Genomic DNA, 72089 nt, shown 5'->3' with positions numbered 1-72089 from the left:
CAAACAAAACTCTGGAAACTATACAAACACATGGAAATTAAACAGCATTCTACTTAATGACATATGGGTCCAAGAAGAAATCAAGCAGGAAATCAAAAAGTTTATTGAAACTAATGAGAACAATGATACATCATACCAAAACCTGTGGGATACTGCAAAAGCAGTATTGAGGGGAAAATTTATTGCATTAAATGCTCACTTCAGAAGAATGGAAAGATGGCAAGTGAACAACCTAACACTTCACCTTAAAGAACTAGAAGAACAAGAACAATCCAATCCTAAAGTTAGCAGACGGAAAGAAATCATTAAGATCAGAGCAGAACTGAATGAAATTGAAAACCAAAAAACAATTCAAAAGATCAACGAATCAAAAAGTTGGTTTTTTGAAAAGATAAATAAAATTGACAAACCATTAGCATGGCTAACAAAAAAAAGAAGAGAGAAGACTCAAATAATCAAAATTAGAAATGAAAAAGGCGATATTACAACTGATTCATCTGAAATACAAGGAATCATTCGAGACTACTATAAACAACTATACGCCAACAAATTTGAAAATCTGGAGGAAATGGATAAATTTCTGGACACACACAAGCTCCCAAAACTGAACCGTGAAGACGTAGAAAATTTGAACAGACCAATAACAATAAAGGAGATTGAAGCTGTTATCAGAAGGCTCCCAACAAAGAAAAGCCCAGGACCAGATGGATTCACAGCAGAATTTTACCAAACATTCAAAGAGGAATTGACACCGATTCTTTACAAACTATTCCAAAAGATTGAAACGGACGCAAATCTCCCAAACTCATTCTATGAAGCAAACATCATCCTGATACCAAAACCAGGTAAAGATATAACCAAAAAAGAAAACTACAGGCCGATATCCTTGATGAATATAGATGCAAAAATCCTCACTAAAATACTAGCAAACAGAATACAGCAACACATACGAAAAATTATTCATCACGATCAAGTGGGATTCATCCCAGGGATGCAAGGTTGGTTCAACATACGCAAATCAATAAATGTGATACACCATATTAATAAACTCAAACACAAGGACCATATGATCATCTCTATAGATGCTGAAAAAGCATTTGATAAAGTTCAGCACTCATTCATGACAAAGACCCTCTATAAGTTAGGTACAGAGGGAAAGTATCTCAACATAATTAAAGCCATATATGACAAACCCACTGCCAATATCATCCTGAATGGGGAAAAGCTGAAAGCTTTCCCTTTAAGAACAGGCACCAGACAAGGATGCCCACTCTCACCACTCCTATTCAACATAGTGTTGGAAGTACTAGCCAGAGCAATCAGAGAAGAGAAGGAAATAAAGGGCATCCAGATTGGAAAAGATGAAGTCAAACTGTCCCTGTTTGCAGATGACATGATCCTATATATCGAACAGCCTAAAACCTCTACAAAAAAACTCTTGGAATTGATAAATGATTTCAGCACAGTAGCAGGATACAAAATCAACACACAAAAATCAGTAGCATTTCTTTTCTCCAATAGTGAACATGCAGAAGGAGAAATCAAGAAAACCTGCCCATTTACAATAGCCACCAAAAAAATAAAATACTTAGGAATTGAGTTAACCAAGGAGGTGAAAAATCTCTATAATGAGAACTACAAACCACTGCTGAGAGAAATTAGAGAGGATACAAGAAGATGGAAAGATATTCCATGCTCTTGGATTGGAAGAATCAACATAGTGAAAATGTCCATACTACCCAAAGTGATATACAAATTCAATGCAATCCCCATCAAAATTCCAAAGACATTTTTCTCAGAAATGGAAAAAACTATTCAGACATTTATATGGAACAATAAAAGACCACGAATAGCCAAAGCAATGCTGAGCAAAAAAAATAAAGCTGGAGGCATAACACTACCTGACTTTAAGCTATACTACAAAGCTATAATAACCAAAACAGTATGGTACTGGCATAAAAACAGACACACTGACCAATGGAATAGAATAGAGAATCCAGAAATCAACCCACACACTTACTGCCATCTGATCTTTGACAAAGGCACCAAGCCTATTCACTGGGGAAGGGACTGCCTCTTCAGCAAGTGGTGCTGGGATAACTGGATATCGATATGCAGGAGAATGAAACTAGATCCATACCTCTCACCGTATACTAAAATCAACTCAAAATGGATTAAGGATTTAAATATACACCCTGAGACAATAAAACTTCTTAAAGAAAACATAGGGGAAACACTTCAGGAAATAGGACTGGGCACAGACTTCATGAATACGACCCCAAAAGCATGGGCAACCAAAGGAAAAATAAACAAATGGGATTATATCAAACTAAAAAGCTTCTGCACAGCAAAAGAAACAATTAAAAGAGTTAAAAGACAACCAACAGAGTGGGAGAAAATATTTGCAAAATATACATCTGACAAAGGATTAATATCCAGAATATATAAGGAACTCAAACAACTTTACAAGAAGAAAACAAGCAACCCAATTAAAAAATGGGCAAAAGAGCTAAGTAGGCATTTCTCTAAGGAAGATATCCAAATGGCCAACAGACATATGAAAAAATGCTCAACATCACTCAGCATCCGGGAAATGCAAATCAAAACCACATTGAGATACCATCTAACCCCAGTTAGGATGGCTAAAATCCAAAAGACTATGAACGATAAATGCTGGCGAGGCTGCGGAGAAAAAGGAACTCTCATACATTGTTGGTGGGACTGCAAAATGGTGCAGCCTCTATGGAAAATGGTATGGAGGTTCCTTAAACAATTGCAAATAGATCTACCATACGACCCAGCCATCCCAGTGTTGGGAATATACCCAGAGGAATGGAAATCATCAAGTCGAAGGTATACCTGTTCCCCAATGTTCATCGCAGCACTCTTTACAATAGCCAAGAGTTGGAACCAGCCCAAATGCCCATCATCAGATGAGTGGATACGGAAAATGTGGTACATCTACACAATGGAATACTACTCAGCTATAAAAACGAATGAAATACTGCCATTTGCAACAACATGGATGGACCTCGAGAGAATTATATTAAGTGAAACAAGTCAGGCACAGAAAGAGAAATACCACATGTTCTCACTTATTGGTGGGAGCTAAAAATTAATATATAAATTCACACACACATACACACATACACACACAAACCGGGGGGGGGGGAAGAAGATATAACAACCACAATTATTTGAAGTTGATACAACAAACAAACAGAAAGGACATGGTTGGGGGGGAGGGCGGGAGGGAGAAGGGAGGGAGGTTTTGGTGATGGGGAGCATTAATCAGCTACAATGTATATCGACAAAATAAAATTTAAAAAAAAAAAAAAAAAAAAAAAAAGAAGAAGAGTGATTATTATTCCTATTTTTCACTTGACTGCCCCCTGCCCCACCCTCAAGCCATTTCCAAAGAGGGTTATTCATCCATATCCTCTGCCAGATTACTTTGCAGTGCTCCCTTGCACTGTGGGTGTAGTGGAGTATATCTTCTTATCCTAGTAATGTTGGGATTGATCATGTGACTTGCTTTGGCCAAAGGAATGCATTAAAAGGCATTATGTGTTTCTACTAGCCCCTTCGTGCCTCTATCATTACTATGAGAAGACCATTCTCCAGTTAGTCAACTGGTCCTGGGAAAAGGGTGAGAGAGAGGTGAAGCAGAGCTGCCCAGCCTAACGCAGTCACCAGACCCTGAAAGAGAGCCATCCCAACTGAACTGCAAATCTGTGAGAATAAACGATTATTATTTTAAGCAGCTGAATCTTGGGTAGTTTGTTACACAGCATTATTTGTCGCAATACCTAACTGATACAGCCATGAAAACCATTGCTGATAAGTAATATTGAATAACTTTTTGCAATGCACATTTTCTTTTGGTAAAAGCTTTAAGTGACCCTCATGAATTATAGAAAAGAGTACTTTTTAGGAGCCAAGAGACCTAGACTCTGATCTTTTCTTGGCTAACAAGGAAAGTGACCTTTAACAAGTCCCTTGATTTCTGTGTTCTTCAGATGCTTCATTTATAAAAATGAGGATAATATTTTGATAACCTTAAGGCCGGGTTCCAGACTTGATATCTAGATCCAAATTTTATGACTAAAATGTACAATTTTATGAAATAAAGCAAAATCACTTATTTAAGGACAAACTCCAACTTTATCAATTTGGATAGTTACATAGCAAGTTACAGTCTATTAGAACTACAGGAGTCTTGAAGCAGGAATTGGGAGACTTGGGGGGAGAAATACCTACAGGATGGAGTTAAGCACAAGCAATGGACCAAGATTTAGGGAACCAAGATGAAAAAAAAACACTTTGATGTCTGTAATAAGATCTGAAATTAGAATTGGCAGGAGGAGATAGTTTTCTGAAACTTGGGTCTGACCCTTTCTAAAATCGATATGCTTTCTTAACTCCTCTCTACCCTCAGAAGAGAATGGGTGCCTTTTGCCTTATATGTACATTGTAGCAGCAAACGACCTCCGTTAAAGTTACATACCTGGTTCCAGGTTTGTTTTTGCTCTTTTTCATTTTTTTTTGATTGTGATTAATGATAAGAAATGGGCACATACATACATGTTCAGGTTAAACAAACAACTATTTTCCCAGCCCCCCCACCCCCCACCTCCCTTGCTCCAAAGGGCATGCTAGGGAAGCTGTAAGCTGAAAAACAAGATCCACCATCTTCCCGGGCTGGTATAACAAAGAAGTAAGTTTACACCTAACTTTTTAATATGTATTTATTCACCCTCCATTACATTTTATAGAGGATTTGAGGCAAGGAATTGCCACATAGTAAGGGAGACAGGGGAATACCGGCTTTTAGCTGGGTGGCAAACTGCCTGGATAAAAATGGGTAGAAAGGGAGAGTGGGAATTGCGAAGCAATTAACCATCTCTGCTACAATGATAAATCACTGTTTTGCTCCTGAATTTATGGCTCTATAAAATGCTTGCTTTTTATTTACCTGAATTTCCATTAATTCAACATGTTCATTCTTTCAGATTGTAGCAATTCACATAGGTGCACACCATAAGGTGCTGTATACTTATCCAGCGTAGGTATTTCTTGCCAAGTTAGATGTCTGTAAGAGATGCCTAATCGAAATACAGTGATTTAGGTTTAGGGTTTTGAAAATATATTTGTAGCACTCCTCAAGAATTTATGTGGTTTTATTTGAGAGCATCTGCATTTTTCTAGGAACAAAAGGAGATGACCTATGGTCATTTAATGAATAGATATTATGCATGCTAATGGCTACCATATATGTTGATATAATGCAGAATATGAGCCAATGAACTGTTGACTTTCTAACTAAATTGTGGAATAATTTTATAGTTAGACCTGTCAGAGACAATTTTGAAGAACCATCCTTTACTTCTAATTACACAGAGGTTTTTGCAAGAGAACTTTAGGATGCCTCACCTATCACACATTCTCTGGATTAGTCTTGTGAAGTTAGTGGCTTGGGACAAAAAAGTCAAATTACAAGCAATGAAGTTATTGTAGGAATAAGCTCCAGGGGACTCTCAACCTAGGACAGAAGTTAGAAAAATTTTCAGGACACCATGAAGCATAGCCTTAGGAAATAAGACACTGCAGTGAAATGCTAAAAATCAGCTGTAGATTGGATTTTACAGTTGCTATGTGCACATGGAGACGGGCTGAGTCCTGCTGACAGAAATAATCAGTTGTTCTAGTGCAGTGCAGTTGCCCTGAACAGTAGTAATAAATAAAATAATAATATCTTACATTCCTAAGAATCCTTTCACATATATAATTTGTGGTTATGTATTGTTATTTACGGATCACAGATAGGAAACCTAGGCTGCTAGAGGTTAAATGCCTTTGCCAAGATCATATAAACAGCGCCTTGGAGACATCTTGCCAAAAGAGAGCCAGCATGCCTGTGCCCGGAGAGTCTGTTGAAAACACCTTGTCCCAGGGCCTCAGGCTCTCGCAGAACTCAGGTTTATTAGCCTGTTTCTTTTCTGACTCTGGCCCTGATTTTTGGCTATCTCTGTTATTTCTGGTTCTCCACACTGAATTTCCATGATGACTCGGCCCATGACCCCCGTGTGCTGTGGTGCCACACCTTCTCTCATCTTGCTCCCCAGCCCAACCTCCGTGAGCACCACGTTTTGGACCTTTTGAGTCTGTCTCAGCATTGGCTGCAAGACAATAAGTAAAAGAGCTAAGCATCAATCCGAGTCAAAAACACCAAATCTGGTGTTCTTTCTTACTTAACATAATACTTTTCTGAGTCAACAATATGAGTGCCATCACTATTTTAAACAAAAGTGTGATCTTGAGCAGATTTTGATTCACAGATAAAGGCAAACAATTATGCATTCATATGCCATTTAAGTTTAATGTCATGCCTTTGCATTTTCAGTCTTACAGTCTGTCTTTTCTTTTACAAAGTAATATTTTAATTTTTTTTGAAATCAAGTTGTGATCAGAGCCAAAGACTGTATTTAGTTAATCATTTATATAGTTACTAATCACAATAAATTTTTTTGGTTTTAGTCAATTTCCAAAATTTTTATTCTTTTTTGAGTCTGCATTGTATACCATAGTACAGATGTGCATAATTAATTTTATCAGTTTCCTATTTTTGAATATTTAGATTATCTTCTTTTTTAGCTATAAAAAATGCTCTACTCATATATCTGTAGGATAAATTCCTAGAACCAGAATTGCTGGTTCAGAGGGTACACACACTTGTATTTTTTTTTTTTTTTTGAGGAATGCATTTTATTTTTTCTTTGCTTGGATGGAATATAAATGCATAACATTTCTTTTGATATTCACTATGCTTGTCTATTCACTCTGGAGGGAAGGATGTCCGTGAATAAAGGGATTAACACTGTTCTTTTCTTGCTCACAAATTTTAAAAACACAATCCAATCTGGAGTGATTGCTCTCTATAGCAGAAACCATACTGTATCAAAATCTGCCTTTCCTTTTTTCCATAATAAGAGAATTTAAGCTGGACCCATAGTCGCATAGCTAGGAATTGTATTTTATAACCTCTCTTCTTTTAGGTGTGACCATGTGCCTAAGTTATCACTGATGGTATGAGAGTGGAATTGATGTGTGTAAACTTCTACTTTAATTGTTTACTCTAGATTTCTGCTCTCGTTTCTCCACAAACTGAAACATAGCTATGTCTTCAAGATTTGAATACGCAGAAGAGTATAACAATCTGGATGAGTAAGATAGAAGAAACTTGAGTCCCTAAATGACTGTGTGAAACACAGATGTCCCACCGACTTAGATTGCTCAACTTGGAGGCGTTGCATGAGACAGAAATAAATTTCTCCCTTTTTAAAGCCACTGTATTTGGGAGACCAGTTTCTTACAGAGTTATCCTGTACCTTAACCAATACACCTTTGTGCCTGAGTCTCAGAAGACCATTTGAAATTCCTTTGTCTTCTGCTGTGTCTTGTGTAAATTTTTCTTGATCTACTTCATTTCAGTGGAGCAGAAGAGAGTGTATGGGAGATAGAATCATTGTTTTTGTTTGGCCATGTTTGAAAATATCTTGATTTGTGCCTCCTACTGTATGGATAATTTGATTAGACATGAAATTCTAGTTGGGAAATAATTTTCCTTCAGAGCTTTGAAGTTATTGTTCCATTTCTTTGTTTTTTTGTTATTCTAGAAAAACTTTGTTTTAGTTTATGAGTTTTTTCCCTTTCTATTAAGGGTTTTAAGATCTTTTTCCAGGAAGGCTCTGCAATTTCTTAATGTTGCATTTTGGTATGAGTCCATTTTCATCCATTGTGTTTGGCATTCAGTGGGTCCCTTCAATCTGTCCTTTAATATTGGGAAGTTACTGTGAATTATTTGGTGGATGATTTTCTCCTGTTTTCTCAGTACTTTCCTTCTGGACTGCTATTTTTTTGGATGTTAGGCCATCTAGATTGCTCCTGCAAATTTTTTAACTTTTCTCTTCTTTTCATCTTTTTTTTTCTCTATATTCTATGAAACATCCTCAAATTAACCTTCCAGCCCATCTACTGATGTTTCTGCTAGAGTGTTTTTAATTTCTAAGAACTACATTTCTGTTCTTTGAACATTTCTTTCTTATTGTTTCCTAATCTGATCATTAATGCCATGTCTTCTTTTATTGCTAGTAGGATATCAATAATAGCTGTTTCCCCTAAGTTTTCTTTTCCTTGCAGTCTCTGTCCTCCAAGTGGCTTTTTTTCTTTCACTATTTATTTTGATTGCTCTCTTTCCTCAGATGAGATTTTCCTCAGATGTGTGCCGATGTCTTTGTTTTGGTTTGTTTGCTCCTAGAGTGAAGGTTTAAAAAACTGATTGACTGCTCTGAGTATAAGAAAGGGGCTTGGAGGTTTTGAGTTTCACAGTAGGGTGGTCTAGACAGACCATTAACTGCCAAGCTCCAAATGTTGGTATCTTCATGGACTTCCTCATGGGCTAATCAGGTATTTCAGAGAAGGGTCTCCTTGTCCCCAACCTAGAGGGTGGAGATTAGGCTGTCAGAGTCACAGGAAGTGAGTGTGTGGAGAGGGCTAGTGGCCCTAGTGTTCAACATTCACTATTTATATTCCACTAGTGCCCCTGTTTTTAGTAAGTTTTCCAGGTCCACAACTGTGCTTAGCATCCTCAGTCCAGAGATCCTTCATTTTAGACTTTTCCATAGAATAATTTTTCATATTTCTGTTGGGATAGGGGAGATACAGTCACCCCATGGAGTGGAATCTGGGAGTGCATTTAGGGTTTTTAAACGATTCTCAAACAACTTATACTGTATTCTCTTTATTTTATTCCCTTACTCATTCAGTGTCCCCTTCACTCTCATTTCCGAGAAATTCCAGAATTCCCTGGTGCTGCTAGCACCTGAGCCTTTTGAGAACTCTTCAGTGTAAACAAAAAAGCTTTTCCCCTTTGCAGGCTTAAGGGTTTGGCTGTATTAAATATGCTTAATTAAAGGCCATTCACTTATCTGTTTTTTAGTTTAAAAAATTGGTAGGTGTTTTTCTACTATCTTTGAGAGATTATATTTTTGTTGTTGTTGTTTTGTTTGTTTGTTTTTTTAAGCTTCCATTTGGTTCTACTCCAGGAAGGAGTAAATTTAGATGTGTACTTTCAAGCTACCATTTTAATCTGGAACCCTGATAATTGCTTTTATTAGTCTTTTATTTTTCTCTTAGGCTAGCAGTGAATGTTTAAAATGATTTAAATTTCTTACATTTATTCTTTTATGAAGAAGAAAATACAATTTTATTATGGAAGTTCATAGAGAATATTAAGAAATAGTTACATTCTCTGATTCAGGGAATTAAGTTTTGTCCAGAAGAATGATATGAACAGGGATAATAAAATATTAATGAACCTCCTATAAGTCTTGGAATCTATTGCTTAGTATACCATTTATTTAAAATAACAGAGCTTGTGCCAGATATCTACTTGGGATTAAAAACAAACAAACAAAAAACGACTAAAAGGCTGTCAGTAAACTGGCAAAATACAGGAGCTCATCTATAAAAAAATTATGCAAAAAAAGTTAATTGAATGGATCAAGACTCAAAAAATGGGTTTCTTTTCAGGCAATAATTCTTCTACAGGTGACAGAAATGTAACAAGCTCTAAAGATACTGAGAATTCTTCGTCTGTTCATTACCAGCTGGCCTTCTAGAAGGAATCTTCTAGTATGCACCCAAGTGAAGGAGAACCTGAGCTATTTCTTGTATTACTTTTGTTTAAATTTGAGCCTATGTTGGTATTAGCCCAACTGCTTCTCTTAATTAATTCCATGTTGAGTTCACTCAATCAATGTCTGACGGAAATAAACTTTCCATATCCCCTGCAGCTTTCGGATAAGGGGCTTCCACAGGAATTTAGAATTAGCTGACTGTCTGAAACCCATTAAAAGCCTGAGAAGTAGAAAGGCTGTAATTGTTATCACTCAGGTCCAATGTAATCAGCTGTCCAAGTACTCGTCACTTTCAAGAGAGGCTTTACTCCACTGTCTTCTTGTTTCTGAGATGCCTCTCTGGGGATCAATCACATCTGCCAGGGCAAAGAGGAAGACTGAACAAACTAGATTCTAGTTTGCAAGCCAACCATCCCACACAGAACAAGAGCATTTCTAACAGATGAACTGGTGGGACTCCTGACATTTGCAGGGTGTTGGCATATTTGAAGTGAGCTCTGGGAGCACTTCTCTGCATAGAGAAACCTCGTGTTGAATCCATTTGTAGTTTCAGTTCAGAGTTGGGAAGCATCAGTGAAGCTTGGGTCATCATGATGAAACTCTGTTTAAAGCTGTATTAATGATTCACTTGGTCATTCAATAGGACCCACCAGAATCCATATCGTGTTCTATCAGTCCCCTTTTCCTGTGAGTGGTTTCTCAAAGACCTGGCTACTTGGCCACTGAAGGGAAATAAAGGATATATCAGGAAACCCCAATTGGTCTCAGCAGCCCAGTACATTTTGATGGAATATTTAGAGCGCAAAGAGATAGATTGTGCCACTTGGAGACATTTTTAACCCAGATCTACCATAGTACTTTGTGCTTTTAAGGGCTTCACGTTTCCTTGTGAAGTTTATTTCTAATGGTCTTAGAACAGTCTTAGAACAGTTTCGACTAGTCCTAGGCTGTACCATCTGGAATAATAAATGAAAACAACCTATACCTTTCATCACAGTAATCTGCTTTTCTAGCTTATCTGGGATAGTTAAAGAACCTCACTTTGCTTCTTGCTCAGTTTGACTCTTCCTTACGCATCTCTTTAGGTTTTTATGCACACAGGAAGGGCCTTGAGACAGCAGGGCTGTGAGTGAGTGGTTGGTCTACACTGCTTCCATCGCCTTCTGTCTGGGCTCTTTCTTCCTTCATTTGTTTTCCTCAATACCCCCAAATGCCCTCAGCATCTTTCTCCCTCTCCAACCCTCAAATTTCTTAAGGACTGACCTGTTAAATTAATGTTATGTAATTAAACTGATGAAGAGTTTATTTCCTCTCGATATCAGCATTCTTCTTCTTTTTTTTTTTGTCTTTTTCATGACTGGCACTCAGCCAGTGAGTGCACCGGCCAGTCCTATATAGGATCCGAACCCGCGGCGGGAGCGTCGCGCACTCCCAGTGCTGCACTCTCCCGAGTGCGCCACGGGCTCGGCACATATCAGCATTCTGATGAAGAGTCAAGTAACAAAAAAAGCAAAGCCAAAGAAATGCTTCTCTTGTTGTGGGATTTCAGATGTCACCAAAAAGTTGGAGGAGTAATTTGAGGGCAGGGGGATGAGGCTGGAAGAAGGATATTACTTGTCTTCTTGACGTTGTGTGGATGTTTCTACTCTATCCTCCCATAGGAACATACCTGGTTATCAGCTGGGTTTCTTGACATAACACCATGAGAAGGATGGTGACATCATGAAAGTGCCTAAATGTGAACTATTTTTTCCTCCCAGAACTTTTGCTTTGAAGAACAACTCCAGATTTTGCAGAATAAATTAAAGTGATAGTAGAATAAGTGAGCCAGGCAGCCTCAATTCAAATAAAATAAAAATCATTAACTAGTGTATTCTGCTTTCCCCCGACACTCAAACCTCCTTTCCCTTTACATTAATCACTTAATTTTTAGAAACCAGCATTATATGAACGAAATGCTATCCCTAAACCAACTCTTTATAGAGAAAGAGTGCATGTGAACTTATTTTCTGCAAAATGTGAGTGCTATTGGAACTTGAAGATCCTTTATTATAGTAAGGCTGCAGTAAGGGTTTGAAAAATACTTACAAATGCAACTTGAGATATTCACCATTATACAGATAGGGCCATAGAGTCACAGGGATGGGAAGTAATTTACCTAAACTCATAAAATACATAAGCAGCAGAGCTTGGATTAGATTCTCTTTCCTGTCAGTGTTCATCCCATTCTGCTGTGCTGCTACTTTCTTTCTTTCTTTCTTTCTTTTCAGCTGGCTGGTACAGGGATCTGAACCCATGACCTTGGGAGGGTGTGTTGCTAGTCTGTTCTCTTTAAAATAGTCAGTGTCATGAAAAACGAAAGAAGGGAAAGTATCCTAAATTAATTTCAATGTATACTATGTGTTGTTAACAGATACTGTTGTATCAATGTTTAATTTCTTTAATGTGTTTTGGTTATAAAGAAATTGTCTTACACCTAGGATGTATCTAAGAGTGAAGTGTCATGATGTCTGCAGCTTATTTTCAAATAATTATGTAAATATATATATATATATATATATATATAAAGAGAAAGCATATATGGAAAATGTTAAGGATCAGCAAATCTAGGTGAAGATTATGTAGGGTTTTTTTGTACCATTTTTCCAACCTTTCTATTGGTTTTAAATTATTCAAGACAAAAAGTTTGAGGACATAGCAGTTTCCAAAGTTTCAATAACATGAATCTTCATGACCTGCCTAATTAATGATTCTGTTTCCTTTCTCTTGTGTTGTGAAACTTACTACTGATTCACACTGAACTAACTGAAAATGTGTAACAAAGCAGGGCTGACAAGAAACCAGACTGGTACCTTTTCTTTTTAAAAAGCTTTCCATAATTTGGATTTGTTTTGTTGTTTTCTCATGATTAGATTCAGGCTACATACTTTTGGCAAGAATACTGAATAGGGAATACATGTCCTTCACAGTGCATTATATCAGAAGGCACATGATATCAATTTATCTGTTATTGCTAGTGTTAGTTTTGATGACTTGGGTAAGGTGTTATTCACCAGTGTTTTTCTTTATAAGAGTAACTTTTCCTTTTACAGACTATAAATCTATGCAATGATCATTTGAGACTGCATAAATACCTGTTCTTCAACAAAATTCCATTCAGTGGTTTAAGCATTCGTTAATGATGCTTTCCTAAATTAATGATCATATTGGTAGTTGCAAAATGGTGATTTTATAATTTATAACCTCTTCTACATTTATTAGTTTGTATTCTTCTTAAAGAAGAATTTTCCCTTCCAATTTTTTTAGTATTACTAAGAACTGATAAATTATTTTTTATTCAATGCATTATAATCTATTACTATCATCATCGTCATTATTATATTTTTTATATTTAAATTGTCCAGTGGGAGCTTTTGCAAGCCAGTTCCTGCATTCTTCTGAAATCTCCACATCAGTGTTTAGCACTTCCTTAGTTTCTGGTCGAACCAGATATTCCAGGCTTACTTTGAATATTTCCTGTCTCATATCTGATTTTAGCTATTTCTCCAAGGGGTCCTGATGAGGAATTGTATTTAGAAATCAAGAGCAGACCATTGGACGTGTTTATTGCTATTGAAGAGTCATTGCATCTAGCGTCTTTCAGTTGACAGAGATATAGGAATTGCATGTTTTTAAAAATTGGAAGCTCATGCTGTTAAGTGTAATTCCAATCTAATACCAAAGGATTCCCCTTCTTTCCTCCATTCTGCTTTAGGATGTCCCTTTTCCACAGCGAATCCTCTGGTTCCCTAAAAATCAAAGTATTTACAATTATTTTTAATACTACAAATCACACACAAAAATTACCCTACAGCACACACAAAATAGTTCAGAAATACTACGTTAACATGAACACCACCACAAGCATACTGTCTAAGTCTGTTTGGGCTGCTATGCCAAAAAAAAAAAAAAAAAAAAAAAGGTAGTTTATAAACAACACAAATTTATTTCTCACAGTTCTGGAGGCTGGCAAGTCCAAGGTCAAGTCAGATTCAGTGCGTGGTGAGGACCTACTTTTTGGCTAGAGGTGGTATCTTTTCCTGTTCTCACAGGTGGAAGGGAAGAGCTAGCTTTCTGTGTTCTCTTTTATAAGGGCATTAATCCCAATCTTGAGGGCTCCGCCCTCACGACTTAATCACTTTTCAAAGGTCTCACTTCCAAATACCATCCTCCTGGGGATTAGGATGTCAACATACGAATTTTGGGGAAGTCATAAGCATTCAGACCATAGCATCTACTAAGAAAAGTTCAGGATTTCCCTGCAGCTTGTACAATGGCAATATACAATCAGAATATAGTATTATAATTTACTTGAATTAATAGTTTTTATCTATATGGCTATATAATCAATTTGATACATGGTTAAGTTCACATTTTATGTTTAGTTTTAAATTTTTTCCATCATTATAGGTTTAATCTTATATTTGTTTATTTTGTTTATTTATTTATTTAAAATTAATTAATTACTTTTTCTTTATCATTATGCAATGTAATTGATTTTTTAAAAAAATTTTATTTTGTCGATATACATTGTAGCTGATTATTGCTCCCCATCACCAAAACCTCCCTCCCTTCTCCCTCCCCCCCTCCCCCCCAACAATGTCCTTTCTGTTTGCTTGTCGTAACAACTTCAAATAATTGTGGTTGTTATATCTTCTCCCCCCCCTGGTTTGTGTGTGTGTGTGTGAATTTATATATTAATTTTTAGCTCCCACCAATAAGTGAGAACATGTGGTATTTCTCTTTCTGTGCCTGACTTGTTTCACTTAATATAATTCTCTCAAGGTCCATCCATGTTGTTGCAAATGGCAGTATTTCATTCGTTTTTATAGCTGAGTAGTATTCCATTGTGGAGATGTACCACATTTTCCGTATCCACTCATCTGATGATGGGCATTTGGGCTGGTTCCAACTCTTGGCTATTGTAAAGAGTGCTGCGATGAACATTGGGGAACAGGTATACCTTCGACTTGATGATTTCCATTCCTCTGGGTATATTCCCAACAGTGGGATAGCTGGATCGTATGGTAGATCTATCTGCGATTGTTTGAGGAACCTCTATACCATTTTCCATAGAGGCTGCACCATTTTGCAGTCCCACCAACAGTGTATGAGAGTTCCTTTTTCTCCACAACCTCACCAGCATTTATCGTTCAGGGTCTTTTGGATTTTAGCCATCCTAACTGGGGTTAGATGGTATCTCAATGTGGTTTTGATTTGCATTTCCCGGATGCTGAGTGATGTTGAGCATTTTTTCATATGTCTGTTGGCCATTTGTATATCTTCCTTAGAGAAATGCCTACTTAGCTCTTTTGCCCATTTTTTAATTGGGTTGCTTGTTTTCTTCTTGTAAAGTTGTTTGAGTTCCTTATATATTCTGGATATTAATCCTTTGTCAGATGTATATTTTGCAAATATTTTTTTGTGGCCCTATACCAATTCCTCCCCTCCCTCTCCCCCTTTCCCACTCTGGCAACCTCAGTTCTGTTCACTTCTCTTAACAAGTTCAAAGAAGTATTGTGACTGTTGTATCTTTTTTTCCTATTTATTTGTTTTTTTGTTTATTTTTATTAGCTCCCACATGTGAGAACATGTGGTATTTTTCTTTCTATGCCTGGTTATTTCACTTAACATAATTTTCTCTAAGTTCATCCATGTTGCTGTGAATGGCAGAATTTCATTCTTTTTCATAGCAGAGTAGGATCCCATTGGGTATATATATCACATTTTCCTTATCTACTCATCTGATGATGGGCATTTAGGCTGGTTCCAATTTTTGGTTATTGTAAATAGAGCTGCAATAAACATAGGAATACAGGTATCCCTTCAACGTGAAGATTTCCATTCCTTTTGGTACATACCCAGCAGTGGGATAGCTGGGTCAGTTCTATCTGTAGTTGTTTGAGGAAACTCCATACCATTTTCCATAAAGGCTGCATCATTTTGCTGTCCCACCAACAGTGTAGGAGTGTTCCTCTTTCTCGGCATCCTTGTCAGCATTTGTTATCAGATTTTTTGATATTAGCCAGCCTAACTGGAGTGAGATAATACCTCAATGTGGTTTTGATTTGCATTTCCCGGATGCTGAGTGCTGTTGAGCATTTTGTCATGTATCTGTTGGCTGTTCTTGTATCCTCCATTGAGAAACTCCTTTGCCCATTTTTAAAATTGGGTTACTTGTCTTTTTGCTGTTGTTTGAGTTTCTTGTATATTCTGGATATTAATCCTTTGTTGGATGCATATTTTGCAAATATTTTCTTTCACCCTGTTGGTTGTCTTTTTACTCTGTTAATTCTTTCTTTTGCAAAGCAAAAGCTTTTTAGTTTGGTATAATCCCATTTTTTTTTTTTTTTTTTTTTGTTGTTGTTGCCTGTGCTTTTGGTGTCATATTCGTAAAGTCCTTGCTCAGTCCTACTTCCTGAAGTGTTTTTCTCCAATGTTTTCTTTTAGGAGTTTTATAGTTTCAGGATGTGTATTTAATTCTTTAATCCATTTTGAGTTGATTTTGGTGTATGGCGAGAGGTATGGGTCTAGTTTCATTCTTCTGCATGTGAATGTCCAATTTTCCCAGCACCATTTATTGAAGAGGCATCTTTTCCCCAGTGTGTGGTCTTGGTGTCTTTGTCAAAGACCAGATGGCTGTAGGTATGTGGGCTGATTTCTGGGTTCTCTATTCTGTTCTATTGTAGTCAAGTTTTTGAATTTTTGCTAATTTGATAGGTGAGAAATGTCCTTAGTGTGGTTTAAGTGTGAATTTCTCTTATTATGAGTGAATTATTTTTTCATATATTTAAGGTCTGTTTGTTTACATTTATAATGAACTGTTCATGCCTTTTTCCTATCATGTTTTTGTCTTTTCTCTATTTTTAAGAGTTCTGTATGTATTAGAGATGTTAGGCCTTTACATATGATATATTTAAAAATATCTTCTCCCAGTTTGAAATTTGATTTTAGACTTTCCTTATTTTTTCTCATCCAAAATATTGCTGTAAAATGTAACATTAATCAATCTTTTAAGAGATTTTTATGGTTTTCCCATACCCAGGTTATGAGTGAAATCACATGTATTTTCTTCCAAGACTTACATGTTTTCTGTTTTTTATTGTTAGATCTCATCCATTTGAAGTTTATTCTGGTGTTTGGTGTGAAGCATGCATCTAATTTGATCTTTTTCCCAATGGCTATCCAGCGTTCCCGACATCATTTCTTAAAATGTCTGGGTTTTTCACTAGTCTTTCATTCGTGCATGAGTATTACACTGTGTTAATTATAGTTAATTTCTAGTATGCTTTAACCTTGTAAGACTAATTTTAGAGTTTGCCTACATATTCTCACATGTTTACTTTTACATATAAAATTACAATAAATGGGGCCGAGCCCATGGCGCACTCGGGAGAGTGCGGCGCTGGGAGCGCAGTGACGCTCCTGCCGCGGGTTTGGATCCTATATAGGAATGGCCAGTGCACTCACTGGCTGAGTGCTGGTCACAAAAAATACAAAAAAAAAAAAAAAAAATTACAATAAATGTATCTAGCTCCAGGAAAAAAAACCTTGTTATTTTTATTTGGAACATATTAAATTCATATTAAGAACTTGGGGATACTTACCATTTTATGATGCTAAATCTTCCTAACCAAGAACAAGTGATATATTTTTTTGTATCTCTCAGAAGTATTTTCTGGTTTTCCTTATATAAGTATTATGTATTTCTTGTTAAGTTTATTACTAAACATTTTTGTTGATATTTGTAGTGGATTAAAATATGTCCCCCCAAAACTCCCTGAAGCTTGAATTGTGTCCCCCAAGTCTTATGTATTAGAAACTTAGCGCAAACTGTGACTGTTAAGAGTGTGGGAAATCCTATATGGTAATTGAAAGGTGAAACCTTGAATAGGTGATTGGATTGTAGGACTGTGCCCTAGTGAATGGATTAAAAATGATGGCCAGGGGCGTGTTTCTGAGGGCGTTAAAAAAAGAGGACAGTCTGTCTTGCTCTCTCTCTGCTCTCTCTGCTTCCACATTCTTGGAATGTGAGACCCTTGGGTCACTGTTGCCACTAGCAGATGGACTTTGGACTCCCGGCCTCAGAAACTGTAAACAATAAATCTCGTTTTTCTTTATAAATCACTCAGTTCAGTGTACTTTGTTATAAGCAACAAAAACGGACTAATACAATATTGAAAATGGTCTTTTTCTTCAATTATAACTTCTAACTGATTATTGTTATATAAATGAAGACTTTTTATTTTCATGTGCAAATTTTACATACTAACTTAGTCAATTTATTATTTGAATAATGTTTATCATTGACTCTTTGAGTTCTCCTGTTATAATATCATATTGTTTTCAGAGAGATCAGCTTACTTTTTAATTTAAAATCCTTTATCCTCTCATTGTTCCTTTTTATTTAATTTCATTGATCTATGCCTGTAATACAGTGCTAAATAGAGGTGAAGATAGTGGGCAAGCTAAATTTGTTCCCTACTTTGGAGAGAATGACTATTGTTTCCTCATTAAGCAAGGTATTGGTATTAAGTCTGAGGTTTCTATCTCTATCTCCATCTCCATCATCTCCACTTCCATCTGTATCTCCATCTTCTTTTCTACCTCTACTTCTATCCCTTTTAATATCATCTCCCTCCCTCCCTCCCTCCCTCCCTTCTTTCCTTCCTTCCTTCCTTCCTTCCTTCCTTCCTTCCTTCCTTCTTTCCTTCCTTCCTTCCTTCCTTCTCTTCCTTTCTTAGATAGACAACACTTAGTGTGGGATTATAAAATCATGCTCAATACAAGGTATAGATCTTATGCAGTACTGAACTTACTAATAACTAAAATGATATGGACAATAACAAAATACAGTTTCTTTCCCTGGAATGGTCTGAAACCATCAACACAGTTCCCCAAATATCTTTGCTCTTCTTCAGAAAGGCATGTTTTGGTTTGAATTTAGCATACAAAGTTTTAAGGACTGTATATGCAACATTACTTGAACACAGAGCCATTTCAGTGGAAGATATTTGCTTTGTACCCCATTAGTTATGTGGCTTATGTGACATTTTTCACTAAATCATGCCCTATAAGTCTTCATCTAAGTTGATATAATATGTGCAATTATTTTACTAAAAGATATATCCTAATCAAAGCATTTCATACATAAAGGCACTTCATGATCTTTCTGCTAGTAAATATCACTAGAGAGCTTACTAAGAGGTCAAATTGTTTGCAAAGGGATTTGACTGGGTCATTTTTTTTCCTTCCACAGAAGACTTCAGTAAAAGAAAAGAAAAAAATAAAGAATATAGGCCTGGTGTGTGTGTGTGTGTGTGTGTGTGTGCGTATTTTATTAATTTTCTACAGGACAAGAAAGTACCTGTTAATTCCTGTCATTATTTCTGTAAGAAATACATGTTGAATTGTTGAATTTTGTCAAAGTCCTTTAAGCTTCTATTGAGATTATTATTTGGTTATTATCCTAGATATCTTAATATAGTTTATTATATTAATGGATTTCTACCATTGAACCATCTTTGCATTCTTGAAATATATCCCATGTGTTCATTATGCATTATTATCTATATAAATGTAGTGTGGTGTTTGCTCTTATTTTATTTAGGATTTTTGCTTTGATATTTATATGTGAGGTTGAAGTGTGTATGTGCGTGTATAAGAGAGAGATCTTAATAAAGTTTAGGTATCAATGTTATACTTACTTCATAAAAGAAATTTGAAGTGTTCCTTCATTTTCTATCCTCTGGAACAATGTTTAAGGTATCTGTTCCTTAAAACATGGTGATGTTTTCCTATGAAAACATCTGGGCGTTGTGCTGCTTATATGGAATAGAAATTTGGTAACCTTATTTTTTCTACAGGAATTAATTTGCTTCAGGTTCTATCTGTATTGAAGTCAATTTGGTAAGTTGTATTTTCCTAAATAATTGTCTATTTTATGTAGATATTTAAATTTTTGCATGAATAATGTAGTGTTTGACTGTATTAATTTCTTCAATTTCAGTGTTTATTTCTTATCCTTTAAAGTTTATGAATTCATGGCTATAATTTCATTCTATTGATTCTGATATACAGTACTGTGTTTATATTATCACTATTTTTAAGAAAATAGGGAATTCAGCTTGTATTTACTCTTTCTCTCAGAAGTTATTTCACACACAGTTTTTTAAAAATAAATATTCAGGAATTTTCTGATTTCATTGTTAATTTTTGGTTTTATTGTATTGTCGTCCAAGAATGCTTTTTCTGCTATTTCTATTTTATGGAACTTACTAAGGCTATCTTTATGACTTTATATTTGGTAAATAACTGTGAACATTCCCTTTCTGTTGGAGAAGAAATATTCTCTATTTGGGATCATAGCATATAATATATAATACCTACATTATTGAAATGTTGTATAGATTTTCTCCATCTTTACCTATTTTTGGTCCACTTGATCTGTTGTGGACTGAGATCGTCATGACAATGTGTCCTTTTTTTAGTGGGTTTCTATTTTCCCTTTCCTTCTCTATAATTTTTGCTTCATGGCAGTGATTGCTATGTTTCTGGTGTATAGATGTTCATAAATGTATCTTTATTGTGAATTGTGGCTTCTAGCATTATAAACTTTTTTTTTTTTTTTTTTTTTTACATTGAATGACTTCTGGTCTGAATTTTAGTCTGTTTAATATCAGAAGAAATAACCTCTGATTTCTCATTGTTTTTATTTGCCTGGTATATCCTTGCCCGTTCTTTTATTTTTAGGCTTTCTGAATTACTTTATTTGAGGTGGTATCTCTTGTGTACAACATAGAGTTGAGTTTTGCTTTGAGTAAGTTCCATGTTTTATTAAATAGACATCTAAGCTATCGTTATTTTGACTTTAGGCAGTGGGATGTAAGAATTTGCTGGAGTCAGGGGATTATCAATTATGTGTAGTAGAAGAGCAATCTAGCTTACCACATTGCACTGTTTCTATCCCCAGATAGACGTAATGTATTTGGCTTTAATTGAATCACTTGAAGGGCACAATGAATTTTTTAAAAGTTTGCATATTGAGGGAAAATAAGTACCAAGAAAGAATGTAAAAAAGGACTTGGAACATGCTGTTCTAAATTTTATATGAATATATCAAGAGCTTAAAATAAAGGTGAATCACAAAAGATATAAAGTATATAAAATTTGAGAGATCAAGGTTCTACTTCCATATTTCTTATTTCCTATTAGCAAATCTTTGGACAGTCGCTTAAACTCTCTTAACCCTTAGTTTCCTTATTGAGAAGCTGTACATAAAGTTAGCTCTGCTACCTCCCTTTTAAAATTTTTGTACCTATCAAAATGTTTAACTCCATGATACAATTTTCATAATGCCTCATTCCCCAGCAAAGTTTTGGTATATTACTTATCTTGTAAACCTCTTCTAATGGCTTTCCTTTCTCTTTATGTGCTTAAGTAGTTAGAAGATTTTTATAAAATAATAGATCCACATATCTTATACTTGAAATATTTTGTTCTACATCTCTTCTAAACCCCTGTCCTCTAGAGGCAACTACTTTCAATTTCTCTGCTTTTAGGATCTTTTTCCATATGTATGTGCTTGCCTCCATAACTCTAAGTAATACAAATGTGTCACTATTTCTTGGCTTATCAATTTGAACTGGTACCTATTGCTTCTCCACTATGAAAAAACCAGGATTAAATAATGTGCTTATATCTTTCCCTACTGTTCAATACATTTTATGCATACCCCAACCTCTTCCTCACACTCTTCCATTCCCTCCCACCTCTTCTTTCTTATCATACCCTCAACTTCTGTCAGCTGATATATATGTGGCTATGGTTGATACAAGTCACATTCTCCTCTGTAACCAAAATAATTCATTCATAGAAAAGTCACAAAGATTTATTTTAAAAGATGAGCCCAAATAAACGGTGTTTGTATTATTGTCTCATTTTTATATTTGTCCTATGTTCCAATTCCGTTTCCTTTTCTGAGTTCTGATATCATCATCCTGTGCTCCTCAAAGGAGCATGTTCCTAGCATCAAGGTTAAATAGATTCTTTTTACTTAAAATCCACTTTCGTAACTTCCTTCATTTTGGGACCATGAGTTTATTTCCTCATTTCTGTTTCCTTGTTGAGAGAAGTAAATTTATTGTTTCCCAGATATCTTCCAGCTTTTTTCTTGGGTCACCAACTGTTTGACTCCATCTCATTTTTCTTCGTGGAGATGTTCTTTTAGTAATTTCACTTTCTCTTCTAACTTGGACCCATTCAAGGCTGATATTCAACTAGTACATACCAGTACAGCAGTACCCATTTTAAAAACAATAAAATATTTCTGTATGAGAAGGAAAATATTTTAATAGTATCTATAATAGGTGATGAAATTAATTATTGACATGTTTACATATAAATGCATTAATTTGAGCATTGCCATAGGATGCTGTGTTGACTGCTGGTCATTCACCTTCCTTCTTTCGTAACAACATCTGAGACGTTATCTGCCAATTAGGCCAGCTAGGCAGTATAGCATTCTTTACAATACCTTCTATGATTTAGGCTAATCATTTCATTTTTATGCTCCAAATACCTTATACTTGGTTCTGTTAGTATCAAAATCCTTGCACAAAGTTGTTAGTGAATTTCTTTGATGTATGTAAAATCAAGAATCTGTAATAAAATATTAAAACCATCTTTTTTTGCCTCCTGGGTTAGTGCCATAATTTCATTTCACAGTCTGATTTTTCCCTCGTCTTTTCATTCAGTAAACATCCGTCAAGTCTTTTCTTCATGAAAAATACATGAACAACAAAACTCTGAGTCCTCGAATTTCTGAAAATATACTTATTGAATACTCAAACTTAATTGATAGTTGGGCTGGATATAGCATTGTGGATTTTGTCTCAGACTCTAAAGGTCTTACTCCATCATTTGTTTTCAAATCTCTTATCCTTTATTTGTACATATTTGTGGGGTACAGTGTGTTGTTTCAATACATGCACATACTGTGCATTGATTCACTTAGCATATATAGCATAGCTTTGTACCCATTAATCTATCACTTCCCCTCTCTGCCACCTCCTTCCCCTCCTGGCCTCTGGTAACCATCATTCTACTCTCTAATTATAAGAGAAGCACTTTTTTTTTTTCTTTGTTAAGATTTAACATATGAGTGAAATCATGCAGTGTTTGTCTTGTGCCTGGTTTACTTCACTTAACATAATGGTCTCCAGTTCCATTCATGTTGCTGCAGACAGAGTTATTTTTTTTAATAGTTGAATAGTATTCCATTGTGTATACATACCAATTTTTTAAGATTTATTCATCCATTGATAGGCATTTAGGTTGATTCCATCTCTTGGCTATTGTGAATAGTCTTTTTTTTTTTTTTTAATCAAATAAGTCTCATTTATTTTTAGATTTTTAAACTATTCAGCTTCTTTGAATTACCATCTGTTTTATTTATTTATTTATTTATTTATTTATTTATTTATTTAAAGTTTTATTTTGTCGATATACATTGTGGCTGATTATTGCTCCCCATCACTATTGTGAATAGTCTTGCAGTGAACATCCATTATTGATGATCCTCTTAACAGATATTGATTTTGTACTTACTTTATTTAGGTACTGATGCCCATCTGATACTGGCTAATTTGTTGATGACATTGCCAATGAACCCTTTCAATGTAAAATTTTTGACTCTGAAATTTTCTTTTTTTAATAACTTGTCTGATAATTTTCTCCCCTGTATATTCTTACTCCTCGCTTTTGGACTTCCTAGTAGTTGAATATTGGAATGATCTATTTCTCATAATGCTATATTTCTCTATATTTTCACTTTTTTCAAATTTTTATTCACATGCTCAGAAGTATCTTCCACTAAATTATTCCTGTTTCCTATTGAATTTTTCATTTTGGAAATCATTACTTCTTCTAATTGATAAGAATTTTGCATTTTCTCATTGCTTCTTTTTTTATCTCATCCTATTCTAGTTTTATGAATAAAATATTTAAATTCTCACATGTTGCTTGCATTTCTGTTTTCTCTGCCACTGGTTTTATTTATCTTTGTTGTTTTCTTTCATGTTCCAGGCTCTTCTGAAATGTTTGGTGTTCCTTAAATGAGGGAGTTGAGAGATTGTCTGAGTCATCTGGATAAATGGGCACAGCTTGGGCTTGTCAACTAGCTTTGCTCTAAGATTGTTTGGGACCTGAGGGCCTCCAGATGCCTAAATGTGTGCACAAATACCATGCTTGATGTCCTGCTTGGCTTGATGCAAATCATACAAATACTTTAGAGAAAAACCCTACTTTTTATTGCTTTGATTTTCCTTATCTATTAATAATCTATCTATCATTATTGCTTGATTTCCTTATTTTTTTGTAATCATTATTTCTTTTGACAATTAAAAACCTAGCTGTTTTTCATTTTGTGGGGAGGAATGCAAAAAATAAAAAAATAGGAGTATGTTAACTGTTCAGTATATAGAGCTTCAGTTTTTCTGTTTATAGCTTCTCTTCTCATTCCTTCCATACCCTGTTCATGTGTCCTCTAAGACCTCCTCCACTGCAGCCATACTTAGGTTTATTCTGGACTGCAGATTCATCTCTCTTCCTCCAACAAATAATTTTCGATTTGATCTCAAGCTTCCTAGAAATGTGTTAGAATCTCTCACTCAGTGATAGGCTTCCTCCTCTTTACCTTTAAAATTGCTTCATCCCGTGGGCACTTCCCTCCAGGGCCTTAGCCTGCGCCCCCTGGTTCCAGTGCGGGTCTTGGCTCACCTCAATGCCTGCTGGACTTGCAGAGGGAGAGAACATACCTAGGGATACAAAGTGGAGTGGGGGAGGGAGGGATAAGAAGGGAGGTTGGGGATAATTGTGTGGGGGACAGGGAGTATAATCACAATTTGTGGTAATGGACATGCTGCCAGTATGGATCTGGCCATCACATCTTGGGCATGAGTGGTGACGGTCAGCTTTGTACCCCATGAATATTCATAATCACTAAAAAAACAAAAAAAAAAGGGGGAAAAAAAAGGAAAAAAATTGCTTTGTAGTCTTCAATGGATCCTCAGGAGGAAGTAGGGAATAAAGTGTGCTCAGTTGGCCAACTTTAATGGGAACTCTCATTGTTTTTAAAATAAAGTTCCTGGACATGAAAATCAACTACAATGTATACTGAGAAGTTAAAATAAAATTTAAAAAAAATCCAAAAAATGAGGTAATTTAAAAACAGTTCCAAATACCTTCTCTTTTTATAAATGCACTTGAGTAACTCATGTCACCCTCCTCTCCTGGTACAGTTTTACATCTTCCGTGTTTGAGCTGCAGTGGTCAGGTCACAGTTCTCTGGATAGTTTCTTCAAGTTGTCACGTATTCCTTTATGCTGTTTCTTCAGCCTGGTGTGTTCTCTGTACATTCTTTGTTCATTGAAATTTTGTTTATGCTCCAAGATTAGTCAATTACCACTTCTTCCACACAGACTTTCCTTTTCTGATTGGAATAACTAACTTATACATTACTCAATATCCCCATAATATTTTGCTTTATACTCTACACTATGACATCAACCTTTTTCTGTATCATAAAGTAAAATTGTCAAAAATTGTTTTTATAGCTTTGTCTTAGCCTGTTTTGTGCTGCTATAGCAAAATACAAATGATTGGGTAATGTATAAGAAACAGATTTATTTCTTACAGTCTAGAGGCTTGGAAGTCAAAGGTTGAGGGGACCATAACTGGCAAGGGCTTTGTCATCCTATGGAGGAAGGTGGCAGAAGGGCAAAAGAGCACAAATGAGGGGGGGGAGGGAGGGAGGGATAGAGAGAGAGAGAGAAAGGGGGTTAAACTCATCCTTTAGCAGAAACCCATCCAGCAATAACTAACCCACTCTCACGATGACTAACACATTCCTGAGATATTAGTCTTAATCCGTTCGTAAGTGCACAGCCCTCATGAGCTAATCGCCTCTTAAAGATTCCGCTTCTCAACACTGTAGCGTTGGAGATTAAGTTTCTAGCACATGAACTTTGGGAGACACATTCGAACTATAACAAGCTTCATAGTAATTTATTACGTGGCTTAGATTTTTCTTTTTTTTTTTGAAACATAGTTGATTATACATATCTGTGGGGTACAGAGTTGAATATCAATACCTGCATGCAATATGTGATGCTCAAATCAGGATGATTAGTATATTCAGCATTATACAATGTAATCTTTTTTAATGGCCCTTCACCAATTCCTCCCTTATCCCTCTCCCCCTCCCCCACCTCTGTTAACCTCAGTTCTGTTCTCTCCCATTTTTTTTTGTTCTCTCCTTTTGAAAGTTCAATGTATTATTGTGATTGTTGTATCTTTCTTTCTTTTTTTGTTTGTTTATTTATTTTTTTTAGCTCCCACTTATGAGTTAGGATATGCGGTATTTCTCTTTCTGAGCCTGGCTTATTTTACTTAACATAATTTTCTCTAAGTTCATCCATGTTGCTGCAAATGTCAGGATTTCATTCTTTTTTATGGCAGAGTAGTATTCCACGGTGTAAATATACTACATTTGCCTTCTCCAGTTATCCAATGATGGACGTTTAGGTTGGTTCCAACTCTTGGCTATTGCAAATAGAGCTGCAGTAAACATGGGAGTGCGGATATCCCTTTGGCATCATGATTTCCATTCTTTTGGGTATATACTCAGCAGTGGAATTGCTGGATCATGTGGCAGTTCAATCTGTAATTGTTTGAGGAACCTGTTTTCCATAATGGCTGTACCAAATGACAGTCTCACCAACAGTGTGGGAGTGTTCCCCTTTCTTTGCATCCTTGTCAGCATTTGTTATTCTCTGTCTTTCCGATAATAGCCAGTCTAATTGGGGTGAGAGGATATCTCAGTGTGGTTTTGATTTGCATCCTGTTGCCGAGTGATGCTGAGCATTTTTCATGTGTCTCTTGGTCATTTGAATATATTCCTTTGAGAATGCCTATTCTGCTCCTTCGCGCATTTTTAATTCAGGTTATTAAATGTAAGGATTCCCATTCACACCTGGATTGTTTCTCATATTTTCCTGTTATAGAAAATGGTAGTACAATTCGTATCCTAACTTTTAGTTTTTATATCTCTGGTGAAAAAGATATAAAAATTTTAAGGCTCTTATTCATATTTCCAGATTTTCTTCCAGGAAATATGTACCAATTAATATTTTTACTAAGTGCTTATTCTACTGCACTTTTACTAGCCCTGGATCTTATCATTTTCAAACATTAAGCCAATTTGACAAATTTAGAAATGTTATTTTATTGCTTTATGTTGTAATTCTATTGCCAGTTATGCTGAAAAGTTTTTCATGTATTTATTGCTCACATACATGTGTATATGTATATATGTGTGTATATATATATTTCTCTATTTTGCCACTTGCTTGTTCTTATCTTTTCCCCAATTTTCTTTAGGGGCTCCGAGCTGTTTCTTGTTGATTTTAAGAGTTCCTTGTATATTAAGGTTATTGATTCTTTGTTCATTATATATCGATAATATTTTTCCACAGTTTATTTGTATTTTTACTATACTGGAGGGATGGCGGAGTGTACGTAGGGCAGTATAATTGAGGTAAATCTTATCTTTCAGAGCAGAAAGACAGTAGATATTGTATAACATTGACGAATATAAAAATAGCACAAGAATATTATTTACAAACATAAAAATAGCCACACTAGAAGATCTAAGAACAGAGATCATTAAAATGATTGTCTATGTGAGCAGGCGTGGGTTGGAGAGGATTGGGACAGTGAATGAAGTTTATTATAAGCCTTTTTTTTGCAGTTCAGTTTTTGAAATCACGTTCACTCATTATTTGATTAAAAATAAGTAAAATAAAAGAGAGTCCTTTAGAGTAAATCTCCCAATGAAGTAGGGAGTACTTTTGTATTTATTTAACTACAACAAATTTTTTTTCAAAAAGTTTCTATTAAGATCACAGTAGGAGCTGATTTTCTATGGAACTCTTTTGAGATATGCTTACCAACTACCAAATTCAGTTGATACAGTTGAAAAAAGCCACACCGGGCATATATAAGTTATGACTTAAAAGCAGCCACTATGATTTTACAAACGGAAAATAAAAATCAAATTTAGCGTTCTACAGTTTTTACTTCATAGCTATTTTCCCTTATGTAAAAGCAGCAGAATTAGACCCTGTGCTATTATTGATGCTCATGCTACACGTACTGTGTGTGGTTACAATGCTGGTATCAGTAATAATACCTGCTGTATCGACTGTAGGGCGAAGCTTGTGATGAGCAGTTGGTAGGAGACATGACTTGGCCATTTATTTTGTTAAATCTGTATTCAAATAAAATTTTCTTGCGGTTGAGTTTAATTTGTTCAAAATTTGTTAAAATGTACTCGGTCCCTTTTCTTTCTGAAGTGTTATACTGAGGCTAGACCCTGAGACACACCTTCATTCCTTGCAAACAGGAAGCAAAATTTTCACCTTCTCTAAAGGAATTTCAAAATTTGCATTATCATGTCAGCACTGCAATTATTTCTGGCCATGGTTCCTGATTTATCTAATCTCTGGTTGTTCTTTATTCCCTCTGCACCATATGCAGATAAGCCTAAACCACTCACTTGGTATCTGAATTTGAAAACAGCCAACAAGTAAGGAAGATTGGAAGTATCCCGATGAGAATGTTTCACAGCAGCTTTTCTTATGGAAATCTGCTTTTCTCTTCCTTTTCATCTGTCTCCATTATTTACTTTCCCATTCCTTTTTTTTTATTGTTAGTAAATTCATTTTATTGGCATACAAATTTGTTGTATTTTAAATGCTTACTATTATGTTGATCTTTCTGTTTTTTAACTCTATCAGTATTTATATATTTTTAAAGTTGCCAAATAAAAATCATATGCATTTATCATGTTCAATATGATATTTTGAAATGTTTGTACCTTAGGGAATAGCTAAGTGTCCATCAACAGATGAGTGGATAATGAAAATGTGGTATATATACACCATGGAATATTATTCAGCCTTAAAAAAGAAGAAAATCCTGTCATTTGTGACAGCATACTTGAATCTGAAGAACATTATGTTAAATGAAATAAGCAAGGCACAGAAAGACAAATACCACGATTTCGTTTACATGCGGAATCTAAGAAAGTTGAACCTATAGAAGCAGAAAGTACAATGGTAGTTATCAGAAGCTGGGGGTGGGGTGGGTTTGCAGAGATGTTGGTCAAAGAATACAAAAGTTTCAGTTATGTAAGAGGAATGAGTTCAAGAGATCTATTGTACAGCACGGAAACTGTAATAAATAGCGATGTGCTGTATTCCTGAAAATTGCTGAGAGTAGATTTTAAGAGTTCTCACCACAAAAAATAATAAGTATGTGAGGTAATGCATATGTTAGTTAGCTTGATTTAGTCATTTCTATTTCTTTTTCATTTCTTTTTATTCTTTATCTAAGACCTTCAGTTTCTTTTCTGTCTCCTTACCCATTTTTGTTTCTTTCTCATTTCCACAAGGGGGAAAGATATCATGGAATCTTGAATAGTGGCTATCTTAAAATGGTCATCTCTTTTGCCTTTTATTTCCTACAACACTTGACACCACTTATTCCTTTTCTCCTCCTCCTCCTCCTTTTAATTTGAGTGTGGGTGAGTCTTTGTGTGAAATTTTAGGCTTCAGTGTCTTGATGGGCAGGAGTTATATTGTTTTGCAAAATACATAGCAAAGTTTTTGTAAAAGATGACTGGATAAGGATGGTTATATTATTCAAGTAACCTCATGGAAACTTGGAAGCATTAAAAAATGAATATGGCTGATTTTAGCTTAATTATGGACCAAGAAGGGCATTTTCTATGAAATGCTAACACATTTAATTTCAGAAATTTGAGGCATTTTAAATTTTAGCATGATAAATCTAAGAAGTCTGAAGAAATATGTAGGAAGAAACTCTACTAAATTGTATTTAATAATTCTGTGCATAACTTTTTTATTATCCTGGAAAAGGTATTATTTATTATTAACAATTATGATCTTCAATTAAGAGTAATTTATCCTTACCTAAGTTTTTTTTTATCCCAGTTCCATTTTCATTAATCTGCATCACTATTTTGTAATAAAGTAGGATCAGAGAACCACTTGGGGAGAATAATGACCTTTTAAAATATGTTAGTTGAAATTACTTTAATTAAGTCCAAATTACATTCCTAAATACAGAATGACAGGTACATCAGTAGGCCTAGCTGAAGGTCAGATGCAGTCTACATGTTGTTATCATTAAATATTTGTCATTCAAATATCCTCTCATCCCCCCCCACCAAATCATTGTTTGATGTCCCTGCTGCAGTAGGTGAAATAAGTGCACACAAAAAATTTTCTTAGATAAGAAGCTGACCTCTTGACTTCTCTGATTCATGGAGAATGTTAACAGGAAAAATCACAAGCAAGCAATACTAATAGTTCTGGGCTCAAATGCCTCAGGACCCACCGTAGCCTGCCAAAGGTCAACCTAAAGAACATATATCACAATGCCATCTGATATCTCTTTAGAGCCTGTTAAATAGAAGTGGTTACCTATTTCAGTTGAGCCACAAATTCAATTCCCTGCAGTAATTTAGGGTAAATTTCTTTAGTGCTTTCTTGTATTTTTCTCAGTTAGCTTGCCATTGAAGATGGAGTGAGGAGGAATAGTTTGTGTAGCTGAATGCCTGGACAAGTTTAAAATGAGGCAATGTATGTGATTATTCCTGCACAAATGGTAATACTATCTGACCAAAAATGATAATTCTGTGCTACTTGGGACCATGTATTCTGCTGTCAGATGACAGCTGCACTACCCAATGCCAGCACCCTCCAATGGACCAGCCATCCAAACTGCTAAAGGGAAAGAAACACCTTTCACCCCCAAGATCTTTGAAATTCAGTACAGACACTTGCTGAAGGCATAGGTTCCTTTGCATTGTTTCAAGAAGAAAGGTGTCTTTCTCAAGGACAAGGACAAGGAAAAGGACAGGGCTAGTTTGTCTGCGGCACAGTGATCTTTCATACAGCCGCTGAAGAACTTACAGTCTGGAGGGGACACGTCAGAGAAACCCTGGCAGGCATCAATGTCTTTGCTTTGTAACTGTCAAAACAAAATGGCAGTATCTTTGATTGGATAATAAAGTTAGAGAGTAAACTGCTGCTGCTCCTTTTTCCTCTCTTCATCTGGGTTCAAAGTCATTGTAGTTTTAGGTCAGATCCATGGTATGTTGAACTTAGAATTCTTTTGTCTGCAGAGTCAGGCATTCAGGGCTGTGCTCTGGTGAGGAATGGTTATCATGTTATATATCCACCTTTAAAATTGTCTGTATATATTCCAAGCTTAGAGATTTCCCTCCATGATTTTGGTGGTCATGATTAGCAGGCAAAACTTCAGCCAATGCCTACCCATGTATCCAATCATTATATGAAAACCTGGACAAGGGATTACTCAAACTAATGACAATTGTCAGTGCAGATACATTGACTGCTTTGAATGCATTTCAGTCTCATCCACAGTGACCAGTCTAGACATTCCATAGGCCTAACCCACGAGTTAAATTTAGTTTCTAGTCTAAGCATACCCTTCATCTCACTGACCATCTCGGACAGATCCTACTATACTGATGTTGGGGAAGAAGTTGAGGTCGAGAATGCTTAAAGCCATCAGGACATCTTCTTTTTCCTTGTAGTTATAACAAATTGTGGTTTTCATTTAATTACTCCAGGCTCTGAATGCAAAAGCATATAGGGATCACATAAAAACAATACCTGTTTTTCTTTCTGTTTTCTTTTCTTTTACAGAGCCTGCTGCTTTCAGAACTTTGGTAAGTAGTGATCAGCTTGAGACATGAAGACGATTCAGAGTACTTGCATAATGTTTTAAAAATTGATCTTGGAAGTTCTACAACATGAAGCATCATGAAAATGTCTCCTGTTTTAAACTTAACGATGCCTAAAGTCTAAGAATTGTACATTTTGATAGAATCTCCTTCTGTAATTTGTTTTTAGTAATGGAAAAGTATATGATAGAAGCATGTCAAAATTTTAATTATTGGACTCAAATGTGATATCTTTAAGGAGTTATGTTGTCAATTGAGTTTATAATAAAAATATTATAATTATAATATTAATAACTATAACTAATATTAATATAACTAATAACTATAACTAATATTAATAACTATAATGATCTGTAGTGTGGTATAATTTATATTTAGTACAGGTGGCTCAAGTAAGCCAATCTGAGTAACAATTTCTTCACATTTGCTGTGCCATCTCTTCATTTCTTTGTTGCAGAAGGAATTTTAGATACCTAAGTTACCTTTGTCAGCCTCACCTGTGGAACACTTACTGCTTTGCATTTAATCCTATGCTTAATATGTTTGATAAATCTTAGCTGTGACCTTTATGGTATTATGCACTTATAAAATGGAAGCTCATTTAAAAAAGAAAGATAACTTGCTCTATTTGAGAAAGAACAGACAAAATGTCTTTGTAAGGCCTTTCTTTTTCATTTTTTCTTTTTGAGTGGGAATGAAAAAGAAGTTGCCCAAGCAGCTGTCATTCATTTTATGCTGCCACCATTATTTGCTTGCTCTCAAACTCAGGTGTGAGCATGCATGTATTCTTTGAATATAAGAACCAATATCACCTAGTCGAGTGCCTCTTTTCACAAAATGCAGAGATAAAATGACTTCTCTCCATTACTACTTTTCTAGACAAAAGCATAAACAGATGCCATAAATAGTCAGAACTGACCTTCATGAAAAATCTCTATGAATTAATGCCTCCTGTAGATGTTCTGAATTTGAAGATTGGGTAATTTATGGATACAAAAAAATTTTAGACCCTGGTTAAACATTAGAAAGCTATTTACCAAATCTATTATGCTTATATTTCTTTCCCATCCTAAGAACAAATTATTTAGTACCATATTCTTATTCCAACTTCTTCTTTACAATAGAATTTCTAGGCTATATAATTTTATTTCCACACATAGGAAGATCTCTTCCATAAGGAATGAAACTTGGGCATGTCAAAAAGTATTTTCTATAAAGTTTTGTGACAAACAGTGTGATAGAAATTCTGTTACTATAATAAGGATAACAGACACCTTCTAATTGACAACTCTGATATATTAATTGAAAAATAAATTGTGATTTGGAATACATTGAGTTAAATCAGCTGTGGATTTGACTTTTGCTTGCTATGTCACTGCATATTTTTTTCAAACAGTATAAATTACTAAGAACAACTAAAAGTTTAAAAGGATTTAATATCATGCAGTGTCAGGAAAAAAATAAGAACATGCTTAATGGTACATTAATTAATGCTGAATTCAAATAGAATTCTATGAGAGTCTACAAATTCATCAGGGGAGTTGGTTTTAATCTATGCAACTGCAGCGAATAAAATAAATTAATGATAGGGCACAGAAAATTCTGTCAAATGTGCTATTCCATCTTACAGGAAAGCAATTGCTTATGAAAAAATTTCTCTGCAGGCAAAATGAAACTCATAATTGACAACAAAGAACCAGGCAGCATCAAAAGATTTATGGAAGCTTTTACCCCGAACTCTAAATTAGAAAATTTTTCCTTCCACACTTCGACCCCAAGGAGACTACTGAATCCCTGTTTTCATGTCGGAAGTTCACTAATGGAACCGTGCTGAAAAAGATGGAAGAATACACATGTGTACAAACAGAAAGCCTGGTGGGCGCACGCCTTTGGCTGCACAAACAGCTTTATTTGAGGGCTGTTGTGAGAGATCCTGGCTGTCGGGACCTGATCAAAAGCCAGGCCCCTCCAAAGAGCAAATTCACCTCACTGACCCCTGACTTTCATCTGATCCATCTGTTCCTTAAGCTTGGTAAAAGCTGGCAAGCCACCTCTCCTTTCTGTGTTTGGATTCCTGCATTTTGATTTGTCACACTGCTCTCTTTTCTCCCCTTTCTGTGTGTTTTCTCCAGGAAATCTTCCCTCTCCCCAACCTGAACAAGCTCGTCCCTTCAGATTCCTCATTATCATGTTACCGTGACTCTGGCTGGGTGTCTCTACCCCACTGTGTATGATTGTATCCAATGGGGCTTCCCAAAAGCTTCTTGTCCTACTCTGGTGTCTGTATCTCTCTTAAACACATTCTTCAGGCTTGGTTTGGAGTGAACTCCAATTATACAAGGGTGTATCTGGGAATGAGAAGCAACTGATACAAAAATTAATGCCAGTGGGAAAGATGTGCAAATTCACTTGGAAATGTTAGGCAAATATCGGTTTACTATTCTAAGCTAAAATGTACATATATGCCATCACTTTTTAAAATTGACATTTAAAATAGTATGTATTTACCATGTACCACATGATGTTTTTAATTTGAAGTATGTACATTATGGAGTGACTGAATCTAGCTAATTAACAAATGCTATTACCTCACATAGTTATTTTTGTGGTCGAATAGATCCCATCTTGATTTTACCTTAACTACTTACTAAAATTTAGTAAAATTATTGGTGTGTGAATGGATTTTCTGGCAGGTGTTTTCTTCCATGAATTAATCTGGGTCATTAAATCTTTTAATAAATGATTGTGATCACACTTACAGAAGTTTAGACATGGATAATTATAGGTTTTTCTTATACTACAAGAATTGCATGGAGATATAGGTATATCTGGCAGTTTAGATATTACCTGAATGGGTACCTTAGGAATTAAGACAAAAACAGGCATTTGAACTTTGAGATGGAATAAAAGGAGCAAACCTCACATTCAACCGTTGTCTTTCACTAGTTTGAATATATGGATTCATATGTTTAGGATTTTGTAAAAAGAAATAAAAACAAATTTTTTTTATTTTGTAAAAAATACAGTCTGAGAAAAGGGCTCAACAGAGAGAAAAATATATGTTCAATCTTTTAAAGAAATATTTGCTCTTAGTGTTGTATTTTTTTTTTTCTATAACAAACGTATACAGTTTAAGGAGTTTTTTCAATTGAAATCTACCACATAAAACTTGGAGAATATAATGGAAACTGATTATTCCTGGAATGTATTCCAGGATACTCCATACTAAAGGTTTCCCAGGCAAATTCATTTTGATTTAGTATCTAAACCCAGAATTAGATACTTCTAGAGGCTATGAATAGACACATTATTTACCAGAGTAGGACTTTTTAGAAGTTGCTCATACATAAAATGTCCCACCCTTCATACGTAAATTTGAACTAAAACTAAACCCACAGAGTGTTCATAACAATTCATGCGAAGTCAGAATTATGCAAAAAAGTGTACCCCTGCATACAAAAAGTGGAAAACTGTGTCCCTAACCAAGTCTCAGTTTACTTATTAAGACAGTCTTCAGCAATAAACAGTTTTCCTTCAAGAAACTCTGTATGCCTAGTAAGCATCTGTGTCTCATTTGCCTGGGGGAAGTCTACCATCCTAGTCTTCTTTTCTGTTTCCTTCAATTTCTTCACTTGACTTGATTAATTTCCCTCATTTTCCTAGGCCCTTTTTTTTCTGCCTCTGCATTCTTCTCAGACCACATGGAGTGTTTCATCATTATGGGACCTGCTTATATTTTCCCTCTACCATGAAGCCTTGGCAGATCACCCAAAACTTTCTCCCTGAGCTACATGTTTGGTCTATATAACTTATTTGGCCTTTAACATCAATGCACAAGTATTGTTAATTTTATTTGCATTAGTTTTTCCTCTCCATTCAGATGGCAAACTTACTGAAGCAGGCGGGGAGACTGATCTTTTAAAAATCCTCCCTACCTTTTATTATAGTGCCTTGTATATTACACATACTAAGTAGATACTAATTTTTTGATTGATTGAAAGAAGACATCTAAGGGATTAAAGACTCCCTGAACATTTCACACAAACATTCATATTCTTTGAGTCCAGCTTGGGCTCTGCTTAGACTGAGGTGCCAGGTATTTGTTCAAATCACATAGGTTAGTGCAGCGCTACTTAGAGGGTGGCCAGCAGACCCCTGCTGCAACGTGACTTGCTCTCAGCCCTTGCCAAGATAAGGAGTTTACATCAGAATGTAAATGAACTATGTCACTTAGCACACTGAAGAGTTCGGCAGACATTTTATTTATTTATTTTTATTTTTATCATTTTTGTAGCTTTATTGAGGTATAATTGTTATCCAAAAAATTTTACACATCTAATGTGCTCTAACCAAAACCAAAACCAAAACAAAAACCTCTCCAAACTCTCTCTCTCTCTCTCTCTCTCTCTCTGTCTCTCTCTCTCACACACACACACGAACTTAGTGGAATCTCTTGGATTTTTAAATCTAATCACATGAAATCTCTGTGAAATAAAATCTGGAGATATATATTTTAATCTCCATTTTAAAATTTGGAAAATTGCTATGATACATATGATAGTTCTCCCTCCACGCACATTACATAGTCTGGATCTATTGAAAGTTTATTTTACAAGTCAACTGTAAATCAAATGCTACAGTGCAAGAACCTTTTAATTTGCCTTGCTGGTTTTCTATTTGTTTTTAATGTTTAAAAATACAGTTTCTGAAGACATCAATAAATTATTGGAATTTTTTACTATGTTATTCCTTTTTAACTGGAAGATTTTTGACTGGTAGATGCCATCTTTGCTATTTCCCTTTTCTATCCTTATTGGAACAAATGTCATACATTCAGAGTTAGAGTCTCCTCAAAAAAGATGCATGAGTATCTATGGGTTTTATCAAAAAGCTTGGACAAATTAATATTAATGGTGACATCTTAGGTGACACTTCAGGGAAACAAAATAAGTATGATGTTGTCAGATAGAGAATTAGTAATAATAAATACTCTACTAATGATTTATTTTCAGAATGATGTGATACCAAGTTAAATGTCATAAGAAAGACAGCAGGGAGATAACAAAGAATAAATTATCTTATTTTTTCATTGGTAATTAAATAAAATCAAATTCAAAGAGGTCTCAAGTAAATGCATTGTAGGCCAGAGGCCTTAGGCCCAGGTTAAAAGAGCAAGCTGATTAGAATTTCAAAATATCTACTTATGGGGCCTTCTCCCACACTGCACACTGCTAAGCGCTCACGTCCAGTAAATTTTAACGTTTCTTTACTACTAAACAAAAACTAAAGGAAATAGGAGGTTATTTACAACCTGTATTAAGGACACTTTGATGCCTAGAAATAGATTCTAAGCCCAAATGCCAGGCCCCTGACTAGTGCCCTACATCACCTCATGCATTTGAGACGTTCTGCACAGGTGTGCGTTCCAGCATCTCTATAGAAACGTATGTCACTCAAGGAAATCATGACATGTGTGAAGATGCTGTTGTATGGTGTGCTCAAGCCTAAACAGGGGCAGAGTGAGTCACTACTGGATGATGAATGACTGAAGGGCCATTTGGAGGATGGAGTGTGAATCATCTGTGGGTGTCTTGGAAAAGGCAAAACACATTATATGAGGTTCTAATTTGAGAACTGGAATTTGACCACTGCAGATGTCGGTATCTTTTAGCATTCACAGTGGGCCACTATAGTTTGTCATAAATCAAGACTGATTTTAGTCATCAGTTTTTAATCCTGAGACACACTCCAGCACACAGGATTTAAATTCAGTCTTCTGCTGAGTCCTAGGTCTCTACTTTCCACTGCTGGAAATTGCACAGGAAAACTTGGGAACTGTTGTAATAGTTTCTGCCAGGAAGGTAGCAGAAAATTTGGGAGATCAACTATCCATTATGTAAACATAATGTTACAACACACTGGTCTAGCCAATCTGTTGTAGAATGTCTTACTTATGACTACTATACTTAAGTTCCTCAGTAATCCCACCTGTGGGTGCCGACAGGGAATTATTAAACATATTTCACCGGTTTGTGCCCCATCTGCCCATCCCACCCTCTAGATCCAACTGCAGAATATTTATCTCTGTATCTCAGCTACTCAGTAGCCACAAAGTCTTCCCTGTTGTTTCTGGGCTTTTTGGAGTATCTCACACATGCTCAGAACCATGCAGTCTCATGCAGCATTTCTCTTAGTGAGTGCCCTGCTACTTCTCTAAGGAGCTTTCGCTCAGTACTCCTACTACCCAGGTGCTGAATAATGAACATTTCTATCGCCTTCACTCTGCCACTGCAGCTGTCCTGCACTTGATACTGAACTAGGAGAGCGCCTACTCCCAAGTTTATGTTTAGCTTGGTCCCTGAGTTCCAGAACTGCAGGGCTCAGTGAAAAAGCCCCTTCAACTTCTGCTTGCTGCCATCTCTGCAGCATCAGATCTAGTGAGTCAGACCAGAAAGCCCCACTGCCATCTCCGAGGTCCTGGCTTTCCCATCTCTTACTGGCATCCACCCACTAATAAGATTGTACCCAGGAGCCCTCTTACCTCATGCTTATCAGCCGATACCAAGCTGGGCCTGGGTGATATCTGACTACTAGTCTAGCAGAGCGAGGTGACACTTCTGGGCTTACACTAAGATGTAAAAATCCATAGAACCATTTGGACTCATAAACTTTCTGTGTGGCTGGGGATTAGACAAGTGGGGAATGCATGAAGAAAGAGAAATGACAAAATATGGGGCAAGGAAATTAGTTATTTTGAATCCAGATCAATAAGGCCCTTAAATATCATGCTATGTTTGAATATTATTTGGCAGATAAATGAGATCATCAAAAAATCTTAATACAGGTGAGTAACATAGTTCTTTCTTTTTCTTTTTCTTTTTAAAAGATGTTCTTGGTAGCAATGCAGTATAGATTAACCTGGGGACATGCAATGAGACTAATGCAAAGACTAATACAATAGTCCAAGTAAGAAAAAAGGCTGATAAAAGCCGTGCACCCGTGTCAATAAGAATACTTACATTTATTGTTTACTACATGCAGGTACCAAATGGAACCTAGAGAGGCAAAAAAAAAAAAAAAAAAAGAAAAAGTGATTAACTGCATACTGTGTGAACACTTCAGTCCAAATGTCTGGGTTTGAAGTTTGAATCCTGGCTGAATATTTACTATCTGTGTGACCTCGGATGAGTTATTTAATCTCTCTGTTTCTCGGTCTTCTCATCAATAAAATGGGAGTAATAATAGGACTTATCTCACAGGTTGTGATAACTAAATGAGTTAATGTATGTACTGTACTTAGAACAGTGCATGGCCATAGCCTTGTTCTTTTTCCTGTTGTTATTCTTGCTAATATCATTATTTTCCAAGGTCATGTAGCCAATAAACAATAGATTTGGAGTTTAAATTCTTATTTTCTGACCTCAAAGTGCACACTCTTAAATACTCTGCTGCAGAGAAAGACATATTAGAGTGAGAATTAGAGAGAACACAAACCAAATATAAAGGACAAGGGAGAGGGAGGTGTCCAGAATCACTCTGAGGTTTCTTATTTCAGCACCTATGCGTGAGAGAAGGGAAAATAGTAAACCAAGAGGAGAAAACCATCTTGAAGGGAATGATTAGCAATGTCATATGCGGTGGCATATGGCAAGCTCAATTAGTGCAAACAAGTGATTGGAGTCCAGAAGGGATGAATGGAAGGAGAAGTTAGTACCAGTGATCAAAGAATTACACTCTTCAATCTCAGAAGTTGAAACTCCTTGGCAGATGGTGGCTTTGGTCGGGGAGGAAGGGAATTCCTACCTAGCGAGTGGAATGAAACATTGTGATCCCAATGATAAATGGAAGAGGGTCGTTAACTGCTATACTCTTTGCTTTTGGAGAGAAGATACCTATTTTCAACTCGGCGAATTCCAGTTTTGTGATTCTGAATTTCTTATATAGAAGCCCAACATTTTAGCATGCTTGCAATATTCCCAGATGATTAAGTGGACCTGAGAAAGACATTGGTCAAGATGAATTTGACCAAAACCTCTGTTTTATTGACAAGGTTTTTAAAAAATGAGCTTTAATATATCAATGGTATATGATACAAAATAGAATTTGACTTTATCTCTGTTAAAATAACAAAATTTTCTTTGATTATTGGTCTGCTCTTAATAAGAAGTTGTAAAAAATTTTTCTTTACCTTTTGAATAATCCACCTATAAGGCACAGATTCTGTGTTTTATCAGAATAATTTCTTGTGCTTTATGTTGACATTATCTGTTCTTGATTATCATAAGAGTGCCAAGACTTCTCACTTTTGAAAGAACTAAAGGTTTCTACAATCTCGTTTGCTCCTATATTTACTTTTAAAATCTTTTATTATCACTTTGTTTAAATAGGAGGCCAGTATTATTCCTAACTGACTCATGATCCTTTTTAACCAAGTGTCAAATCCCTTGACAATTTTTGATACTTTTGTCTCTCTCTCCCAAATCAAATTCTAATTGAAATCTTTATCTCAAACTGACATTGAGGGCCCCTGGAAAATCACAGAGGATTTTTCACCTTGTGAAAAGAGAAGTACAGAAATAATTAGGTTTATTTGATATGTTGAATTGCATGGGAAGCATTGTCAAATGAGAAACGATGCATAACCTTTCCTAAGTTATATTTGTATGAATAAACATTATTAATATAAATATTTCAGAAATTGTGTGAAGTCCCTAGAAATGTGTCCATGTTTTCGCTGTCTATATGACTTGGTGCTGCCTTGCCTGATATTAAACAGTATAGTGTTACCAGTCATAATTCCAATTTTTTTTTATTGTAAAAACAACCAAACATTTGTAAAACATTTGTAAAAACAACCAAATACAAAACAAACAAACAAACAAATTTCCTTGTCAATTACAAACTTTTTGAAATAAAGTCTCATGAGATCTTTAACCATGGCTATGTTAAGTCTTTCATTATCCGTAGACAGTTTTTTGTTTTACTCTAGTGGGTCCCTAAAAGCACTTGCAATAAGCTACAGGCAGAATGCTTCATCTTCAACAAAAAGAGACTGTTAATGAGATCCTTCAAAAGGACTAAGCCAGATACTCTGAGGCACCAGCTTCTGATGGCATAAGCTTCTGATGGTATTATTTAAGTAATTTTGAGACCATACCTCTGAGCTGAGTCAGAATTTTTATAACTGTAGTGGAGAAGCTGATGAGTTCATGAGACAGCTAACCCATGTTCGAGCAGAAAAGAATTAATTACAGAGGACTGAAGAAGTGATGAAGGATGATTATGGGTTTTGTTTGGAATACTGCTGATGTTTTAGTGTTCTATTTTCTGGATATAAGAAAATTTTTTTCTCTTTTCCCTTAAGCTATCTATAAATCACAACAACTTAGTGGATTATACTTCTGTAAAAAGAAATCAAACATTTATCTTTTTCTCCTTGCTTGATCCCTCCAGAATTTGGAAACTCTTATTGACCATAATATCCATAAAAATATAATTATTTGTGTAGGTTCAATAAGAATCTGTCTGCTTTGTAATATGACATAATTGGAACCATTGATTATATAACCAAGGTTTCAACTGAATTGTTTTATCTGAAAATAATGTGTAAAAATCAGATTATGACGAGACAGTTTGAAGGAACTAAGTTTGACTTTACGGAGCCAATGCTTACAAACACCACTGGGGAAAACTGGCCCACTTCTTAGATTACACAGTTCCCACCCTTACAGATGAGTAAGGAAGGTTGCTTCCTGCTAGACCCAGGAATCTTAGGATAATTTGGGGACGTGAAGAAGAGAAGTATTCACTCAAATCTATAGGTACTGCAGGTGAAATCTTGTGGTAAGAAATTGGCTTGTCATCTAAGCCAAGAGGTATTTGAAAGTCCAGTCTGAGATTCCTTATGAAAACTTCCAGTAAAGCAAATTCAGAAAGGTCTTTGTGGTCAATTACCATTCCTGCTGGACCTTCATAAATAATCAAGTCAAATCTAATGAGAGCAGACTTACTTTGTGATTGACAGTAATCTTATTTTGATTATGTTTGATCAAAAAAAGGGAGACTGTAGAGAGAAATTTTATAATTCAATAGAAAATTACAGCATACCCTTGTGGGTTATCATATCCTGGTACTATTTATTGTCTGAGCTATTTTTCATGGTTTTGTTATATACCTATAAATTATACTCAATCCTGCCATCTTGAACAAATTGTTGACCCTTACCAAATTTAAAATTTTTGAAGTTTCCTTCAATATCTGGTTAAACCCTCCAAACAAATGTTTCCAATTTTTCTCCCATCCTCCCGACTTGGTATCACTGAGAACTAAAACCTGACTGCTCATGTCCTCATTGGGACACTGTGTTGTTTCTTAGCTGGCCTTTTCTACCAGGATCTGAAGAGGCCCTGTGAGCAGAAGTTGGATGACTTGAAGACTACGTATGTGCAAACTTTGTGCCTGGGGCTGCTGCTGTGTGGGCCACTCAGGAAGTTCACTGGAACTTCCATATCTTCCATACTGTACTGCTGGAAATAACGTGACTGTACAATCTTACCAAAACCTCTGTGATTACATGCCATCACCAAAACCATTCAGACTGTAAATTGGGAAACCCATTTGATTGTTACTGCCATCTTCACTCCACCAGAGAAATATGCTTCAAGCCCAGCATCTGAGAATCTTCTCAGCTGGCTGCTCTCTGGTCTCAGAACCTGGGCTGAAAGTCTGCTACAACCACAAATCTTTGTTTTTCTTTTGTAGGAATCCCTCTCACTAAATGCCTAATTATTTGCACTATCCAGCAAATATTTTCTATTGCCAAGTCTCAGCAGATGCTTCAACTAGTCCTTCAAGAACAGAAATATGCTAAACCAAACTACATGGACTAACTGTCCTAAGTCATTCAATGGGAAACTTGGCTTCCCTTGAGTAAACGGGGGAACTGACCAAGATGGCCTTAACAACCCCCCTCAGCTTGAGTAAACTTTAGGCAGCTTCTCTTTGCCTTTAAGTCCCTGACCTCCCTTTCCTCAGAGCATTACTTTAGAAAACTTGTAAAACATTTCTCTACCTCTTTGAGAGGGAAAATTGTGTTTTTCTTTAAAGCCTCTTGTCAGTTTTACAACCCTTTGAAATGTAATTATCAATGAAGGTGTAACCTCTACCTTCTAGTTTCTGAGGGAAGATAGGAGCCTAACTTCAATGGGTGCCTTGATCCAAGATGTAAAACTACCTCCTGTCACAAAACTATGAGAAAGTTTACCTTTGTGTAAAGCCAATTAGCAAACACAGATGGCCTGTGTTCTACCACTCACCTGAGAGCTTAAAAACCTTCCTGCTCTTTGTTTCAATGGAGTTCAGACTGTAATCTGGTTTTCCTCCTCTATTGGTGATAGCCTTAAATAAAGTTTTCCTTGCATGTTTAAGTTGTCAATTTTTGCTATGAAAATATGAAACCCATAAAACCTTTCAATTAACCTCAGATGTCCTTAGATGTTATATCAAATGTATAAATTATTTTGGACCCACAAATCTAGAGTTTAAAATTAAATAGACTATAGGCAATACACATTTTTAACCCAAATTAAAAATATGTCTCACAATGCAGGTAAATCTTTTTCATTTACCTGTGTTCCATATTACCAGATGGATTGCTGTTTTTCAATCCAAGCAGAATTCTTTGTGATTCGGCCCAAAATAGTAATGCTTTACTGCCGTTTTTTCACCTGAAGTGATGAGGTTAGGATTTCTAAAAACCTGAATGCCGTTCCCTCCTGTAAGCATCAGCACCTACCCGAGTTCCTGAAAATCTTATTTAACCTACGGCTTTGATCACAAATCTGGACTCCTATCTTGGCTAACTGCAAAGGCATACATGTATGCCCTAAGGTTTCCTTTTGCTCTTTATTTTAATGCTTAACCTGGAGGTAAACTCATAAAATCAGCTTCATGGTTTTGCACTAACAAAATATAAGGGATAAGGAAGAGGGCAGGTGGGGTGATGTAAGACAGAACAGCAGGAGGATGCAGACCCTAGAGAAGAGTATGTTTGCTTCAGCTCAGCTCAATTTTAAATTCTTTTCCACTTCCCAATAAAATTTTATGCTCCCTTCCCTTAACCTAGGCATAATTTCTTCTCCTTGGGGTGAAACCTCGACTGTGTAGAATGTATCATGAATAAGAATAAAATTTGAACAATTTTTCAAGAGAAATTTCTTCTAAGACTCCCATGGTAACATTCATTTCCTGTTTTTAGTGTTTAATTCTATTCTTCAATGTTTAATTTTTTACCCTAATTTACAATCTCTTATTTTCTTTGCTCCATGCCATCCCTCGAGTGCAAGCTTTTCTACTTTTCTTTAGTTATATTAATCAAATACTGAAATTCAAAGTGCATTTTTCTTAAATGTTATCTAGTGTAAATGTAAACCTAGTATACCCACAAGTTTTCAAAGAAGAGATCACATGATCAATGCTTTATGCGTGTATTTCCACATAATCATAATATGCCATTCTAACAAGACAGAGAGTTAGCTGCAGTGCTTCAATCCCCTGAGGCTGGAAGTCTTCACAGAATTCAATTGCAGGGAGAGAATTCTGAGAGCTCTTGCTTTGTTTTCTTTGTGGCTTTATTTCTCAGACTGCACGAAATATTTTAGTAATTATTCATTGCTTCTTTGCAACCATTTCGTTCTTCATTAACAACTGATCTGTCTGATAATTTCATTAGTCATTGCATTTTAATGAATTTTTGTGGTTTATACACTAAAAAGTAAAACTAAACCTTTAAAAAATGTATGTGCTTTGAGAAATTTTTAAAGGAAAAATCCAAAACCAAATGATTTTTTATTGATTAACACCCATCTAATTTTATAAACTGCTAAACTCATGTTTTTTAATAGACTAGTTTAGTTTCAATCTCCCCTTACCCTCCTTATTTTCTTGTAACACCAATTTATACCCTGAAGTGAGTATTCTAAAGAACACACTTCTGGAAAGACTGAATTAGGTAGACTGAAAAAATGGGATGACTTCAGACATCTTTTCTGTTAAGATCCTTTCATTAAAAATACACAATTTAATTTCAAAATTATATGCCACAGGATGATATTATAGCAGAGGTAGTAAATAGAGGGAAACATACACTGTCTTTGACCTACTATTATTACTAAATTTTCAGGATGTCTGTACTTTACTGTGTAACTAAAGATCCAAAATTGGATCCCCAGCTTTGCATGTTCAGTGATTCAATTTTATCAGTTGTGTTCATGCATTGTAAAAATGAGTCACAAGACCAAACTCAGGAGACCTCAATTTATAGAATTTATATTAATTCATAATTGATGATATATCTTTGTAGTTAACAGAAATGTTTTATATAATCCCAAATGTTTCCTTTATCTGTGATAAAAGAATTTGTTGAAGGACCTGTCAGAGATTTTATTTCATTAACTGCATTGTGATTTTCCAGGAGGAGAATAGAGTATATGACTTGAAAGATTGATCAAAATGGACAATGGCAAGAACATATAAGAAAACAGAAGCTCACCACATGCCAGCCTCTTCTATAATTCAACCCTCTCCAAAGTGCAAGGTGAAGCAGCAAGTGCTGATATAGAAGCTGCTGCAAGTTATCCAGAAGATCCATCTAAGATCACTGGTAAAGGTGGCTACAATAAACCACAATTTAAATATAGACAAACCAGCCTTATATTGGAAGAAGATGCCATCTAGGACTTTCATAGCTACAGAGGAGAAGTCAATGCCTGGCCTCAAAGCTTCAAAGGACGGGCTGACTCTCTCTTTGGGGCTAATGTGCTGGTAACTTTAAGTTGAAGCCAATGCCCATTTATCATTCTGAAAAACCTAGGGCTCTTAAGAATTATGCTACATCTACTGTCTGTGCCCTATAAATGGAACAACAAGGCCTGGAGGACAGTGCATCTGTTTACAGCACGGTTTACTGAATATTTTAAGGCCACTGTTGAGACCTACTGCTTAAAAAATTTTTCCTTTTAAAACATTACTGCTCATTGACAATGCACCTACTCACCCAAGAGCTCTGTTGGAGATGAAGAAGATTAATTTTGAGCTGTGAGGGAGCTGTGAGCTGTATCTTTAGATATTTTCTCTGAGCTGATTAGTTTTCCCAAATAGAAGAATACTTTTTGGAGTGTAAAGAGTTTTGTCTGCCAGAATTCTGGGAGGTGAGTAAGGGAAGGAAGTTGGAGATCTCAGTGTACTATCTACATAAGGTCACTTAACCCACCTATTTTTGTTACTGTACCAATACCCTTAACATGGCCTTGCATTTTCCAGGCTAGGTACCCTTCTGTTTTCCTCTCTCCAGTCTTGAATTACCATGGGTAGGGTAGAATCAGTTGCCCCAAAACATATGATAGTGGGGGGGTTAGAAATATCCTTTTCATACAGCTTTCGCCAAGTCTGTATTTGTTAGGATACCCTTTGATCTCCATTCCAGAGGTATTTGGTACCAACAGTTTCCAAGCCCTGCAGTGAAAATTAGGTTGTTCTCAGTTTTTGTCCTTATGGACTTTCAGCTCTATGATCTAAGCTGCTTATTATTTATTCACTTCCTTTCTAATTTCCAAAATTTTGTGTATGTTGTCTCTTTTTTTCTTCTCACTATCTTTATGCACTAACTTCTTTAATCCCTCTCTAAAATTCCTTCCTGTAGTTTTAGTTGCATTTGGGAAGTGAAATTTGATGCCTTTGTTTACTCAATCATCTTAATTTGGAATATGATATCTCCATTTTTAGAGATGTTCCTAAGACTCTTTAGGGAGATGTATTTAACACCCTAGTTACCCTAGCATCATGTTTACAAATAGACACTTAAATTAGCTGTATTCTAAAAAATGTGTTATATACCATCCATCTTATATTCTTATGCTATGCTAAAGGGGACAATTTCTGATCTGTTCCTAAAATTTCAGATTTATAATAATTAGATCTTATGTTTTCTTCAGCACTGCCTACATACTCCCCATCATGAATTACATGTTTTTAGTTTTTATCTATGATATTAGCCTTGTTTGGGATTACAAAAAAAAAAAAATTTCAGAGGTCACTTAAGTTTCAATAGTATTGGAAGCAGATAACATTATTTTTGAAGTAAACAAGCAATTGATCAAACTTTTGTTATTTATATTTATACCCAACAAGAGTATATTACACTGGGCAATTATTGTTCCCGTAGTGATATTGTCTTATTTTATAAGGTAATTTTATTTGCAATATAGAATTGATATTATAGTTATATAAGTGGAATCCTCTCACCTTTTAGTCAGCAGTTCTCTATCCATATTCTCCATGCCACTTTTCTGCTTAGAATTATTAAATATCAGAGTTATGGAAGATTTTTAAGTAAATGATAATTTGGAGGTCCATACACGTGATGTGACTTGAGCCAGTTTAGATGTTTATTTGCTTAGTAGCAGGGAAACTTGAATTTTTTGACTCAGTTCTGGACTATTTTTCACTGTACCAAAACCACTTTTCTGTAAGTCAGTCTCATAAGAGGTTTGTACATTTAATTTTGAGTTTCTATGTCTATGGGGAAGGATGCGTATAGCATAAAAAGCTTTTGCTTGTATGAGAGACTGAACTTATTCACTTGAAAAGTCATTCATTTACAGCAATTATTTATTTGCCTGCCAGACATTTTTCTAGGTACTGTGGCAATAGCAATGAATATGATAACCAAGACCCATGTTTTTCTAACTTGTATAGTCAGAAAGCACATAAGTAACAAATAGGTAAAGTAGTTTTAGATGGAGATAAGATATGGGGGTTGTCAAGTTTAGCATGGGTGTGACGGCCTCTCTGCGGAGAGGAGGAAATCCTTGAGTGGTGTAGTGGTTGCTATGGAGCATCACCTACATCCCTCTCTCCTATCAGGACTGAATCATTTACCCCCCCAGCTTATGGGAATCTTGCCTGCTGACAGCGCTCAGGGAATGTCCATAGCTGAAAATAAATGTCTTTCCCCAAATAACACTCTCATTTCAGGGCAGCCTGTATCCAATGACTGATTGATATGGGAACATAGAAACTAAGCTATTTTCCCCCAGTTCAGGGCCATTCTCACTCCAGAGCTTCTTATAGGATTGGCCAAGGCCTTGTTGCAAGTGCATCACAGTTGAGCTTCTCTATATGTCTAATCTTGCTTCTTTTACTCCCTCACAGGTACTGACCTAAGTACTTCCAGTATACTTTGTACACATGAATCTCCATCTCAGAGTTAGTGTCCCAGGAAACCTGACCTCCACAAATGGTGAACATTCTTCCATGAGTAAAGAGGAAAAGCAGCAGCAGAAGTAGCAGGGAGTATAGAGGTCCTGAGATGGGAATTAACTTGAAGTGGCTGGAGCCTGATGTGTGAGTATTACTGTGATATGAGTTGGGGTCAGAGAGACAGCCAGGAACCAGAACGCAGTGTCTTTTAGGCCAAGGCATGGCATATGGATTTGATTTTAAATATAAAAGTAAGTATTGAAAGGGTTTTATGAAAAAGAGTGCAACAATTAAATGACTAACAATCACTTTTCTGTGTGGAGAAAGAATTTTATCAAGGGTGAGTGGAGGATGGAAATAAAGTCAGGAAGATCAGTGAGTCAGTGATCATAGAGTTCAGGAAGAAAGATTATACTGAATGAATTATGATGGTTGTTTTGGAATAAAGAGAATGGACAAATTTGGGAAGTGTTTTGCAGGTAGACTCCATAGGATTTGCTGATGAATTAAATGCAGAGGGTGATAAATAGACATAACTTCTAGAATTTAGTACTTGCAATTGGGTGGTTGGTACTGCCATTTATTAGTATAGAACAGACTGGAAAAGGGGAAACTGAGAAAGGAATAAATTAAGAATGAGTTTTAGATATATTGTATTTGAGGTACTTTTTAGACAGTTGGATGTATGAGTATGTATCTCAGGGAAAAGGTGAAGGTATTCCAGCCCTTCCCTTTCCCCTAAGATCCATATTCATACATCCAACTGTATGCATGAAGAGGGGGGGGGAGAAGAGAGAGAGAGAGAGAGAGAGAGAGAGAGAGAGAGGTATGATTTATAGTTATTGGCTGGGATGAGATCCCCTAGGAAGATCAACACAAATGAACAATGTTAAACTACGAACTATCTGTCAGATACTCCAACATACACAAGTTAGTCTGAGGCAGAAGAACCAACAAAGACTAAGAAAGAGAAAATTATATAGAAAAACAACTGGGAGAAAGTAGTTTCTCAGAATCCCAGACACTCTAAAAACAGGTTCAAGAAAAAGTGAGTGATCAACGGTTTTAAATGTTGTTTAAAAAATCAAGTAAGATGAGAGCAGAAAAGGAACTGATGTGATGTTAGCAACAAGGAGGTCTCTGATGATCATAGAATGAAGGGGGTAAAAATCCAGTTGGGATGAGTTGAGAAAAAAATGAGAGGAGGTGATTTGAAGAAAGTGATTAAGATTCTTAAGAAATTTTTCTATGAAAAAGAGGAAGATCATAGAATCGTATAACAGAAAGAATGAAGCCTAATGTAAAATTGAGTTAATAACATATTAACATTGATTCGTGATGATAACAAACGTACCACACTAATGTAACATGTTGATGACAGGAGAAACTGTGTGTGGGGGGGTTGGGGGTGGGGATTATGGGTACTGTCTGTACTTTCTCCTAAATTTCTCTGTAAATCTAAATCTGCCATAAAAATAAAGTCCATTACCAAAAAAACCAAAAACCAAAAACCAACCCCCCCCCCAAAACCACACACACACAAAAGGCAGAAAATGGAAAGACACTAGAATTAGGTACTGAGAATGCTATAACAGCAGAGACATTTATTTTTGAGGCAGGGCTGGAAGGGACAATTGAGGAAATTAGGTTCTTGAGAAGGGAAGAGAAGGAAAGGATTCAAAGTACGCATGGTATGATTAAGAAGTGAAAGAAAGTGTGGGTGCAGACGCAGAAAATATGGGAAATTTGTTTGTTGGAAGATGAGGGAGGTCCCACTGGGTTCTTCTTATTTACTCTTAGAAGTGTTGAAATGAAGTTATCAGCTGGGTTGAGTGAGAAGTGGGACTTACAAGTTTGAATAGAGAGAATATGGTGGGATTACTTCACAGTATTGGGTAATCATTTGTGGTCCTAAACGTATAGGAAAACCAGTAGGCAGGTTGGTGTAATTTTCTCCACATTAATCATTAATAAGATGCAGGAATGGAGAAAACCAATTGTTGGGTTCAATAAGGAGTGAGATGATACAAGGTAAAGAGGGTAGAGAGGAAGAGGGATGTGGACTAAGGTTAAAGTGTTTGCAAAGATTTACTAAAATAGTGGTCTTTGAAGTCCAGGTTGGTTAAGGAGAAAGGTTATGAAGTTATGAATAGTGAGGCTGACAGCGTCAACTGAAGTCACGATGAGAAAAAAAGTTGATGCACTTGGGTCAATTGCATAAGAGAACTAGAAAGGTAAGAAATAGAGAATAGGATTGAAATCATATATTTGTTAATAAAATAAAAAGATGATCAAGAGAGTGAGTGGCCTAGGTGTAAAGTAAGTAGAAAAACAGCATTGATTGAGAGAAAAGTAAAGGACAGAGAGATCAGATGTTGGTAGGGTCATCCTTGTGAATACTGAGCTTACCAAGTAGAAAGACAGGATAGGGTAAAGAGAAAACTAAAGTCATCACTGATTGAAGAGCATGAGCAGGTCAGCAGAGAAAAGCAGGGAGTAGAATTAGCTGGAGGCAGTTATGCAACGAGCTTCAAATGAATGATGTGATTGAAGTGTGTAGAAGGAGAAATGGGTTAGACAAAGCACGTAGACCAAGTCATGCAACTACCGTAACTTCACACCCTTTAAACTACAGGATATGAGGAAAAGCATCCCCTACTTGAAAGAGATGAAATGGAGGTCACATCCTCAGGGAACACTCTGGTTATAGTTAACTCAAGATAATGAATGTGTTATTAAGAGAAGTTGTGATAATATAGAATTACCTGAGGATACATTCTGAATTGCAGAAAGACAGGAAGACTTGAGAAGATGGGAAGTTGGACACTGGGTTTGATGAAAGCCATGCAGAGATGCGCAAAGATGAAGGTTTGTCTGGGCATTGATGGATAACCTGGAATACTTAACTAGGTGCCAATGGTTCTTCATATGATGGTATAACAGCAGGAAATGCTATATGGTGGGGTTAAAGTAAAAACTGAAAAATTATCTGGATAAAATGGAGCCTTGAACAATTAATCACAGGGAGAAAAATATACTAGAGGGTAAAATGTATTGAGTACAGTATGAATTACATATTTATTAGGAATTGCAAATGCTAGTTTGCCCTCCAGAGAACTAATGTACTTATAAAATGCTTTCTTTCTAATTACTTCCCCCCCCCTTTTTTTTCATTCTCCTCCTGTCTTTTTACATGCTTATTCCCACTTGGCAGTAAAATAGCCTCCTGGAGAATGCATAGCGATCGATGCATTTCATTAGAGAGGAAGACAGGGCAGATCCATGAGAAATCCTAATGGTTACACACATATTGGGAGGAATTGATCAAGGAGAAACTGCTCTCCCTGTGCTTTTTCTTTTTTAAAAAGCACAGCTTATGAAAAGTTCTAACAACCAAGTGTGAAAACTGATGTCTAGGTTGGGGAGCAGCAAATTTTCTAGCTGTACGTAGATGCACCTGAGGAGAAATTTCCCCTAAATAAATCAAGGATTGCTTTTTACAGTTATATTTACTTCTGTAATAATTTGCCATAGGATTTGGGGTCCATAACTCCAAATAGATATGCTCTTTTTTACAGGAGCATTTTTTCCCCTCAGAAACAGATCCAGAATTTGTAAACACAAAGTAGGAGTGTGCATATTCACTTAGAATATTAGAAACTTAAAAAAATATTAGGTTAGTCTTATAAATGATTGCTATTTATAATTTAAAGAGTAATAAATGAAGTCTATTCTTCAGTTTACTTCCTTAAAGATTCCTGTTGATTTAACCAAAGAATGTTTATTGAGTCCTACTAATAGCTAACAGTGAAAATAAATTGCCTTGTGGTGGGTTATTTTCTCCATACTGTTTTCTCATATTATGAAGTAATGCAAAGTATTAATTAAATGCCTGTTAATACAGAGTGCTGTGCTAGGCATTGAGAAACTGCAGTGTCTGGCTTTATGTGCTCAAAAGTGCTCTCTTGTAGGGGAGAAGAAAAAATCCAGCCAACAGTTACTGAGTTTTTATGCCAGGCACTCATTGTCTCATTTAATCTTCATCTATGAGGTATATATTATTATATCATCCCCATTTCACAGGTAAATCTGAAATAGTTTGAAGGAGTCCATCAAAATTATAGAGAGTTTGCTTGTGCTTGATTTTATAAAAGTCAGGGAGATACCATGAAGCCTCTCAGGAATCCCCTCTTTATCCAACATAACCCAGTTGCAGAATAAATATTGCAAACTTGGGAAAATTCATCACCTATTTCCTCAATTTTTAGGCAGGAAGCATAACCATCACTAAATAGCATCAGTAAAAGCTATGGACAGAAACGTTCTGAATCATTTCACAATGGAATACGGGATCAAAATCAACATTGTGACCATTTCCTTGCAAAATTTGCTGTATCCCGAAGCACTCTAGATTCAGGTTATATTTAAGATAAATGATTTTCTGTGCTAATCAATGCAGCAAATGATTTTGCATTCTCAAGAACACTTTTCTCTTCCAGAGGAGTTGAGGTAGCTACTTCTGGAGTGAGAAATCCAGCTCTATTTGTTTTATATTATAATGTGGAATTCAAGTCACATCAGCAGTTTTGACATCTGGCTTCTCAAGCGTCCAGATGCATCCTTCAGTCACCCAGACATTCAGGAAGACTTAAAAAAATCTGTTTTTCCTATTGACATTTTACTTTTTTTTTTCGGATAGTTCATAACAACCAATAAACAGATGATTTTGCTATTTTATTAACTGTCTGTAATAAACTTCCTAAAATTTATGCATAAAAATAAAGGAACAAAGCTATGGTGTTTTAGAAATAGTCGTAATAAAAAGCTGACTGAATGTTAAATAGAGAAAAAATATATTTTTTTGGTCATTTCTTTCTGTTATAAATACATTTAATTTAAAGTAAGATTCCTAAAGATTACAAAATATTACCTTAAATTTATAATGTTAAAGTGTTAAAATTTTAAACTTTATGTTTTAGATAAAAGAGCAGATTTGAATTTCTTCCATCACAAATAGAATGTTTAAAGTATTTAGAAAAGTAAAGAAACTGTTCTATGGTCATGGATGTGAAATAATTCTACTGTAAAATATTTCTTTTCCAAAATTATGCCCAAATCACACTTTAATTATGTTTGGAGGGTAAAATATGGTTGAATTTTGTTTTCAGGTTTAAAATATGGGGTTTAAAATTAAGCAAGCATTTTCTGGATTATCTAATCTTAGTCTTACATTTAAAAAAACGATATACCAGTTAAAAATTTCAGTAGTCACATCTAAATAAGAAGGTAAATTAAATTAATTTTAAGAAATTTTACTTTATATCAATACATTGAAATTTTAGATAGAGTTATGAATTTTTTTCCCATTAAATTGAAGCACATTTCAAATTTAATCATCTTTTCCTTAAAACTGTATCATTTGGCAGAGCACTCATAAAACACTAATAGCAAAGCAGTTTCAGAAAAAGGAGAAAAAAGAAAAAAAAAAGCACTGCTGGTTAGCTCAGTTGGTTAGAGCGCAGTGTTATAATACCAAGGTCAAGGGTTCAGATTCTAGTATCAGCCACCAGTGACCAAAAAACCCCAAAACCAAAAACAAAAAGAAAAAAAATTTTGATGAATTTAAAAAATAAAACTTGAAAGCTGCCTAAGTTATATTTCTATGTTTCTAGTTTCCAAAGAACAGTGTGGCAATTTTGGGTAAGCAACATGGTATATGCCAGATATAGAGGGCTTCTGGGATTTTTTAAAAATCAGCACACTGATAAGTAGGGATTACTATTCCTGATTTCATTTACAATGCATGATCTGTTGGCTATTGATTAAACATATGGTATGGTTCAGAACATTCCACTTTGCTAGCATCTGCATAATCCATTGACATATATTTTACATAGAATGCTAAGTCAGCATTACCTGGTTCCTAGGTAATGTTGTAAGTGCCTGGAAACAGCGCCTTGGGAAATAGTGACATATGCATATACGTTTGAAAAGAGCAAATTTAAGTCTGTGCAGTTCAGTCATGGTTTTCTTAGCATATTACCAGGTCACATGTTTCATTTCGAAGTAGCTGGGTGGAAAATAAAGATTAATGATTTAAAAGTTAGAAAACCACCTGTTTAAACCTATCTGTTAAATCTCTTCTTTTCCCTTTTGGGATCCATTAAGTCTTCAAAAAACAGGTTAAGAAGGGCCATGGACAGGACCAAGTAGGTACTATAAATTTATTCCTTAAGAATTAGTTTGAGTGATGTCTCTCCTTCAGGGTTCTCATAAACATATTAGGGTACTTCAAAAAGTTCATGGAAAGATTCATATTATCTTTTAATTATATTTTTCCACAAACTTTTTAAAGTACCCTCATATAATCCTGCTTTTCTTTATTTTTCCATTACATGTTAAAATAGTTTTTCTGTTTATACCGGAAATACATAAGTAGAGAATTTGAAAATTAAAGGAAATCATAAATAATAAAATATATTATATGCTAATTAACATATTAATTAAATATGTTAATTAAAGGAAGGTTATTAAATGTAATTGATAGCCCATTACCATCTTTTCAGGGAGATAGTATGAAACTTTTGTTTATTAAAGATCCTTATTTAAAAGTCATTGCTTTGTAGCTACTGCATTTTAATTACAGGTTTATTCTCCCTATTTTTCAAGATATAATTCCAGGTGAACAGGAGAAGTGTTAGGGTAACAAAGAAGCTCAGTCTCATGGAAAACATGTTACTCAACATGAAACTAGTTGCAGATGGGAGGTCACAGCATCAAAAGGAAAATTTCGTGTTTCCTTCCCAGTCTGTGAATGCATCCCAGCTAAACTGGAAAGATGTACTTTCTCTAAATAGTTTTAGATTTCTTCACTTTTTCTCCAGCAGGAATACTTGATTGAATTCCATGGGCATTTCTTTCATGATCCCTTGGTCCATATATATTCTTTTATATTTATGTAGAAACACTGGGTATGCTGATTATGTTTCAGTAAAATGCTTTGGATCTGAGATGATGCCTTATGTAACTCTCCAAAATCTGATAAGAAATTTGATATTAAGGAAAGTTATAGGAAAAGTAAAGAGGAAGTTAAAGGATTGCTTTTTTGCAAAAATATTTCAATTTCTTCTGTTGACATAAATTTATATTTATTTACTATAACAACATAAAGTTTTAAAGTATATATGCATTGTGGAGTGACTAATTCTGGCTAATTAATATATGCATAACTTCACATACTTATTGTTTTTGTTGTGAGAACATTTTACATCCACTCTCTCAACATTTTTCAAAAATACATGTTATTGACTATAGTCACCATGTTGTACAATAGATCTCTTGAACTTAATCCTCCTGTATAACTTAAATTTTGTATCCTTTGAACAAAATGGCAATAGCCATTCTAACAGGTATGAGGTGATATCTCATCGTGGTTTTTATTTAAATTTCCCTGATAATTAGTGACGTTGAGCATTTTTTCATATACCCGTTGGTCATTTGTATGTCTTCTTTTGAGAAATGTTTATTCAGATCCTTTGCCCATTTTTTATTGGGTTGTTTTCTGGCTATTGAGTTGTTTGAGTTCCTCATATATTTTGGATATTAACCCCATATCAGATGTGTGGTTTACAAATATTTTCTTCCACTCTGTAGGTTGTCTCTTCACTCTGTTGACTGCTTCCTTTGTTATGCAGAAACTTTTTAGTTTGATGTAATATCATTTGTCTACTTTTACTTTCGTTGCCTGTACTACTTTTGGAGTCATGTCCAAAAAGTCATTGCCCAGATCAATGTCATGGAACTTTTCCCCTACATTTCATTTTACAGTTTTTTACAGTTTCAGGTCTTACATTTAAGCCTTTAATCCATTTTGAATTGATTTTTGCATATGGTAAGAGATAAGGGTCGAATTTTATTTTTTCTGCACGTCAATATCCAGTTTTCCCAACACCATTTATTAAAGAACTGTCCTTTTGCCATTGTGTGTTCTTGGTTCCTTGGTCAAAAATCAGTTGGCTGTAAATGTGTGGATTTATTTCTGGGTTCTGTTTTTGTTGCATTGGTCTGTGTGTCTGTTTTTATGTCAGTACCATGGGGTTTTGGTTACTATAGCTTTGTAGTATATTTTGAAGTCAGGTCATGTGATACCTCCAGTTTTGTTCTTTTTGCTCATTGTTCTTTTAGCTATTTGGGATCTTTTGTGGTTTCATATGAATTTCAGGATTGTTTTTTCTGTTTCTGTGAAGAATGCCATTGATATTTTGATAGGCATTGTGGTGAATCTGTAGATCGCTTTGGGTAGTGTGGACATTTTAACAATATTAATTCTTCCAATCCATGAAAACAGGATATTTTTCCAGTTATATGTGTCTTCTTCAATTTCTTTCATAATTGTTTTATAGTTTATAGTGTAGAGATCTTTCACTTCTTTGGTTAAATTAATTCTCAAGCATTTTATTTTATTTTGTAGCTATTGTAAATGGGATTCTTTTCTTGATTTTTGTGTTTGCTACTAGTGTATAGAGACACTACTGATTTTTGTGCATTGTTTTTGTATTCTGCAACTTACTGAATTTGTTTATTAGTTCTAATATTTGTTTTTTGGTGGAGTCTTTAGGGTTTTCTGTACATATGACCATATTACCTGCAAACGGGGCATTTTAATTTCTTTCTTTTTAATTTGAATACTTTTTATTTCTTTCTCTTGTCTAATTGCTCTGGCTAGGACTTTCAGTACTATACTGAATAGAAGTAATGAAGATGGTCATCCTTATCTTGTTCTGAACTTAGAAGAAAAGCTTTCGAGTTTTCCCTGTTCAGAATGATGTCAGTTGTGGGTTTATCCTAAATGACCTTTATTGTGTTGAGATACATTCCTTCTATGCCTAATTTGTTGAGAGTTTTTGTTATGAAAGAATGCTGACTTATCAAGTCCTATTCTGCATCTATTGAAGTGATCATGTGGATTTTGTCCTGCAGTTGTTGGATGGAATGTTCTGTATATGTCTGCTAGGTTCATTTAATCTGGAGTGTAGTCTAGGTCTGATGTTTTCTTATTGATTTTCTGTCTGGATGATCTGACTATTGGTGAAAGTGGGGTGCTGAAGTCCCCTACCAATATTGTATTGCAATCTGTCTCTTCCTCCAGATCTATTAATATTTAAAAAATATATTCAGGTGCTCCAATGTTGGGTGCATATATATTTACAATTAATATATCCTCTTGCATAACTGACCCTTTATTATTATATAATGACCTTCCTTGCCCTTTTTCTTTTACAGTTTTGGATTTAAAGTCTGTTTTATCTGATATAAGTATAGCTACACCTACTCTCTTTTAATTTCCCCTTACATAAAATATATCTTTTTCTATCCTTTCACTTTCAGTCTGTATATATCCTTACCAAAGTGAGTCTTTTGTAGGTAGCATATTGTTGGGTCTTTCTGTTTGTTTATTTGTTTTAAATCTATTTAGCTACTCTATGTCTTTTGATTGAAGAATTTGATTCATTTATATTCCAGGTAATTACTGATAAGTAAGAACTTACCACTGCCATTTCATTGTTTCCTAGTTGTTTTATATATACTTTCTTCCTTTCTTCTCTTGCTGTCTTCCTTTGTGGCTAAGCGGTTTTTCTCTAGGGCGTATTTTGATTCTTTGCTTTTTATTTTTATGTATCTACCACAGGTTTTTGTTTTATGGTTACCAGGAGGCCTACAAAAAGCATCTTATAGTCATAACAGGCTAATTCAAGCTGTTGACAACTTAACTTTGATTGCAGGGAAAAAAAAGGCAAAAAACCTTCTACACTTATACCTCACTCCCCTCTTTAGATTTAAAATTTTTGATGTCACAATTTATATCTTTTAAAGGCCGGCCCTGTGGCTCACTCGGGAGAGTGCGGTGCTGGGAGCGCAGCGGCGCTGGGAGCGCCAAGGCCGTGGGTTCGGATCCTATATAGGAATGGCTAGTGTGCTCACTGGCTGAGTGCGGTGCGGATGACACCACGCCAAGGGTGGTGTCATTTCACTATCTCCTGGTCTGTACAGTTTCTGCTGAGAAGTCTGCTGCTAGACATATTAGAACTCTCTTTTATTTTATTTGCTTCTTTTCTCTTGTTGCGCTCAGTATCTTCTCTTTATCTTTGATCTTTGACAGTTTTATTATAACATGTCTTGGTTTAAATCTGATTGGAGACCTTTTACCTTCTTGCATCTGGATGTTTTACAACTTTCTCCAGGTTTAGAAACTTTTCTGCTACTATTTATTTAAATAAGCTCTCTACCGCTTTATCTTTCTCTTTTCCTTCTTTAACTTCTATGACTTGAAAATTTGCTCTTTTAATGCTATGCCATAAATCCTGTAAGCTTTTTTCATACATTTTCATTCTTTTTTTCTCCTCTGACTGTATATTTTTAAATAACCTTTCTTTGAGTTCACAGATTCTTTCTTCTTGATGAATTCTCCTGCTGATGCTCTCTATTGCATTTCTCATTTTGTTCATTGTATTTTTTAACTTTAGGATTTCTATTTGATTTTTTTAAAGCTCTCTATTAAATTTCTTGCTCTAATCATCTATTTCCCTTATTTTGCTGAATTATTTCTCTGTATTTTACTGAAATTTACTCAATTTCTTTAAAACAGTTATTTTGAATTCTTTGTCAGGCAGTTTATTCATATCCATTTCTTTAGGGCAACTTTTTTGTCATCTTATTTTGCCCATTTGATGATATCATGTTTTCCTGATTGTTCTTGATTCTCTGGTAATGTGTTGATGTCTGTGGCAATTGAAGAAGTAGGCAGTTATCCCAGTCTTCACAGACTGACTTTGGGAAAGCTCAGCAGCAGGTGTGGTGCTTGGGTACATCAGAAACTTGGGGCAGTTGTGGCCAGTGAAGCACTGCCAGACGCTGGGACCCTCTATGGCAGGTATAGCACACTGGGGTGGGCTAGAAGCAGCTCAGTGCAGCTGGGGACAGCATGGTGTTGCCAGAAGCTTGGGGTCTGCTAGAGCAGGCATGGTGTTGGGGCAGGCCAGAAGCCAGGGGCCACTGAGGCTTGCCTGCTGTTGAGGGCTTTCTGGAGCCTGGGGATGCTGATATCAGCCTTGTGATAGTGTGGGCTGGAGATTGGGTTGCCACACAAGCCTGAAGCCTGGTGCTGTGTGGTCCCATTTGGCACTGGGATGGTTCTAGAGGCTCAGTCCAAAGATAGTGAGCTAGAATATGGGACCCTGGGTGTCTGTCTGGTGTTGAGTTTTACTGTGGGGGCCCAAGTCAAAGTCCTAAGCTCATTTTCTTCTCTTTCCTCCAAGCAGATGGTATCTCTCCATGCTGTGCTGTCTTGGGTTGCAGGAAGGGTAAAATATATAATGTGAAATGGTCCTTCCTACACTCTTCAATGTAACGTCTTATTATTGTGCTACAGTCAGGTACTGTGATCTCTCACCTGGTTTCCTTAGCTCTTATGAAGATATTTCTGTGTGTGGATAATTGTTCAAATTGATGTTTTTGAAGGCAGATGATCACTGGAGAGTCCTACACTACCATCTTACCTAAAAATTTTCAAAGATTACTTTTGAATACAGTGATACTTTAAGAAATAATTTTCTGAGATTAAAGATTTTTTTGCCTGATCAGATTTAGTGTAAAAAAGCAAAACATGTAAATCAAGTGAAGTGAAGTTGTCTCAATATGATTGTGGCAGCTTCTTTTTGATTTGGTTCAACTGAAAGTAAATTGGGAATAGTCTGGGGAAAAAATAAAGTCAAAATACTTGTTTTTTTGAAACCAACCTCCTTGTCTATGTAGGATTCCCACTTTCATCTCATTTTCCTTACTTTTTCTATCACAATGAATAGAGGTAAAATCTGATAAACCCATTTATGCCTATTCATTTATCTACTGATTATATTTCAATCTTTTCCCCCCTACATTATATGGTAAATTGATCTGGGATTTCATATTAGATTTTTAAACACTAATAGAATGAAACTTTCTATCTATATAATGATAATTTTAATTAGCAGATAGGAAGTTACTTGGGAATGTGACGGGGTAGGAATCCCCAAATCATGTATGGCTTGCTCATACATGCTCTCCTAATGTTAAAAATAATCTTGCATTCCAGGGTGGCTTTACTTTCTGCATGTTTGACAGGCCTGGTCTCAGGCTATGGCACTAGAAGGCTATTTCTGGGATTTTCCAGGGGCAGAAGAAGCATGACTTTCTACCATGTGCTTCTGTGAGGACTGGGATTTCCCACCACTATGATGCCTCCCTCAGGATGTCCCACCCCTCTAGACCTCTAGGCTTCTTTATCATGGCATCCCCAGTGCCTGGCATAAGGCTCCCAAGAACTCTTTAGAACCTTCTCCTGCCTCAGAAACTCTGGGATATGTATTTGATACCTTTCCATTCTTTTGTGTCTAAAGACATATCTATTTCAATCCCCATGGAGGTGGAAGGCCACCCCCATGCCTAAGCCTCTTTATCTGTCCTCATGAATCCTTTGGTATTTCTACAGCTCTTTGGCTATAATGCATCTCTCTTCTGTTTTTTGTTTGTTTGTTTTTTGGCCTTTTTGCTTTCTTGTTGTTGTTGTTAAACAGGCAATGTGGTGTGGTATTTAAGGTTACAGACTTTGGAGTCAGCCAGGCCACGCATGTACTAAACATTCACTAACGTGGCCGACTGTGTAGTGCTTTTACAACGTTTAACTCATACTGCACCTTGGATCTGCAGAGTATCCAAACTCTATTTATGTTGTCAGTAAACACTCTGGTCCTTCTAGTTAGAGAGGGGAACAAACAAACAAACAAATCGATTCTATAAACTGGTTCAAGTTTGGTCTGATCTAACAATTTTAAAAGACACTTTGTATAATAGCATTCAGATAATTCTAGATAAAAATTCCTGGATTCTCTGAGAGTCCCCTTCAACATCCTTGAAGGATGATTTCAAAGAGGTGTAGAAGAATCTGAGACCTTGTTATGAAACCCTCAGTGTTGTTTGGTTTTCTAGAGGAGGATTCTCCTGGTTTGTGCTTATCCTGCTGGATAATCATTACCCAAGTCTAGATCTGGGCTCTCCTTTTCATTCAGGGCCTGGTAACCATTCCTCATCAGTCACAGCCTCAGCCCTATAAGGGCCACAGACACTTCTGAAATCTGGCTGGGATTTCCAAGGGCGCTATCTTGCCAAAGTGTTCTATTTTGTGACCTTTGTTTTACCTCACTCCAATACAACAATACTCTGGTAAGTGCCTCAGCCAGATTCTCACCAGCTTCTATGTCACAAGGGAAACAAATAAAGTTGAAATCTGAACCTGCCTGACCTCTTTCTGCTGGTAATGTGGGCTGTGCCTGAGGTGGGGACAGCAGGATCCTATAATAGAACAGTTTTGTTTCCAGGACATTAGAGAGAGTATATATGTGTTTATATGTGTGTGTTGGAGTGCTAAGAACTCTCTTACCTTTGTGTTACCCTCACTTATCCAACATGTTTCATCTTCTCTGTGCCAAAATCTGGATCATTGGAATTTGAGGCACGAGTTCATTTTCTTTGTTCTTTTCTTTCTCTACCACAACCAAAAGAGTGTTTCCCTTACCTCCCCCTACCCTTTTCTCTACTTGGACTCCCTACCACATCTTCTTTTAAAATACCAAAGCAAGAAATCAAAGATTTTAAACAATACATAGCAAACTAGCTTATCTGAAACATTCTATTATTGAATGTTGGAAACCAAACGATACCTTAGTCACTTTGGATTCCTTCTCTAACAGATCGTAATCTTTACTCAGACAGATGCTTGTTGTGGTCATGTGCTCATAAAGGCCAAAGAAAAATATACACTGGTAATTTTCCAAACATACGGTCATTGCAACTATGATCTTGACCTTCAGGACATGCCATTTTATTACTACTTTGGGTTTCCTTGTCAGTTGATGAAATAGAACACCTTCACCTTTATCAGTAAAGCGATGTGGAAGCAATTAGTTATTTTTAGAAAAAGCATTGGATTAGGAGAACTGGAAGCTAGATAAATATTCTGTAGGTTACCTCAAGTTTAAAATTTTGTTTCTGTGATTCCAAGAATCAGGAAGTCTGTATCACATTTCTATTCTAATTGATTAAACTACATAAAACTGTGCTCCATTTTCAATTGCTTCTACTCTTCCATATAATCTATTTTCCATGCAGCAGTCAACGTGACCTTTCTAAAATCTAAATTAGTCATGTCTACCCTGCTTCAAAATTCTCAAATGGCTTTCTGCCACACTTATAATAAAGCCAAAGGTTCTACCATGGGTTATGAAGCTCTGCAGATGCTCTGGTGCAAAAGTTCTGCTGCATGCTCACCTCTCTGACTTCATTTCCATCTACTCCCTGTCACTCATTTCCTGAGAACCAGGCTCAGGCGCTTCCTTCCTGGTTCCCCAGGGTGCCAGTCCTGTTGTCTGCTTTCTAGGGACTTTTCACTTGCTCTTCTCTCTTCATAACAGAGTTGCACAGTTTGCTCCAATTCTTCATTCTGATCTCTGCTTCAATAATTTCTCCTTATAGAATTGGCTTTCTCACTTTTTTTTTGGTTATGACATATAGAAAAAAATATGCTTGACTTCATGTGACTCAGTAAACACAAACATACACACAAATACAATGAAGGAAACATCTTACAAAAAGCTATGTTTATGCAATGAACCCTGATATCTTCTTTTCAAATTGATTTTACTCTATGCTATGCTTTGTTTAAAAAATTCTTGATTTTGATGTACTAAATTTATCACATTACCCACCGTTTGGGTGGAAACTTATATTTTCCAAACAGTATCTTAAAGAAGACTTTCCTGACAACTCTAAAATACAGCTCTTGTCAGTCTCTATTTTTCTACTCTAAGTTTTTCCACAGTATTTATCAAACTAACATAATATTATATATATGTTTATTTGCTTAATTTTTGTTCATTACCAGCCCCCACACTAGCATGAAGCTTCAGGAAATGAGCTTCACGAAGGTAGGGGCTTTAAATATTTTGTTCAATGATGTGTCTAGAGTGCCTAAAATGATGCTTGACTTGTTTGTAAAATATTGAATTATATGTAGCTCACACAATAGTTAAGAGCATGAAATCGAGAGCCAGATTACCTGGGCTCAAATCTCAGCTCTGCAACTTCCCAGGTGCTTCATCTTGGGTAAGTTACATAAATTTTCTATGCTTCAGCTTACCCCTTTAGGGATAATAAGACATTGCTCATAAGTTATTATGTGATTGTGAGCATTAAATGAATCAATTTATGTAAGATGGAACACTACACATAGTAAGTGGTATATAAGTGTGTGCTATTATTGCTGTTATTTGCAAAATGGGATTGAAACACTTGGTTTTAGATCTGAAAGCCACTTTAGAGATTTCATTTTCAATCTTTTTAATTAATAATACACATATTTAAGTGACTAGCGTGCAAAAATTTTGGTGCTTTTATGATAAAAGATGCATCTGACACAGACATACCTCAAACAAGTATTTCTAATACGTAAAGTGATAGAGAAGTAAAAATCTATAAGTCATTTTAGAAAGAACTAACTTCCATCGATTGAGTGTAGGGAAAAAGCAAAGTTGTTTAGAAGAGGGAGAGGCCTCATAACCTGCCAGTAGGTCCCTATGGGGAAATAAAATTACACTCAATTTCTCAATATTCTTGTAAAAAGCCCTGTCCCTCTGAGACTCTTCACATAACATGAGAATTAGAACTGTAGCTATTTGTCTAGCATATTTCTCTGATTCAAAAGGATAGTAAAACTTCTCTTATAGTGACAGGAGGGCCAAAGGCTACAGCCCAGACTAGGTTCATATGTTAATCCCCCAAAGTATGTGGAAGACTGAAGCTGCTATCTTTCTGGGTGCATTAGTTCATTTCTGTTGCTTATAACAGAATACCTAAAACTGGGTAATTTATAAAGAAATGAAATTTATTTCTTATAGCTCTAGAGGCTGGGTAGTCAAAGTCCAGGGAGCATATCTAGTGAGGGCCTTCCTCTTGGTGGTGACTCTCTGCAGGGACAGCAACACGGGGTATCACATGGCGAGAATGGCCTGAGCAAGAGTGAGCTAAATTTCTCACTTTCTTTCCTTATAAGGCTACCAGAACCATGCCCATTGCTATACAACTGGATCAGTCTATTCGTAAGTGCACAGTCCTCACAATCTAATCACCTCTTAAAGGCTCCACCTTTCAAATACCGTAATTGTATTTCCCATCCTCTTAACACTGTTACAGTGGGGTCCAACTTCAATGAGTTCTCGGGGGGAATATTCAATCCACAGCACTAGGTATTTTAATTTCAATAAGGAATGAGGCCCAGGAACTTGGAGACAATCTTTGACTTCTGATAATTTATTTACACACTAAAGGGATGGAGTAAGAAAGAAACCCTTTCAGGAGGTGGGGGACAGCTGCCACCCACCTCTTTATAAGCACAGAAAAATCATGGATGGTCTTGCTACTTGTGTAAGGCAATTGACTTGGATCTCATTGTGTAGGGAGTAGGGCAAAGGGGGACTGACACATTTATTATTTACTGAGATATATTTAATGAGAAATATAGCTCTGACCCAGACCACTTCATGTATGCACTCAGGATTAAAATTAATAAATATGAACATTAAAAACCCAACAGTACCCACATAATTTTTCCATTTTTTTCACATCGGTGAAGGAGCTGGGTATCCTTTGAAGTAAATTTAGATTTTATTCTCCTTAAAAAAGGAAACAATTGTAAACACCCCAAAATCCTCTTTTTCAGATGGGAGGAGTTTTAATCACAGTGGTTAATGCCATAGACTGTGGCATTAGACTTGGGTTGAGTTTCTCATTGTCTTAGTCTCCTTATCTATAATATGGGAGCATTAATAGTACACATCTAATAGACTCATTGAAGGATTAAATCAGATACTGCCAGCAATGTAAGTGAGCAGAGCCTCCAGTCTTCAAATGATAGTAGCCCTGGCAGAGAGCTTTATTCTAACCTCAAGAGAGGTTCTGAGTCAGAACCACCAGCTAAATGACACCCAAATCCCTGACCCTCCAAAACTGTATGAGATAATAGATGTTCATTGTTTTAAGCTGCTAAAATTTGAGGGTAACTTGTTTTATAGCAATAAATAACTAACACAGATATTATATGTAAAATAATTTTCTTAATGCTTGGCATATATCCCAATGACTGCTGGCCAATAGCAGCAGCAGCAAAGCATAGATGGAACATAGCAGGCTGCTCATGAATGAAAGGAGAGGAGCTGTTTGTATTTTAAAACTTAAAGTCATTCTAACAACTAAGTAGAAGCCAAAGATAATCTTCATAGCATGATAAAAATTCAACCTCTATAATCAAAGAGATACTGGGGGTGTAGTCCCTTGCTCCAAAGGCATTGAGGGGGCCCAAACTCTCACCTGGCTCTCACTCAAAGAATCTCTCCTCTCAAGTACTCGATATCACTGACCCAAACTTGGAGCATCAAAGCACAGAGAGAGAATCCTTCCTGGGGGAAAAGAACAAGGATTTCTTAGACAAAGGGCAAAAACTGAGATTCCTTCTTCTGTGACAGTGATTAAAAACAACAATGTGTTACACGACAGCACTCTAACCAACTGACCTAACCTGTTCTCCAATGTTCATTGCAGCACTATTTACAATAGCCAAGAATTGGAACCAGCCCAGATGTCCATCATCAGATGAGTGGATATGGAAAATGTGGTATATCTACACAATGGAATGCTTCTCTGCTATAAAAAAGAATGAAATACTGCCATTTGCAAACATGGATGGACCTAGAGAAAATTATATTAAGTGAAACAAGTCATGCATAGAAAGAGAAATATCACATGTTCTCACTTATTGTGGGAACTAAAACCAAACAAATAAATATACAAATAAACTGGCGGGGGGGTGGGGGTGGGAAGAAGACACAACAATTACAATTCCTTGAAGTTGTTATGACAAGCAAACAGATATGAGGTTGTTGGGAGTGAGAACAGGGAGGGGGAGGGAGGTTTTGGTAATGGGCCACAATAATCAACCACAATGTATATTGATTAAATAAAATAAAATTTAAAAAATAAAATAAAATAAAAACCACAATGTGTTATATACAGAGACACATAGATGGCATATGTCAAATTTGCACAGAAGAGAATCTATGTTCCACTGTCATGATTTAATACAAAGTTCAAATTGCCTTTTATGAATCAATACATTTATATTTCCATCTATACATAGGATAAGGAGGGAGTGGGGAGACAGAGGACAGAGACCAAACTGCACTCTGAAAATGGTAATGTATAGACCCATGATATTTCTTTATAGAAGGATGGCATAGTCAAAAGGAGTACTCATCAATTACTACCTGGCTAGAAACCCAGGTTAGTACAAGTGACTAGGATAGATGATCAATGCTTGTATCTATGTCACTGTATTTCACAGTGGATCCTATCTTTGTGATAGATCATCAGTGTCAGTGCATTTGCATTTTAGTAAAGATTGCCAGGCTATATTAAAAAATAATCCAACTATATGCTACTTACAAAGACGTGTACAAAACATAAAGATTCAGAAAGATTGAAAGGGATAAAGGCTAGAAAAATATATCTTGTAAATAATAACCAAAAGAAAGTCATGTAGCCATATTACTATCAGGAAAGTTAACTTGAAGGCAAAAAGCACTACAGAGAAAAACGGGTAAGCTTTGTAATGATTAAAATTTTATTTCTTTAAGAAGATATAAAATTTTAAGTTTGCATATACCTAATTAATTAGTCTAGGATTACAGAACTACAAGGAGAAGCAGAATAATCAATAATCATAGCAGGAGATTCTAACATGATAGAACAAGCCAAAATCAGTAAAGATGTAGAAAGTTTGAAATATTGCTTTAAATATGCTGAAGACTGGTGCTCCAATTTAACTCTCCAAAAGCATATCTTTTGTAGAGGATTCATAAAGCAAATGTACTTCACAGGGCCTGGTTTTCCAAAGACTTGCAGTTTCAAATATTGACCTCGCAAAGGACAGGAAATTTTTCCCAGGCTATTGAGTCTCTGTTGCAAGATAAGAATTGTAACACAGCAAGGTTACTGGCTCAAAGACAGACAAGTTACTGATTGATTGATATGTAAAGATCCTGGGGAATTGTGGTAAGAAGAGAATGTTTGCTAAAATCAAGGCTTTGTTGCAAATTGCATTACAGAAGGTCACCTTGCTTGACTTACTGAATGTTACCAGCTTCTATTGTTAAACTTGTTAAACTGAACTTAAAACCCCACCTATGTCATTTCCTGTAACTTCTTGTTCTAGAGAATAATGCAGGAAGAGAACCCCAATTTGTGGTTAATTTTACCAAGGAAGAAATGCCTCGCTCTTGAGGGTTCTGGGATATTAACCCCTTTCTGGGGCCTCTCACTGCTCAAAAGAGATGGGCTTTAGGTAATCTTTGGTGGCTCCGTCACCCAGGGGAAAAGGGGTGACAAATCCATGGGAGGCAAAGCAACAATCTTTCACAATTTTATCCACTCAGTTTTGTCTATTAACTCTTTCTGGAGCAATTAAAGATAAACAATCTCACAAAAATAGTTTGAAAAAAAGTTTATCATATGTCTCATATTTTCTTTCTTATTCTTTTTGTGTTATGTTTTACCATATTTCCTTGAGTTTCCTTTCTACACTACTATTGATGTATTTTTAATTTTATTACAATGTTTTATATTTCTAATAATTCTTCCTTAGTTTTTCTAAAGTGTTCCTTTTTAAAAGAATCTTGATCTTTTTATAGATGTAGTATTTTCTTGAAACTTCCTGGGGGTAATAATTAAATGTATTTAAAGTCATTTTCTGTTCCTTGAAACATGTCTGCTTCCTCTGGGATTAGCTTTTTTCCTGTGTTTATCATGGTCTTTCTTTTTTTAACTACAGGATTTCCTCAAATATCTGATAATTGCCAATTTTCCAATCATATTTAAGAGCAAATTAGGTGTTGACTGATTGTGTACTTAGAGGAGGGTTTGGGCTGGCCCCGTGGCTCACTCGGGAGAGTGCGGCGCTGGTAGTGCTGAGGCCGTGGGTTTGGATCCTATATAGGGATGGCTGGAGCGCTCACTGGCTGAGCATGGTGCAGACCACACTATGCCGAGGGTTGTGATCTCCCTACCGGTCAAAAGAAAAAAAAAAGAAAGAGGAGGGTTTCTCTCTGGGTTAACACATTTCTGTGAATGTCCTCAGATAAGATAATGTATTCAATATCTACTTTTTGGCATTGTTATATTTTCATTATTTACTTAGGCCATAAGGACCTAGATGGTAAGCATTGTTCACATACTTGGAGAAGCTCAAATGTCTATGGGGAGGTGTTTGACTGATTTTTATGTATATAGATTTAAGTCTATAACACTTTTATTTTCAGCCATGCTTTTTATATCTAACAGTCATAATACTTGCCTCTTTCTTACTGGACCCTCTTCAGAATTCTGCTAGACAGGTTGCCTCCTATTAGTCTGAATCCCCTTCTAAGAACATTGTAGTTGGTAGCCTCTTCTAGTATGTTTTATTCATATAATCATTCACGAATTTTTTGATATCACTCATTTGGTGATGCTTCTCTCCTCCTTTGTGGTTGTATGGTTAAGTTTTTAATAACAGTAATTTATTTAGAATAGAGTGCATATGAATATGTGTCCTTTGTATGAACCTATTAGATGGAATCCAATTGGCACTTTTGAAATTTAATCAGGATATCTGATTTTGAAAAAATTGATAATTGAGAGATCATTCAATATTAGTCATAACACTTGTCCATTGCTAATTTCCTGGATTTCTGCCCCCAAACTTCACTATGAAAAACTGAGGGCAGACGTGTGTCTATTACTTATAATATTTCCTTCATACTGTGGTGGGAAAAGTTCACCTATTTTAAATCATAGTTTTTATGAATTATATTCACTCTGAGTCTTGTATAGGTCCCTGATAATCTATAATCAGCATGTTATCAGAGAATTTATGGCCCATCATAAAAATCACACCCACAGATGGCAACCTGTGATAAAAACCTCTTGCAGAGAAGGGAGTGGCAGCAGGCAAGCACATAGGAAATAAGTTTGAGTGCAACTAACTGCTAATTAGTAGGAAAAGATAAGTAATTAGTTTGAAGTGAAGCAAAGAAAACATAGTTGAAATGTTAAAAATCCATTAAACTACAAGAATACTTCCGCAAGATGAGACTGTCAGGAAAGAGGCTGTGGAATCGCTAATCTCCACAGTCATTCCAAACTAAGAGGTGACACCTGTCTACTGGGGGAAGTAATTAAAAAGTAATGACATCAATGCTGCCCATCTACAGTGTAAGATGAAGCTCCTGAGAAAGCTTACATGCCTCAAATGATTCTATATTTATTCACAACGGTCACCTTTCTTCTACTTTAGAGAATCTCAGGTATCATGGGCTGAGCCGTGTCAGATCAAATCAGCTCTTGATTGACAAGGGCCTGTGGTGCTGCTTATGTTTCCATAGATGGCGGAGACGTGACTTAGCAGTAAGTGCTGATCCCTGAGTACAGAAGAAGCTGAGTGGGATGTTCTACTTCTCCAAAGTGAGATCTATTGAGCAAGAGGTCTCTATGTCTTTTATTTTTCTTTTCCTTTTTTAACTCTCTCTCCTTCTCAACTACTAGCAGTGTAACTATGACTGAGGAAGACTCTAAATAACATTTTTCTGGTATCCATTTTAAATGAAATTGTCACCTGACTTCAATGACTTAAAAATACAAAAATGGACTAGTCATTTTCAAATTCTCTTCACTGCAGTAGTCAATGGTTCCATATAAAAACTATGATCTCATGGTAGTGAAAACAAACATTACCATCCTGTATTCAAAATAAGTACGTGAATTACGAGTGATCCAAGCATGTATGGAAAAAAAATTTAAAAAAAAATTTTTGAGCTGGTTCCAGCTCTTGTCTATTGTCCATCATCGGATGAGTGGGTACGGAAAATGTGGTACATCTACACAACGGAATACTACTCAGCTATAAAAACGAAGGAAATACTGCCATTTGCAACAACATGGATGGACCTCGAGAGAATTATATTAAGTGAAACAAGTCAGGCACAGAAAGAGAAATACCACATGTTCTCACTTATTGGTGGGAGCTAAAAATTAATATATAAATTCACACACACACACACACACACACACACACACACACACACACACACACACACACACACACACACACACACACACACAAAGAAAACCGGGGTGGGGGGAAGAAGATACAACAACTACAATTACTTGAAGTTGATACGACAAGCAAACAGAAAGGACATTGTTGGGGGGGAGGGGGGAGGGAGAAGGGAGGGAGGTTTTGGTGATGGGGAGCAATAATCAGCCACAATGTATATCGACAAAATAAAATTAAAAAAAAAAAAGAAAAAAAGTATGTGCATGAGGGATGTGTGATACACTTTCCTAATACTGAACTGCAAGTTCACAAGTTCAGTAGTGCACACCAGTTCGGCAAATCATGTGACTGAATGTGCCTCATTCAATTTCATGGATCAATGAAGATGGCTAAAGAGAAAACACATTATTGAAAGTAAATCATAACTGAAACCTTCATTTTTACAGATTTTCTTCTCTCCCTGGTCCTAAAAGATGTCTAACCTTTATCTGGAAAAGATGGGGCACTCTGTCTGCATACAGAGGCCAAACGGTTTCACCTTAATGGTTATTAATGTGACACCTGCCAAATGTACTAAATTCCTTTTGAATCAGATCCATTACTGAAAAGCAGCAGCTGGTTGTTCTTCATAAGCTACAGAAGGCTACAGATGCTGCCTCTGCCCTGGTGGTGGTTTGGTCTACTGCAGAAGGTCAGTCTTTTCGTAAAGACACGCACGCGCGCGCACGCACGCACGCACGCACACACGCACGCACACACACACACGCACGCACACACACACGCACACACACACACAGCTCTGTGGGTTAAACTGACCTTGGGTAAAATACATAGGGAAATAAATTCTGAACCTGACAGCTTCATGAATAATGCTGGGAGCCAGAATGTTTTTCCTTTCTAGGGTGCTGAGTTAAATCAGCCCTAAAATGGGAAGAATATATAGCAACAGTCAGTAGGCTGCCTACCTGAGGAGAAAATGATACGGGAATGTACAACAAATTACATATATAGATATTGAACCTATTGTTTATTTTTTTGTTTTACAGAGGTTCTGCACCAATTAGTAAATCAAAAAACAACTCACAGAACTGTGATGTTTTATTTTATTCTTCGGGGTATCTGATGTATAAAATAAATTGAAGTCATTTTTTTTAAGAGTGAAAATTTTACTATACAGTGTTTTGTTTTCTTTCTCCAATTAGGATCATTAAAAAAATGTTTTCGCCACTCATCTGCATAGAATTACCACCAATTGGGCAAAATATTTTCTATCCTAATAATTTTAAAATTGTGTCTGTGAGAAGCATCGGAGTCATAGACAGTGTTCTGTTTAACACTGTACCGTGAGTTTATCAAAACTATTACCAAAAATAGGGAAGGAACATGAAATATGCTTAAAGAAGAATCAGTATTCTCAACTCGCTTGCCTCAAATCATCTTTAGTCCCCCGAAAGCACTTTTAATTACCAAAGAACATTAGTAAGATTGTAGGATGAAGCTTCTAAGCAGTAAAGCCTGAGATAAATGACTAAAGGTCTAGCTTGTATTCTCATCATCGCCCGTGCCTCCATTTTTCACAGCCATGTGGAGACCCAACAGTTTATCTTCTCCTGATGGTATCTATAAATATAAAGATGTTAATAGACTCTTTGGGAGCATGTTTATGAGGGAATATAAACTGTTTGCAAAAACATCTCACATTTCCATTGCACATTTTTTTCTCCAGAGCGACTTTCTCCCACTTGGAAGATATCCATGCCTCCAGATTTATTTATACTAATGTACACAAATAAGGGGGGGCGGGGAGCCAGGATACAAAAACTGGCAGTAGATTGCTGTCTTCGTGTTATGTGCACTATTGTGTTCAGTGGAAGAGCTGACTAGAACCTCACTCTGCCTTTGCAAGCCAGCTGCTCACCTCTGAGGTCTAGAAAACTTCTTAAGCTGGGTCTCATTATCATTCATGTCACTATCCAGGAGAAAACTTCCATGTTAAGAATTTCTGTCA

This window comes from Cynocephalus volans, chromosome 2 (genome assembly GCF_027409185.1).
Source record: "Cynocephalus volans isolate mCynVol1 chromosome 2, mCynVol1.pri, whole genome shotgun sequence".
In the NCBI taxonomy this organism is placed as follows: Eukaryota; Metazoa; Chordata; class Mammalia; order Dermoptera; family Cynocephalidae; genus Cynocephalus; species Cynocephalus volans.
The sequence above is the reverse complement of the archived record's forward strand: the minus strand, read 5'-3'. Positions refer to the sequence as shown.